We start from the raw sequence: 60,948 nt of genomic DNA on the forward strand, positions 1-60,948 counted from the left end.
CTCTTCAAATAAATTATCTGAAGGAAGTAATCATGGGTGTGTCCAAGGTTGCCTACAATAGTAAAAACTTGGAAAACACCCTAATTGTCCAACAATAGAAATGTTATGATATTTTTGTAAAACGTTAAAAATAAATAAACAAATAAATAAGCACATGCATAGTTATAACAGAGTTCCCTAGCAAATCTGGGCCTGGGCCTAGAGCTTGCCTTATTTATGGGACTGGCAGCCTGGTGACTCCTCTGGAAATTCAGTTTCCTGAGCTGATAGGTAGAGGCAGGAGGATGGAAGAGTTTGGGGCGTGCAGGCTTGGGAGCTAGGAAAGGCAGAAAATGGGACTGATGAATGTCAGTGGAGGGAGAGGTTTGAGACAGAAGCAGAAAAAGCTGTTTTCATGAGACTTTAAGGCTGGGGCCTGGGATTAACAAAAAAGATATAAGTGTGGTGATCAAAAGTGTCCTGGCAAAAAATAAAGCAGATAAAAAGATATTGGAAGTGTGGGAGATGGGAATCTTTGTAGGTTTATTTAGGGTGGTCAGAGAAGATCCCTCTGATGGGTTGACATCTGTCAGAGACCTAAAGGGAAGGTGAAAACCACCAAAGGAATTTAGGCAGAGAGAACAGCAAGTACAAAGGCCCTGAGGCAGCAACATTCTTGTATTTGAAAAACAGCAAACAGGCAGTGCGGCTGGAGTACAGACAGCAAAGGGGGTAGTCTGAGAAGACAAAGCCAGTGAAGTAGCCATGTCAGGTCATGTAGGACATTGTAGCTGTTCTAAGAATTTGCCTTTTACTCTGAGTGGGATGCGGAGCCATAGGGGAGTTTTGAACAGAGAAGGGACCTGACTTATGCTTTTCAAGGATCACTCTGGAAAATGCATTATAGAGAACAGACTTGGGGGACAGGTGGGAGCTGAAGATAGAAACTGGAAACTAGTCAGGAGGCTATATCAATAATCCAGGCAGAAGGCAGTGGCTTGGATGACAGCACAGGAGATGGTGAGAAGTGTTCAGATCCTGGATATATTCTGAAGATAGACTGGCAAGGTTTGCTCCTGGATGGGGTGGACATGTGGGTTTATGTGTGTGTTTGTGTGTCTGTGAGTGTGGACATTGGGACCCCACCTCATCCCAAATGAATCAGACTCTCTACAGATAGTTCACGGTATTTCTTAAAAGCTCCCCAGGAGATTCTAATGTGCAACCAGGGTTGGGAATCACTGCTCTAGGTTGGTAATGTTATAGGAGACTTTTATTCTTTTTTGTATAATTATTTTCCACATTTTCTACAATAAAAGTTGCAATTAGGGGAGGGGGGAAGGATACTTTAAACAAAACACCTCCCTCCCCCCACCATGAGTATAAAATGTGGGTAAGATAATAAGCATACAGCTTTGCTTTAATGGTCATCTCTCCACTTGCCTAATTCCTACCACCCTTCCATGGCCAACATAAATGCCACCTTCTCTCTGGAGTCCATTGAGCTTCCCCAACCACCGGTGATGGCTCATTTTTGCCTACTCCTGTAGCCCAGGGCCCCTCTTTTTGGAGCTTAGTTCTCCAGTGTTTGTACTTGCAATCTGCTTTTTGGCCGGAGGGGGCCTTTCCTGTAAACCCTCTCTGGACACTGTCAAAGCAGGCCCTGAGAAGTTCTATTTGTCCATTGATAGGGGTTATATTTCTCCCAGTACAGCTAGGAGAAATAGTGCAGAGAGGGCTCTGGTATGTCAGGCCAGAGGGACACAGAGGCAGGCCAAAGGCTATCCCTGATCTGGGACAGGGTGTGGCCTCCCCTGAGGCACTAGGCTCCAGGTTCATCTGTTCTGAACCCTTTACTCCTGGGAGGCAAGGAATGAGCTATCTGTGGAGGAATCAGGCTCTGGAATGTATTCCAGGTTCTCTGGCACTGGGTGCGTTATCTGGAGGCCTAATAAGAACCTATGAAAGTGGTGGGAGAAGCCTCTTCCCCTCTTACACCTTCTTTCCACATACTCGATCCAGTATGCCTTTTAAACTTTTATGTTATGTTTCCCATGACATTAAATATTCTTCAAAAAAATACAATTTTAATGACCACATATTATTCCCATCAACCATAATCTAACTTTTAGATTATTTCTAACTTTTACTTTAGATTATTTCTAACTTTTATATTTAATGCCACCTGGTAATTAATCTAAAAGGGATAACTAGAATGCAGTCCCCACATTTTGAGACTAGACCCTAGAGAAAAAACTCATTTTCCACAGTTTTCCCCGCCTTCTTTTTAAATTCTGCGTCGGAAAGGCAATCACTCTTACCAGCATCAGAGTAATGTCTATCTATACTATTATTACCTACATCTGTAGATAGCTTTAAAGTTCACAAAGCACTTTGTCATATATGATCTTACCTAATCAACACAACAGCACCATGAAATAGGTTATTATTCTTATTTTACACTTGGGGAAATTGAGGCTCAAACAGGCTATATGACATGTTCAAGGTGACACAACTATTTAATGTCAGAGCTGGGAATGGGGGTCCAGGTCTTGGGACTCCCCAAAGCCTCATCCTCTACCAGGTACTATAGAAAGTACTATGCTAGAGAAGATGGAGGAGAGGTGGACAGTGGAAGGACAGGTATGGAACAACTCTACAAGGCAGAGTGGTCAGTGCCGTAAGTACGATGGAGATAAAGTGCTACGGAGTATGCCTTGCAAGGACAAAGCAGTTCCTCTCATTTGGGGAGACCACAGAAGACTTTTTGAGGAAAACCACAACTAAAAGTCAGGTCTTCAAGAACGAGTAGGATCGGACCTCCTCAGAGGCACAGTGAGAGGGAAATGGAAAGTATGGCTGACTGAGGAAAGGGCCGGCACGGGGAGTGGGGTTGGGGGAGCAATGAAACTGTGATTGTAGCCTCACAGAGGCTAGAGCCAGAAGGCCGGGGAAATCATCTGGTGAGGACACCAGAGATGTGGAACCATGTGAGGAAGGCGGGACCAGGCAAGGAGAGGGCAGGTCTGGATTCTACCCTGGCCTCGGCCACCAAGGCCAGTGCTCCTTCCATGCAATAATCTATCAATTCCTAAAAGTTAGGGACCATTTCCTTGGGAGAGTATTTGCTGTGGGGTACTGGATCAATAACCAGGGGCAAACTGAGGCCTCAACACCAGATCTTGTGAGGGGACAGCCAGGAGGCTCCTGCAGTGGCTTGGCAAGGTGACAAATGAGGCCCAAAGAAGGTGGAGTGAGGAACAAAGAGGACGAATTGGAGAAATAAATATTGCAAAAGAGGCACTGTCAGCACTTGATCAGATATGGGAGACAGCCTCAAGGAAGGGAGCCGATCTGAGAGAAAGCAGCTTCAGTGTGTGAGGCAGAGCAGACAAACTTCCAAGAAGTAATGCAGCATTACAGAGCTATGTGCACCTTCTGCTACTGTTTGTGACTCAGATATACATTGCTATAATTCTTCTGGAAAAATACAAGGAAAGTGGTATCAGTCTTGGCCTTGTGGGAGGGGAATGGGTGATTAGCAGACAAAGTCCTGCTATCGCTCCCTTTTATGTTTTACCTTTGGATTATGAGCCATGGGCATATCATCTAACAGCAAAATAATTCGAAGATGATTTTCAAGTTGTGTAGTAAATGGAAGGAAAGCAATAGGACCAAGAAAGAAGGGAGTAGCAGATTCCTTTTTCCTTAGGATGGGGAGATTTGAGCACCTTGAGAAGATGAAATTGAAAATGTGAGGGGGAGCGGTTAGGTGAAAGAGGGTGGGGGTGAAGTAGGGGGTGGGTGGGAGGAGAGAGCTCTGAGGCCCCAGGAACTTAGCCTTGCCAGGGAGAAGAAGCTGGTGTTCTGTAGTAGCGGGGTGGAAACGGTGAGGAGGAAGCCAGGAGGGAGACAGCAGCGCCGGTGGGTTCCATCTGGGTGGAAAGCAGGCGCCGATCCCTCGATATTTACACCCGTCGGACCCGCAAAAGGCTCGTGGGCCTGAGGAGAACGAGTTCTCAGACCTTCCTGGTGAAAACAGGAATGGCTCCGGGTTTGGGGGCTGTATATTCCTGGCAGCACCGTTAATGGCGGCAAAACACAGGAAACAAAGGGAAAGGCGCAATCGACAGAACTCTTCAATGAGCTGAGATGTCTTCAGGCCGTGGATTAATAGTCAGCCCTCAATAGAGTGGATCCCAACTGGGACTTGGCGTTTCCACGATGTATTAGAAAAGCAAGATGCAGGGTGGCATGTGTTATATGATGCCATTTGGGAAAACAAATGGAAACACTGCGCGCGCGAGTGTGTGTGTGTGTGTGTGTGTGTGTGTGTGTGTGTGTGTGTGTGTAATATTGCGTGGGCACGGGGAAAATTGGGATAGTGGAAGATAAAGAAGAGAAAAAGGGAGAAAAATCTTTAATACTTACAGAGTAAAAGGACCAAGTGCAAAACAAAACCCCAAAACACCCAGGACCCCAGACTCGGCGATCAAGACCCTGAGACAAGAAGGACCCGGGGACTGGCCGGTGGGGCCGCCCGGCAGCCACGCCGCTGCGGGTTATTTCCAATCCGTGGGCGCCCGCGCAGGCGTGTGCAGCGAGCGCGCCGGGTAGGGCTGCTCCGAGCTCTTTGTTAGAGGAGGACGGCGCGATGGGGGAGGGCGCGATGCGCCGCCCGCGCCTCTAAGGGCAGGCGCCGGGCGCGCCGAGCTGAGGGACAGGCCAGAGCGAGCAGGCGGAGGGACTTGGCCCGGATCCTGGGCCCCGCCACCATCCCCGACCCAGTTGTTGCGCGTCGCATTCCGCCCAGACAAAGCCCCTACGCTTGGGCGGAGAGCGCGGGGGCCGAGCACGCACCTCCAGGAGACCGACTGCCATTATCTGTCCCTGGTGCTAAAGGGCCCACTCCTCAGGTCTCTAATCCAAGCAGCCATTGCTCTCTGCCCTTCCCCCTTTTCTTTATTACCCATCCCCTCAGCCCTGGTGACCTGCGATCTACTTCCTGTCTACGAATTTACACATTCTCGTTATCTCCTGTGAGGGGGAATCATATAATATTCGTCCTTTGGTGTCAGGCTTATTTTGCTTGGCATAATGTCTTCAAGGTTCACCTATGTTGCAATATGTCTTATAACTTCACTCCTTTTTTACAAAATTGTTAAACGTACATAAAATGTATCATTTAAACAGTTTTAAGTGTACAGTTAAGTGGCATAAGTACATTCAACCATGGCCACTATCCAGCTCCAGAACTTTTCCATCATTCCAAACTGAAACTTTGTACCCATTAAATAATAGCTCCGCCTCGACCCCTGGTAACCATCATTCTACCCTCTGGCTCAATAAATTTGGGGGCACCACTTTTCTGTGTTATTTGCAATGGCTGTGTTCCCACATTGAGGGATTGAGGGGGACAAGCCATACACTGGAGAATATCCAGATGAGGTTAATGACAAGGTGACAAAACCTGGTCATATATGAGAAAGAGTGGAGGGGACTGAGAATATTCAAGAAAGTGAGGTCCTGAGTGTAAGAGGCCATGAATTCCGTTTGGAGATATCTTTGAGCTCGCTTAGGTCATGAGCAAAGTTCACTCTCCCAAGTTAAAAAAATGTATGGACAAGAAGTTATCGTTGAAATTAAATGGTGGCAGACATGTCCAAGGAATACTGTGGGGATTTGGGAGTTAGCAATTGGTGGGCAACAGAATATTGGAATCTATAATAAAAGTGTAATATACAAATTGACTGAACAGCCGAACAGCGAACGACCGTCCCGATGACCTTCCGGACAAAGCCAGAGCTGTGAGGGCCAACCCAGGCAGCTGGGGCTGAGAAGGCCTACTCTTGCACGAATTTCGTGCATCGGGCCTCTAGTGGTGGTAATAGGAGGAAATGGTATCATCATGTTAGAGGCCTTGGAATGAGTATAAAGAATGGCTGTAGTCACCAGAGAAATCAACTGCTTCCACATGTCCCCTCTCCACGGCACCTGTTTTACTACAATATAAAAATAGAGTCCTGTCCATTTTCACATTGAACTTTTGTTAAATAAACTTTTGTATTGGTCAAAAAAAAAAAAGTGAGGTCCTGGGATGATTTTAATTCACCTAAAAAGTAAAAAATTAAAAAACGTGGGAGGTTTTAGTTTCATAACAAATTTAGAAGCCAACAGTGTGATGTAACTGGAAAAGACTCAAGGGACCATGAAGACTGTCTTCGCCTAAGTGAAGGATGGTAGTGTAGGAAAGTGGTTAGAACTGTTCTATCAATAGAAATATAATTTATTATTTTTTTAATCCTCACCTGAGGATATTTTTCCATTGATTTTTAGAGATAGTGGAAGAGAGAGGCAAAGACAGAGAGAAATATCAATGTAAGAGAAAAACATCGATTGGTTGCCTCCTGCACGTGCCTGGACCAAGGCCTGGGTCAGAGCCTGCAACCAAGGTACATGCCCTTGATCAGAATCAAACCCAGGACCCTTCAGTCTGCAGGCTGACGCTCTAACCACTGAGCCAAACCAGCTAGGGCTTGATTACTATTTTAAATTTTCTAGTAGCCACATTAAAAAATAAAAAGAAACAGTAAAATATCTTACTTAGGTCAATGTATTCAAAATATTTTAAGTAATTAATTTAAAAATTAATAATGAGATATCTCACATTCTTTTTCATATTTACTGTAGTCTTCCAAATTAAGCTGGCAACACATTTCAAGTGTTTAATGGTCACCTTTCCACTGTATTGGACAGCACAGAGTTGGAACCTGGGGCTTGAGTGTCAGACAGATCTGGGATTAAGACCCATATTGCATCCCTTACTAGGTTGAGTGACTAGGCAAATTACCCTTTTATCTGCTTCATCTATAAAACAGAACAACAGTACTCAATCTATAGGGTAATTGTGAGGATTAATGGCACACGAAGCACTTAGAACATGTTCAGTAAATGTTGATTATTAGTGGTAAATTGTGATTACTAAATGAATTACCATCAGATGATGTGGCTTGGAGACATTCCAGAGGGACAGAGTGAAAAGACAATGGACAAACTGAAAAAACCTGTTTGGAACACATATGACAAACAAAATGTTATTTTCAATGTGTAGGAAGTGCTTGCAAATAAGAAAATGAGAAATATGAATGGGAAATTCACAGGAGACATATCGGAAGTGATTTTTTAAAAACTTAAATGCTTTGAGAGAGGGATAGGAAGGGGGAGGTAGGGAAGGAGGGAAAGAGACGGGGGGAGGGGCGGGAGGGAGAGAAACATCAATTTTTATTGTTCCACTTGAGCATTCGTTGGTTGATTCTTTTTTTTTTAATATATATATTTTTGATTGATTTCAGAGGAAGGTAGATGGAGAGAGAGAGAAACATCCATGGTGAGAGATTGATTGGCTGCCTCCAGCATGCACCCCACTGGGGATGGAGCTCACAACCCAGGCATGTGCCCTGACCGGGAATTGAACCGTGACCTCCTGGCTCATAGGTTGATACTCAACCACTGAACCATGCCCGCAGGCAGTGGTTGATTCTTGTATGTGTCCTGACCTGGCATCGAACTGCAACCTTATTGTATCAGGAATGCTCTCACAACTGAAGAACTACTCAGTCAGGGCAGAAATGATTTAAAAAAAAAAAAAAAGTAAGTCCCTTTGAAATGAGTTCCACTCTCCTGGGAACTAATATATATGTACCATTGTTGAGTAACAAATTGGCAACAACCAGAATTTGGTGGCACCTAATATTGAAGGTGTGAGATCAATTCTCCTTTCAAATCAAATTTTTCTGATTTGATAGTTAGATCTGATCCCAGATTATTAGGATAAACAAGTGTACTTGCTTCAAGGAGAAACTAGTCAGCCTTTTCTTTCTTTTTTAAATTATCAGACTTCTTTAAATATATATATATATATTGATCTCACCCCTAATTGGGGATCAAGCCCGAAACCCAGGAATTGAACCGTGACCTTCTGGTTCACAGGTCGCTGCTCAACCACTGAGCCATGCCAGGTGGGCTAGTCAGCCTTTTCTATCCACCTTTTTCCTTCTCCAAATGAAGGTGAACAGCCAACAAACACCTTCTAACAAGTTTGATTCTTTTCCCTTGTCACATGTGTGGTCATTTCACATTTGCTTTGCTAATAGTTCTTTCCCACTAGGGTTGACATTTCACATGGCTTGAAATAGCCCAAAATTGTTCCAAATTTAGGAAGGGCTAACTTACATTCTCATGTAAGCCACCCCCAAAGGCTCTTTTTTAAATCCTCACCCGAGGATATTTTCCATTGATTTTTAGAGAGTGGAAGGGAGGGGGGAGAGACAGAGAAACATTGATTTGAGAGACACCTCGATGGTTGACTCTCAAATGTGGGGGATTAAGCCTGCAACCAAGGTACCTGCCATTGACCTGAATCGAACCCAGACCCTTCAGCCCATGAGCCAAGCCAACGCTCGATCCACTGAGCCAAACTGGCTAGGGCACGCGTAGAATATTAAGACTTCTGGCTAGCTCCTTCTGGAATGTTCTATCTGCCAGTAGGGTCAGCTACATAATTCGTGTGGCCCAGTGTGAAATGAAAATTTAGGGGTCCTTTTTCATAGAAGAAGGAAAAAAGTTTGTTCTTTTCTGAAGTTGCTCTCTCAACCTGTTGTGGTTGTTTTTATTTGCTATTTGTTTTTGTGCTCTCAGGCATGGCAATACTCATTGGGTAAGTGCAAACCCTCACAAGTGCCCAGGATTATGCCCTGAGACAGCATGCATTTCCTAGTCTGGGAAAATGTGATCTAATGGTGGAGAACAGACTAAATCACATTCAACTAACTCAGTTCTTAGTCTTCTGTTGGCTGCATTCTGCTCTAAAGCAGTGCCTTGAGGCAAAAAATGCCTCAAGGTGCAGCCACCTCTAGGGGAGGGAGGGTTACAGGGTAACAGGAAACTGAGAAGAAAAAAAACATTGGTTAGGAGATCAAAATATTATCCCTGTATGCACATCAGTGTCTGAGAGCTATATTAATGATTGAGCCCCCAGAGAGTTGATCTACTCTTTGTGTGTTAATAAATCAGGTCTTGAGGAAAGGCTAAGTGCCAGTCAGACTAAGCTCTGAGGTGAGTTGATACCATGGGGATTTCTATGGGTAGCTAGTTTGTCTTGCTATGGTGACTCCATTCTGTCTTCCTGCATACAGTTCTAGAAAGTCATGTACCCCTAAACTATTCAAGGGCTCAAGTGGGAGTGATGGTGTGGTTAGCTAGGGAGGAGAGGAGAGGTTGGGTCTCATCCTTTCCCCTCCCTTCCTTCACACCGTTTTATTTCATCACAAAATGCCTTTCATCAGGGTCAATTCCAGGCCCCTGCCTTAGGAGGGAAAACCCCCAGCCTTTTATATATTCAGAAAGGATATTTACCATATTGAAGCCAGCCCTGAGGATGCCTTCATTTAAAGTTCAGGGATCAACCTGCCCCACTCCATATAAGGCCAGATTTTACAAGAGGGTGTTTCCTGCTTCCCCAACTCACTGGCAGTCCAGCACTAAAAGAAACCAAAACAGGTCCCTCACTTTAGTCAGACGAAGAATTAGAAATGATTCTTTCCTGACTCAGAGGGAGGGGCCCCGGACCCACACACTGGCAACTACATAACACAAAAGAGGAGGGTTGGAGTGGGCCCAGAAAGCACCAGGCCTCGTTTGGTGTCCTCGCCAACAGCAGCTGCCCAATGTCTTTAGAGCCCACCTCTTCCCTGGGAGAGTTCCCTCCTGCTTGATAGTTGCAGTCACCCTCTGCCTGACCTGGACCATGTTCCTGTGACCTCTTAAGCTTTGTGAAAAAGAAGAGTGAGAAAGCTAAGGGCCCCTTATTTATCAACATTGCCCTTTTCTTGTCAGCAGCATTTATGTTATTAACCACCTTCCTCTGAAAATCATCTTTTCCTTTTTGGATATATTTTCTCTCTTCTGATTCATTCGTTTGTTCACTCAATCAGCAAACATTCATTGAGCGCCTATAGTACAACAGGCACAGTACTGGATGCAGGGAACATGCGGGTAAGACACCTGGTCTCTGCCTTCAGGTTTGTCACTCACAAAGGATCTCCCCTTTACCTGGCTACTCCACTTCCACTTCTTTCTCTCAGTTCCCAAAGGTGACATCTCCCTTCATGTCCTTCATGTCTTCACTCCCATAATACCAGTATCACCAGTTACAAAAGTCCCTTAAATCCTACCCCCAATCTAAAACTCTCTCCTGACCTTCAGAACTGATTTTCCAACTGACCAGTTATTTCTACCTAGATGTTCCACTAATAACTCAATTCATAAGGTCCAAAAAAGAAATTTTCCAACTTTCCATCACCCCCACCCCAACCTGCCTCACTACTCCTAATCACCTTATCCTTCTGACTTCAATGCTTATGCCCATGAAACACTCCTTTCCCAAGTATCCAGGGTAAGATTTGGGGTTTTTTGAACTCCTTACTCATGCCTCTGTCCTTCCACAGCCTATCGATGGTCAATTTCAATCAATTCTACAGCCATGCTGTGTCCCACAGAAGTGTCATTTCCAGCCCACCACCACCCTGGCTGAGTATCTCCTGAACTGCTAACTAGTTCCTTGTCCGGTTTCCATGATTCTGACTTCCCCTCTTTTTAATCCAAAGCTCCCTGCATGTCTTTTTCTTGGCTGAAAAGTCTTCAGGGGTTCACCATTTTCACCAGAATAAAATGCAGAATCCAAAACCTGACATCCAAGACCTCATTAAAACAGCCCTGCCTTTCTCACATTTTCTAGTTTTCCTAACAGAGGCCCTGAGCTTCAAATTGAACCACTAGTTTCTCCTTTTTTGCTCAGAGTCTCTAACTCCCATTTTCCCTGATCCAAATCAAAACCCAACCCAAACCTTTCCTACTCCATGAAGCCTTCTCTTCTCCCCAATAATTGGAATTTTTTTTTTCTTCTCTAAAGAACCAGCGCCCTCAACATATACCTCTCTGAGACCCACATATCCTGGTTTGTCTTACCTCTCCTAGTGAATTGTAAACTTGAGGACAAGAGGAGCCGATTTCCAACTGCATCTTCCAGACTCTAGCAGAGAATCTTATGTAGAGTAGCAACAAATGGAGTAGAAAGAACAAGCTCGTAGAATGAGAGGCCCTGGTTACTGGAACCTGAAGAAAGTTTGTCATAAGAATAGATGTTATGCCCTAGCTGGTTTGGTTCAGTGGATAGAGTGTCGGCCTGAGGACTGAAAGGTACCAGGTTCAATTCCAGTCAAGGGCACATGCCGGGGTTGCGGGCTTGATTCCCAGTAGGGGGCATGGAGGTAGCCGATCGATGATTCTCATCGTTGATGTTCCTATCTCTCCCTCTCCCTTCCTCTCTGAAATCAATAAAAATGCATTTAAAAAAAAATAGATGTTATGAGTGGGACTGGGTGGGCATTGAATACCAGGTCCTAAATGACAAAGATTTCCATGAGGTGTTTTTTTTTTATTCCTTTTTTTTTTAGATGAAGGCTACTTTTATTAAATGACTGAACCATGTAATTGCCAAGGCCACTATGTACAGGTAAGAGAGGTGAAGCTTTATTTCTTGGTCTCTTCCTCCTTGGACAGTCTTGATGATCTCCTCCTTCTTGGCCTGGAGCCGCTCTTCACAGCGCTTGCGGGTTTCCTTGGTCTTAGACCTGCGGGCCTCGGCCTGGTCAGCCAGAAGCTTCTTGCGAACCTTGTCTGCCTTCAGCTTGTGGATGTGTTCCTTGAGAATCCGCTTGTTTTTTAACACGTTACCCTGCACTTTCAGGTACAGGCTGTGGTATCTTCTGATTTTTTTTTAAATTGATTTTTAGAGAGGAAGAGTGAAAGAGAGAGAAACATCAATGTGTGAGTGCAACATCAATCAGCCACCTCCTGCATGCCCCTACCAGGCATTGAATCCACAACCCGGGCATATGCCCTGACCAGGAATTGAACCAGCAAAATTTTGATGCCCAACCAACTGAGTCACACCAGCCAGGGCTTCATGAGTTCTTTAAATAATTTATTATCTTATGTGTTTGTGATATGTGGGGTCCTCTAAAGTATAGCTTCCAGAGTAGGTGATCCTCTTGCTTGGGTCTAAGTATTAGAAGTAACAAGCTAGTAGGCAAAGCAAAACAAAGCAGGAAAAAGATATTTCACTACTTTTCCTTTTTTGTAGCACTGGACTAATTTCAAATCTAGAAGCAAAGGCAATTGACAGAAAACTTTTTTATGATTAGAAAAATCATAAAATCTTGTTAGAAAAGTTTGCAAACCAGCCCAGCCAGTTTTGCTAAATGGTTGAGCATCAACCCATGAGCCAGGAGGTCATGGTTTGATTCCAGGTCAGGGCACATGCCTGGGTTGCAGGCTTGATCCCCAGTAAGGGAATGTACAGGAGGTAGCCAATTGATAATTCTCTCTCATCATGGATGTTTCTCTCTCTCCCTCTCCCTTCCTCTCTCTGAAACCAACAAAAACATTTTTTTTAAAATTGCAAACCAGTGGGGGGAGGGTGTTAAGGAGTTGGAGGGATTGAGCAAAAAAGAAAAATAAAGAGAAAGAACTCATGGACATGAACAACAGCGTGGTGATTGGTGGGGTGGGGGGCATGGAAGAGGGCATAGAGGGAATAAACAGTGATGGGGAAAAAGAAGAAAAAAGTTTGCAAACCAATAACCTGATTATACTTAATGGAGTAATTCTAGAGTTATTCCTTTAAAGTCAAGTCTAGAGCAAGGAATGAATGGGCACTATTTTTAAACATGTTCCAGAAATCCTAGCCACTAAAGTAAGACAAGAAATAGAAATAAGAGCTCTAGATATTTGAAAGACAAAAGTATCATTATTTGTAGATGATATGCTACTTCACCTAAAAACACAAGAAAATTTTCTGAAAACCACTAGTATAGGCAAATTCATAATTATGCATATCACAATTATAAAATAGTCCTATATAATAAAAGGCTAATATGCAAATAGACCAAACAACCGGTCACTATGACGTGTGCTGAGCACCAGGGGGCGCGTGTGGAACATGGTGGGCGTCGGCAGCAGGCGACAGAGTGCAGGACATGGCGGGCATCGGCTGCTGCAGGATGGTGGAGCAGGTGAGTGGGGGCTCCAGACCAAGGTGGGGCGCCGGTCGCTGTCATCACAGCGAGCCTCTGGTGGTTACTGAAAATTCTTTGCTTCCACATGCCGCAGTCCGGCCTAGCACTTGCACCTACTGCCGGCGCCAGTCCCACTCACACCCGCTGCTGGCGCCAGAGCTGCTGCTCACACCCACTGCCAGAGTCCAGCGCTGGCCCTGATCGCTCGGCACCGTCAGTGGGTGCAAGCGGCGGCTGCTGCCCCGATTGCCCTTGAGGGCTTCTCCACATCTTCCTGCTCCTGAGGGGCGATCGGGGCCGGCAGCCACTGCTTGCACCCACTGCTGGCGCCCAGCGCTAGTCCCAATTGCTCTGCGCCGTCAGCGGGTGTGAACGGCGGCTGCCGCCCCGATCACCCCTCAGGCTGATGTCGCGGAGCGATTGGGGCTGGCGCCAGCAGTGGGTCCCAGCGGAGCCAGCACCGTCAGCATGGGAGGGGCAGTGGCAGCAGACAGGGGACCAGGAGCCACGGTGGGAGGGGCCGGGTAGGGGCGCGGAGGATGGGCTGAGACCCGCCCCTGTGCCCACCTCAGCATCTCGTCTCACAGTTCCTTTCAAGGTGCATGAATTCATGCATTGGGCCCATAGTTAGAAAATAAAAAGATAGATTTTCTGTATGTCAATAATATACAGCTAAAAAATATAATGGTAGTTGTGGTGGGTGTGGCTCAGTTGGTTGGACTATTGTCACTACACCAAAAGGTGATGGGTTCAATTCCTGATCAGGGCACATACCCCCAGGTGGGTTTGATCCCTGGTCAGGCCGTGTGCAGAAGGCAACAGATGAATATTTCTTGCATCAATGTTTCTCTCTCTTTCTAAAATCAATAAAGTAAGCCCTGGCCGGTTGCTCAGTGGTTAGAGTGTCAGCCAGAAGACTGAATGGTTACGGGTTCGATTTCCGCTCAAAGGTACATACCTTGGATACAGGCTCTATCCCTGGCCCTGGTCAGGGCAGGACATATGCAGGAGGCAACCAATCAATATGTCTCTCTCACATCAATGTTTCTCTCTCTCTCCCACTCACTCTGTCTAAAAAAATCAATGGAAAGTATATATTCAGGTGAGGATTAAAAATAAAAATAAAATAAAATCAATAAAGTAAAATTTATTTAAAAAAATATATATATATATGTAAAACAAATTTTAAAACTCTTATATGAGAAACATGCAGAGCCTTTGTGAAGAAAACTACCAAACTTTACCTAAAAACCTAAGAGAATAACTAGAAAAACATTCTGATTTGCCTGGAAAAACTAAATATTATTTCAATGTGTGTGTGTGCGCGCGCGCGCGCGCGTCTTTTCAACACCACTGAGCAATTCTCTAATTTTCAGTAGACATTGACTGGGTGTCCTACAATTTAACTTAATTCTAACACTATCTACCCTGAAGATCGATGTTTCTCTTATATCGATGTCTCTTTCTCTCCCTAAAAAAACATATCCTCAGATGAGGATAAAAAACTAAATTGTAATCACTGTATAAAAATAGAGAAGCCAGGCTCTAGCTGGTGTTTCTAAGTGGTTAGAGTATCAGTCCATGCACTGACGGTCTTGGGTTCGATTCCCAGTCAAGGGTATATTTCTGGGTTACAGATCAATCACTGGCCCCAGTTGGCATGTGTGCAGGAGGCAACCAACTGATGTGTCTCACAATGATTTCTCTCTCTCCTCTGTCTCTCTCTCTCTCCTCCCCCTTTCTTTTCACTCTCTCTAAAAATCAATGGAAAAAATATCCTCAGGTGAGAATTAACAACAAAAAGAATAAAGGAGCCAGTCCACAGAATAAAATTTTAAAATCAAATCTATTTATCCTATATAATAAAGATGTAATATACAAATGGTTGTTACGCTGTGAAGTGTAACGACCGACCGCATAATGACCAGATCACGAATCAGCTATGAGGGTGGGGCAGGGAGCTACAAGCGGGCAGAGGAGAGCTACAGGAAGGGGAAGGGCAGCAAGCTATGAGGGGGAGGGCGGGAGGGGAGTGGGGAGCTACAGGAGGGCGGCAGCGAGCTACTGGTGCATGGATTCGTGCGCAGGGCTACTAGTACATATATAAGGGTTTAGAATATGGTTAATATAAAATTTCTAATTGGTGGGATAAGGACAGTTTATTCAATAATGGATGCTGGACTATTAACCACTTGTAACAAGATTTAGGTTATTTACTTACCACATACCATGTATCAAAATTAATTCCAGAGAGATTAAAAGTTATGTATAAAAATGTCTACCCAGAGAGAACTGTTGATAAATTATTTTATATCTGTAAGATGAAATACTATGAAGTCATTTAAAACAACGAGAAAAATATTTTATGACATGAAGAGATGACCTCAATACACTGTTGGCTGAAGAAAGCAAGTTACAAAATACCATGTATAGTACCATTTTACTCAGAATTTTATGTTAAATGCACATTTGTTTAGAGTAATAACTAGAAAAAGACAGATCAAAAGTTAGCAGTAGCTTTGGGGTTTTTTGGTTTTTTTTTAGTTCTCTCTTTTTTGCTCAATCCCTCTACCCCCAGCAGTAATTTTTTTGAGTGGTAAAAACTATAGGCAATCTATACTTTTTTGCTAATCTAAATTTTTAAAAATATTAAACATGTATTTCTTCTTAAAAATTAAAATGTATTTGCCCGGCCTGCATGGCTCATCGACCTAAGAACTAGGAGGTCACAGTTCAATTCCAGGTCAGGGCACATGCCCAGGTTACGGACTCGATCCCCAGGAGGGGCATGCAGGAAGCAGTCAATCAATGATTCTCTCTCATCATTAATGTTTCTATCTCTCTCTCCCTCTCTGAAATCAATAAAAAAAAGTTTTTTTAATTAACCAATGAATGCATAAATAAGTGGAACAACAAATCAATATTTTTCTCTCCCTTCCTCTATCCCTCTAAAATCAATACATAAAATTTTTTTAAAAGATAAATTCTACTATGCCCAGTTGCAAGGTATATTGTTTTCACTGAGACCTTCTATCTCTTAAGTATTTTACATATTACATTATTATAATGTTAACGTAAAAACATTCAAACCTTTAAAGAATTTTTGTGAGTTTATTTGAGCCTAACTGATGACAATTGCTGGGCAGCAGTATCTCAATGGATTGGGATAATGCTCCAGAGCAGTGGTCGGCAAACTCATTAGTCAACAGAGCCAAATATCAACAGTACAATGATTGAAATTTCTTTTGAGAGCCAAATTTTTTAAACTTAAACTTCTTCTAATGCCACTTCTTCAAAATAGACTTGCCCAGGCCGTGGTATTTTGTGGAAGAGCCACACTCAAGGGGCCAAAGAGCCGCATGTGGCTCGCGAGCTGCAGTTTGCCGACCACGGCTCCAGGGAATGGTGGGTTTTTTATCTATTTTTATACATTGCAATCAAAGGAGGGGACTTAGGTGGGTTACATGAAATCCATTGGTGATAGATTAGAGAGGTGGGAGAAAGCAAAGCGGGAAAACCTCTGGGATTGGATAAAAAGTAAAATGAGAGACACATACATAGGTGGGGGATAGTTAACAGTCAACAATTAACATGTTAACAATAACAATGAAGGAATTTGTGGTATTTATCCTGGTGCTTAGGCACATTAGATTGTGCCCCAAGGGGTCTGGAAAAAGGGAAGTTACAAGTTACCCTGACATTTCTTTTTTTTCTTTTTTTTTTTAATATATTTTTATTGATTTCAGAAAGCAAGGAAGAGGGAGAGAGAGATAGTAGATCAGCTGCCTCCTGCAAGTCCCCCACTGGGGATCGAGCCCACAACCCGGGCATGTGTCCTTGACCGGAATCAAACCTGGGACCTTCCAGTTAGCAGGCCAATGCTCTATCCACTGAGCCAAACCAGCTAGGGCTACCCTGACATTTCAAGGATATGTTATCATAGATGCAAAAAGACAGATAGGCTCAGTTAAGGTAAAGGTTGACCTTGTCGGTGAAGATACTGGCTTAGGACGTAACTACCCACCATAACTGCTTTTAGTTAAAGTGTAATTTCAGACCATCCTTTGTGGTTACTTTAGGTCTCTGAGTTTGCAAGACCGCCATGCAGGTCTTCCCTGAGCTTGCCTGGTTAGCACGTGGCCCCTTTCGTCCACATAATCTTTCATAGAAATGTTATGGAACAGGTAATAAAAACATAAAACAATCCCTGTTTTTCTAATGAGGCAAGAAGACCCAAAGTCAATCATCTAATAAGCATCAGGACTAGGTTTTGAAGACACATCTTTTTTTTTTTTTTTAATATATTTTTATTGATTTCAGAGAGGAAGGGAGAGTGGGAGAGACAGAAACATCAACGATGAGAGAGAATCATCCATCAGCTGCCTCCTGCACCCCTCCCCCCGATTAGGGACCAAGCCTGCAACCCAGGCATGTGCCCCCGACTGGAATCGAACCTGGGACCTTTCAATCTGCAAGCCGACGCTCTATCCACTGAGCCAAACCAGCTAGGGCGGCACATCTGTCTTTAAAGTCCATGCCCTTATTTGTAACTAGAGGTCCGGTGCATGAAAATTCATGCACTGGAGGGGGCTCCCTCAGGTCAGCCTGCCCCCTCTCACAGTCCAGGAGCCCTCAGGGGCGGGAGGCAACACGGCAATCAGGGGAAGGCGACGCTCCATCACACCTCTGCTGCTGCCACTGTCAGCAGCGCAAGCCTCGACCAGGCCTGGTTACCTGAGCCTCGGGCTGCCCTGGGGGGCTGGGCAGCTACCATCCGAGGCTTGCCTGCACCTCGGGCCGGCCCTGGGCAGCTGGGGGCCTGAAGGGACTGGGGGACTCTGGAGGCAGGCGCCCCGGCAGGGCTGAGAGGACTGGGTGCCGCCATCTTGTGGCTGTGGGCGCCGCCATCTCTGAGGGCGTGACAGTGGACATCACCATCTTTGAGGGCAGGGAGTCAATTAGCATATTTCCTCCTTATTGGCTGTGGGTGCTGCCACTTTGCGACGGCATGGCAGGGCAGTCAATTAGCATATTCCCTCTTTATTAGATAGGATACTAAAGACCGGAAATAACCTAAATGTCCCTCAGTGGTAACCAGTTCAATTACAGTACATACGTAAAACTCTGCACCTTAAAAATAAAAATGAGAATGCTTTCTGTTTTGTTTCCAAGAAAAAGTGTTAAGTGGAAAAAACCCCAACAAGGTTCAGAAGTTATGTAGAGCATCACACTACTTATGTTAAAATGGAGTAAGGAAGAGTATATATTTGTTTTAGCTTGCATATGCATAAAAACAATATTAGAAGGATAAACCAAAACCTATTAACAGGGTTATCTATTTGGGGTAGAGGAAATAGGCAGATGAGGCACAGGAAAAGCAGAAAGACTTTTCCCTATATATCTTTTAATATATTTTTTAGTTTTGAGCCATGCAAATGAATTACCTATTCAAATACACATAAACATTTAAAAAGTAAAATAAAACAAAACTCATGATCTTTCCACTCTTCCAAGACATTTCTGGAGGGTTGTTTGTGTCCCCATTTCAACGAGTCACACAGGGTAGCAGGCCTCTGGACTCCTTAGGCGGTTCTAACTAAGGCAGCACGCAGACCAGGAAGTCTGCTCTGCCAGGGAGCAGCACCAGGCCAAGCACACCCTCTTCCCTTATCCTTGACTTATAAAAACAAAGGCAATAGGCAAATCCACTCGTCAGCGTTTCTGAAGCCAGCTGTTAACCTATTCTCTTCCTGCCCCTCTTTCTTTTCTTCCTTTTTCCAGAAAAACCTGGAAAGCTCTGCAAAACTTTGCAAAATGCCTTACTAGCTCTGGCTGCCTTCTATTTATTTATTTTTCTCTTTTGGCCTGTGTCATCCTCTCAGGCAAGGACCGCAGTCTGACTTCCTGCCAGCTCGCCTGCTGGGTTCATTAGTGTCTTTAAAAAAAAATCTGTATTTTCTTAAGTCTACAAACCTCAAGTTAGAGGTAATTTTTTTTTTCAACTTCCTACCCAAAGTAGGACATCCCAGTTGTAAAATTTAGCAGAGTATTTGGTTTTAAAACACAATCCCTTGGTTTCACTTTGTCCATCCAATCAACTTGGGACTGACAGCTCTCATAAAATATCTGCTCTGGCTAAGAATTTCACAAAGCAGGTCTATTTGTGTGTGAAGTCTAGCAGCACAGAGAGCCCCAGTAAATTTCCATTTAGTAATTCAGTGACTGTTAATAGACACCTATTATGTATCATGGCCATCTGAGGCCCTGTGCTGGGTACTGAAACAAACATGAGACCCAGATCCTGCTCCCAACCCCTAACAACCCTATTAGGATACCTTCAGCTCATAAATCTCTCTGGATTCATTTTGTTCTTTAAATCCATTTGCAAGGTATCAACTACATCACTCACTAAATTATGGACATTTTCATGATTAGCTGTGTCAGAAATATGATTTATAGGAATGGCTTTCTCCCTTTTTTAAGGTTTTGGGAATAATTTTTATATTGCAAACATCATAGCCATGGTTCAAACTCTAGATAATGTAATCCACATAAGATTCACTAACCTTTTAGGGTGTTAATAACAGTGTCATAGTTTTCAGCTCTCATTAATTAGAACTCCTTGGCTAATGTGCAGGAAATTTAAGATGTATGCCAGGTATGTTCAATGAATGTTTTTGTGCAAATCATATGTGAGTCTAAAAGCAAGTCTCTCTCAGCAGTGATGAGCTTGGCAGGGATTCAGGAGTCTAACACCATACCATATACCTCCCCCGAGAATGCTGGGCTAGAACACAGCCATCAGGTGTTGTTAAATTTGCTGGGAACACAGAGCAGAAGGCTGCATAGAGACTGCATGTCCATTCTCTATTACATGTGTACAATGTCACCAGGAATACTACTACAGGATTCATTCTGTACTGGCTTATTCTCAGAGGAAAACCCCAACCAGGTTGAGGATAATGAACATCACAGACTGCAAGAAGCAGCAAGAAGCTATTGCACCACTGTGGCATCCACATATCCACACAAAACACATCAGCAGGAAGAAGGTGTTATGTTACTTAGGTTTCCTCTCAGGACATCCTGGCTTGAAACACAGTTGTCACTGATTAATATAAATGACAGATGGGAAACTGCCAGAGCATGTCCTTGAAAATCTCAGGAATCCATCAGCTTGCAAAGGAGAGCTTAAAAGATGGCATAAGAATTACCCATTCCCATTAATGACAGGTCATTTTTTTTCCTAGGTGAAGAGAAACATTGGAACCTGTGGATCTGGTGAAGGCTCCATGCACAGATTCTGAGCACACAGGGCCTTGTCTTAAACAGCCTTGGTCCAAATTTGTCATAAGGATGTGACAAACTCAGGGCACAAGCATTACTGCATAAAGTGGCAAGGCCCATTTTGCTTGTGACTCTGAAGACTGCCTGTGAGTTTCCCAATGCCCATGGGCTTCGCCAAATACTGTTGTACAGCATAGACAGTTCAGTTCAGTAAAACTGTATGAGACTATACATTGAACAGTATAAGCTGTCTCCCTGGGGGAACCACAGGATGAAAAAGGATCCATTAAAACAAGGGTGTAGGCCAGGGCCCTGTTCTCCAGGCTTATCATGTCAAGCTCAGGAACAGAGCACTCACCCATTCATTAATTTATTCATTTACTCATTCAACAAATAGTTATAGAACACCCCTGAGGTTTCAAGCACTATGCTAGGTGTGGGAATGCAAAAATGTCCTGTCTTTGAGAAGTTCACAGCCTAATGGTGCAGAGCCAAGAAAATCAACAGCTACAGTAAGGCACTTTGATGAGTGTTTGCACATAGTGGAACTGCTCTTACTGTTGTATGTCCTACTTTGTTTCAAGCATGGTGGCACACAGAAAGTTTGGGAAGAATAACCAGACACTGTGCTGCCTGGGTTGAATACCTGAAGAGTAAGAAGGAATTAGCAAGGGGAAGTGTGAAAGGAAAGAATGTTCAGGCAGTGCGATCAACATGTGTGAAGGTGCAGAGAAGAGAGAGAAAACATGGCTCAGGCAGAGCTTCACTTGGCTCAGTGAGGATGGAGAATAAAGGGTGAAAGAGGATGGGGTGGAAATTAGAACCAGGTGATTAGGGCTCTTATTGTCATGCTAAGGTAAGGGCAGGGCCCTATGTCTGTTTTGTCTTTCATGGGACTTAGTGATGGATACATATTAGTTGAAGACAATGAGGAGCCACTGAAGGGTTTTAAGCAGGGGAGTAAGGTAACCAGGTTTGCAAAGGAGACAGGCATATTGGGGTAAGACTTGAAGAGGGTAAAAAATGGAGGCAGGAAAACCAGGTAGGCACCTGTAATGATCTAGGTGAGAGATGAAGATGGGCTGAACTAAGGTAATACCAGTGTAGGTGAAGAGAAGTGGGTGAATATAGGATCAGCACATTGTATAAGAGAGAGGGGGTGCCATTTTTAGATCAAAGTGTATGGTTACTTTTCTGATTTTTCATGTGCACTGCTGACTACATATAGAAAGTATTGGTTGTCCTGGCCAGGTAGCTCGGTTAGTTAGCGCATTATCCTAATACACCAAGGTTGCGGGTTCGATCCCTGGTAAGGGCACATACAAGAATCAACCATAAATAAGTGGAACAACAAATTGATGATTTTTTTTCTCTCCCTCTCCCTTCCTCTATCTCTCTAAAATCAATCAATTAAAAAGATGTTTTAAAGCACTGGTTAACCTGCAGATTCTTCTAAGTCATAGACTCAGACTATAAAGCTGGGCGAGATGCCACTTCTCAGGTCCCCATAGAACTTTTCTTGTGCTTATTCCCACTGCCTCTTCTGTGCAGAGGAAGCAAAAATTAAAACACAATTCAAAAAAGGATGACACCAAACTACTGCAGGTGACCAACTTCCTTCCACATAAACAGGTTGGGTTGGTAAAGGAGCCCCCATCTTTCTTTCTTTGCAGAATGTCTGAGGGACCAACAGAGGTTAATTCAAGTCCTTCTTGTGCAGAAGAAAAAGCCAGAACTCCAAGAGGTACAGAGACTTGCCCAAGGACAGAGCTATAGAGCATCAGAAATAGCCAAGAACACAGGTCCCCTTTTCCCCTTCTATTAGGAATTCCCCAATCTTATTAACAGAGGAGCAGGAAGGTGGCAGGTAAAGCCAGGAATTGTAACTCACTGAGCCAATTTCAGCTACAAGCCCCATTCCCATTTCCCCAGCTTCAAAGAGAATATGTGATCATGGACTCCACCTTGCAGGTCAGTGCAGACTTCTGCAGATGTTGTATATTTCTCGGCCTTGTTCCAATGGGTATTATCTTTTAACACTAGTATTAATACTGTCCCACATTTGATCTTTCTCTCCTCAACCTCAAACTTCTACTTCCTTATACCATTCTGTCCTATTATACCTATAAGCCATCAAAATGTGTTCAGACTGTAAATATTTTTGTGTCCCAATTTCATCTCTGGCACCAAGAAGGAGTATGATAAACATAGTTCTGAGACTCTTGGTTCAGAAAATAATGCTGTGGAGGATAAGGTGGGCAAGTTGAAATCCCTCCCTCAACTTCACTATCTCCAGTCTCATGTATCTATAAACAGGGAACCTCCTGAGGAAAACATGTGGTCTCCTCGATTCTATAGGCAGCCCCACTCCTGTCTCAAGGCCTGCCTTCCTACACCCTGGTCAGGAAAAGGAGCTGGAAGGTTCTACTTTTTTAAAAAATAATAATATATTTTTATTGATTTCAGAGAGGGAGAGGGAGAGATAGAAACATCAATGATGAGAGAGAATCATTGATCAGCTGCCTCCTACATGCCTACTACTGGGGATCGATCTGCAACTTGGGCATGCACCCGTGACCGGAACCAAACCCAGGACCCTTCAGTCCACAGGACTATGCTCTATCCACTCAGTCAAACTGGCTAGGGCAGGTTCTACTTTTGCTCTTTCCTCTTTTTTGCTTAGCTCTATCACATCTCACGAGATCAACACTTATTGTCTTAGAACCATAGTGTTTATATTTAGGAGCCTAGGATACAATTCCTTTTTCCTCTATCATCACACCTGGCTTTTCTGGCTTTCAGAAGAAAATGCTCCATTCAGAGATTTTGGCTTATTTTCCCCCAGGCAGTGAGTCATATTCACAGAAAAACTTTTTATCTCCTGGGTCACAACCTGGTCAGCGCTCCAACTCACAGAAAATGATCAAAGACTGTGTATAATTTTACCTTTATATTAACTTGCACATGATTCATTTAAAAATGGGAGAAAAAACACCTCAGCTATCCTCCCACCCCTCATTTTACTTTATCTCCAGAGCATATCTGACATACTACCTATATAGTTTTTCCTCCCTCCCTCCTTCCTTTCATAGTCTTTCTCTCTCTCCTCACTAAAATGTAAACTTTTGAAGATAGGACTTCTGTTTTGTTCATTACTGTATCCTCAGGACCCAGCTCAGTGCCTGGCATATAGTATATACTCAATATATGTTGAATAAAAACATCGTTGACTGAACAGTTGATTTTTCCTTCCTTTTCTCTGGGGCCTACCACTTCTCTCTTGCTACGTTTTTCCTTTGGCTTAACAGCTAAGAGATCAGATGACCATATATTTTACATCATCTCTAGAGGGGAACTTCACTGTAGTGGCAGGGGGTATTTTTTCTCCACACTGACATCTCTACCTACTAAAATTGTATCTATTTGGCAAATCCTACCCTTCTTCTCTGTGGCACCATCCTTTAGTTTTCCATGGTAATCTCACAGGAAGGTTAACATTAAAACAAGGGTAGTATTTCCTTGGCAAAACTGGCTTCCTGCCTCTGCTCCCCCTCCTTCTACCCTTGTGGATGAAAAACGGATGCTGTAATAAGCCATGAATTCCTAACTGGGCAGGTCATGGTGGGTAGTTATGCCCCAGCCTATAACTTCTTTAGTGAAAACTTTTTAAGCAAGCCTTGCCCAATGTTCTTATACATCTAGGTTAACACACCTTTGAGATGCCGTAAGTAATACTCAAGACATAACCACCCTTAAGAAAGCACGTAATGTCCTAATGCAATGCGTTTTGCTTTCTCCCATGCTCATCTAGTTTTCCTTGCATTCCCTCTTTAATTTTAAATGCATAAAAGAAGTGCAAAACTATTATTCTTTGGAGCATTTGAGATCTTGCTCCCCAGCATATGTCATCAATTTGACTCAAACAAACTCATAAAAACTCTCTGCCGCTTTGGATGTTTCTTATGGCGATAGCTTTCTTACAGGCAGTGCTTCTTGAGCTTCCAATGCTGCCCTTGATGTGTCACTTAACCTGGCTTTGCCTTGATAACAATGTCAGGAGTGGCCAAAAGCATGGGAACATGAGGGAAGCCTTCACTTATACCCTCTGGGATGGTCTTCAGCATCTAATACTCTTGGGAAGGGCTGACTAGGTACTAACTCGAACTTTACCATGGCCTCCAAGAGCACTACCATATCCTTGCTGCGAGGCCTTTATTTTACCCGCTGAACCACCATTTCCTCCTCTATACAGAGATAATTCCACCTATCTCACAGGACTAGATGTGGGAATCAAACGAGATAATAACTTGAGTGAAATACCTAATACTGTTCTTGACACATCTAAATAAGCACTTTGGCATACATACATTAACTTTTTTCATACCAGGAGATAGTCTTTTATTGTTTACTCTGTTAGACCAACGTCATGTAGCAGCTGGCGGCTAGCTTCTCCCCAGGAAATCTGACTTGGCCATAGCAATGTAACATGAGGTGCAAGATTCTGGGAAAGGGCAGCAAGAGGAGAGAGACAATTGAAGGGTGCCCCAAGGCAGAGTGTACCCTAGACTGGGCTCCCAGCCAGAAATTTACCGTTAGTTTCCCAGGTGCTAGGGCCCAGAGAAAATTTCAGGAATAACCCCTCCCTAAATTCTGAGCAGGCCCAGGTTCCACTCATCAGGTCATGGACGAGCCATGTGCCACTTTTTCTTCCAAAGCCACTGAGCTGGTTGTGGAAACTTCGGCTAAAAACCACTACCTGGAACCACACAGTCTTTTGTTTTAAGGATTACTCGGGGAATTCATGCTACCGCACACCGGCTTTAAAGACCTAGTAGGAAAAAGTGGGGAAGTAATTTTTATGTTTTTTCAGACCGCCTACCGTGTGCTAAGCCCAGACTAATCAATCCGTGAAGTGACTGCTACTACTTCTGTTTTAAAGGAGAAACCCGGAGCTCAGACATATTGGCTGACTCACTCAAGGAAAACAGAAAAGTTGTGGGCCCAGAGGTCAAACCCCGGTTTCCTCCCAGCGCCCACGTGCTTTCCTTTTCCCCACCGGGCAGGGACCGGCCGGGCGCGGGCCGGCCAACACCGGGGCGGCGGGGGATGACGTCACCGCGGAGGGCGGGGCCTGGGCCCGGAGCGCGGCGACGCCGCCCGCAGAGCCGCGCGGTCAGGAAAATGGGGTAGGGTGCGGCCCGGCCCGGCCTCACGTGCTCCGAGTCCACCCCGCGGTCCCGGCGGGCCTGTGAGTTAGGTTCCAGGACTGGTCCCACCCGCATGAGGGCGCGGTCGCCGAGGGCGCCAGAAGTCGGCGCCCGGCCTAAAAGCGAATCTAAAGGCCAGCCTGGGGGCGGGCCGGCCGGCAAACGACCTCGGGAGAGCCTGGCGCCTCGCCGCCGGCGCCTCTCCCCGCCGAGACCCGCCTCGTCAGCACCTTTCCCGCAGCTGGGCCCGGGCTCGGCCCCACAGTGGGTCACGAGGCGGGCCGTGGAGCGGGCGCAGCCTGGCCAGGCCCCGCGGGGTCCTGCGCTCCACACTCCCCTTCCTTTCTCCTCCCCGCGCGCGCCACGTACGCGGCCCCGCCCCGCCAGCCGTGCGGGGAACCCCAGTGTCGTCACCACTCTAGCACTCGCCTTCCCGCGCTCTCCAGAAAAGACGCGAAGGTGGGTACGTGTCGGGGCGGGGGAGCCAGTGCGGCTGCGCCGAAGCCTCTTCCGCAGAACGTCCAGCGGCGCCGCCTGGTGGAGGAAGAGCGGTCACGCCGGCCGGGAGCGGCGGCGCAGGCGTGAGGACGTGACTGACGTCATCTCGCGGAGGCGAGGGGCCCTAGCCGCGTGACCACCTCCCAGCCGCGCGGTCCCCGTCTTGTTTTCCGCCTTTCAGGAGCGTATGGAAGCTTGATGTGTATGCCCCTTCTTTTGTGGTTGTAACTTTGCCATTTTTCGAACTGACCAAAATAAGTGTTCATTATAGGAAATTTGGGGAGATGAAGAAAATGAATACCAGCACCCCTCCATATATATATATATATATATATTTTTTTTTTTCGACCTTGCTGTATAACAGTGTTATTAGGTACAAAAATTCTCAAGGATTGCCCTACCTGGTTTGGCTCAATGGATAGAGCGTTGGCTTGCAGACTGAAGGGTACAATTAAGGGTTGAGACAGCCAATCAATGATTCTCATCATTGATGTTCCCATCTCCCTCTCCCTTCCTCTCTGAAATCAATAAAAATATATTTTTAAAAAGAATTCTCAAGGATGGACAAATGACAGCCTCACAGCTAAGTTAGAAAAACACAAAAGAGAGGAAGAAGTGCAAATAATAGGCGAAAGTGTAATGGTTACTTATTTAATGAGCATTTTTCAATCCGTGTCCTATTTACTATGCACATGATCCAGGTGAGAAAACGGGCTCAGATGGTTAATCAGGTGGCAGAGTGGGGGTTTGAACTCAGGGCTTCAAATCTGAAACTTTAGGATGGTGGGTTCCTGGGGAGGGCAATGGAAAATGTGGTGCTGGGGAGAAGGCAGAAAAACCGCAGGGAAGTTCTATGGTTATATGCCCACTGTCTGCTTCTGGGGCTGTGGAGTTAGAACTAGATTGGAGGAGCAAGACCAGTGCCTCCATCAGTAGGAGCAACTTTGTGGGAGCATGCCATAAAGCAGCTCACACTAATACACTGCCTTGAAACATCTAGCTGTGTGCTAGCTAGTACCTTAGCCACATGCAAGAGCAACTATTTGCTGCCATTGACCTCCAGCCCTGCCCCCATTAGTGGCATGAAAGGTGGTCAGGCATTAAGTCTTCCTACTCAAAAGTGCAGTCTGTAGTCTAGCAGCATCTCTACAGTTCAGTACTTTCTGCATCCAGCTTGATGATACAAATAGAGAATCTTGGACCCCACTCTAGAACGTCTGAATCAGAGTCTGTATTCTCCCTAAATTCCTGGGTGATTCCTATGCACATTAAAGCACTGTTGTAAAAACAAGTCATTCTATTCCCTTGATGAGGCAGGTGGGATGGTAGTAAGGTCTGGAGGATGGGAAGGCAGGCAGACAGGGAACAAAGTCTGGAAGGAGATTTAACAAGAATATCAAATTAGGAATATCAGAAAATACCACAAGATGCAAAGGGGGGAAAACTAGGAACTCAGAATCTGGGGGAGAAAAAGAAAAGAAAAATAGGTTGGAGTAGGCAGGTCCATCTTGGGGAAATTCACCAAACACAAGAGCTGTTCTCTGTGGGTTTTTTTTTTTTTGTGTGTGTGTTGTCTGTGTCTTATGATTGAGAGGGTCCAGTTCACTCAAAGGACTAGAGGAAGGCAGCCCCTGCGTTTCCTCACTTTTAGCAGGTAGAGTGGTCTTTCCCTGGGTTCTAGTGTAGGAAAGTTCTGGGCTCTTTCTGACACAGAACCTGGCACTGACAGAACAGTGCCAGGTTCTATCATATACACAGTTTGCAATCTGTTAAGTAGCTAGGGCTGGTGTGTGTGATGTGTGTGCATGTATATGTATGCACATGTAGGCTAGAGGAATGGGCAGATTATTGGCAGACAGACACAGGAATCAGTGAAAGATGGGGTGGATTTATGTGACTGGGAATTGCTGGGCCCAGAAGGCTACAGGGCTAATGACATCTGATACCTTGAGAGAGCCAGGTGGCAGGCCTGGAGTTCTTAGAGTCAGATTTTCTGGAGGTCTCCTGCCTATCACTCCTCTAAATACTAGCAAGCTGTTGAAATGACAGCAGTTCTGATAAGACACAGGGACATGACAGGTTAGAACCAAAATGTTCTGGGTGGAGTAGCAAGTTGTTCTCATAATGCCCACAATGTTAGGGGCCCAGTGTTGCCTGGAGGAGCAGTTAAGGCAGCATCTCTCACAGACCCATTAATACACTCAGTCTGAGTATGATCAGTCTGTGCAATAGACAGGCGGCTATGCAGACATGGAAGATTTTGAGCTATTCACTCCAGAATATAAATGGTGGCTGCAGTGTTGAAAGGCAGCAGATGGGAGCCTGTAGAGACAGCAGATTCCAATGACTATGAAAGAGGTGTGCAAATGGGTAGTATAGATGGGAGTGTGGATGGATGGGAAAGCAGTTGGCTGCAAGGTTTGAAGAGCACTGTTCTGATAGAGTATGGGGCGAGTCTGAAATAAGGTCAATGCTGATAGTGTCCCAGAGGTATCTGGACACAGAGTGGGTACAGAGGTCCTACTGGTACTCCTGATAGAAAGGGTCTCAAGTTAGAAAAAGGGGTCAATGTAACTGAACCCTATTCCAGATATTGATGGGCTGAGGTGATCTTGGGTGAAGACCTTAGCACTTGAATGGGGCCTCTTTGGGTGGATAATTTGCCTCAGCCATGTATTTTATGGCTCCTGTGGTTCTCCTGAGTCAGACAAGTATTGCTAGACCCAGGCATTTGCCTTTCATTCAAGTCTATCGTGTACACAGTTTGCAATCTTGGGTCAAAAGGCTGTGATCAATGTCCTCAAAGTTCTCATGTTGAAAGAGTTCTCAGAATGGGCCAACCACCATATTTCTTTGAGTGTTCTTGCTTTTCAGGCATCCTCTCTGCCTAACCTAGTTTTAATTTCTCCTCTTCCCTATATACCTATCCACCTTTCCTCTCCTTAAAGCCCAGTGCAAGTTCTAAGTTCTCTGGATTTCCCTGGATTCTCAAGGATTTACCCCATTGTTTGAAACACTTGGGAGCTCTCCACATGAGCCTGGTCCTCAATCATACAAGCTGGACAACAGTTAATTTGCCTACCTATCCCCATCTTTTAGGGGCACAGCTACCCCCTTTACCAAAAATTCTCACTTCCCACCCTGGCCAGTGTGGGTCAGTGGTTAGAGTGTTGGCCTGTGCACCAAAGGGTCATGGGTTCAATTCCTGGTCAAGGGCACGTACCTGGGTTACAGGTTTGATCCTGTGTTCCAGAGGCAACCAATTGATGTGCCTCCCTCACATTGATGCTTCTCTCTCTCTTTATCTCTCTGTCCCCCTCCCACCATCCCTTCCACTCTCTCTAAAAATCAATAGAAAAAAAATCAATCCTAGGGTGAGGATTACGAAGAAAAAAAAAAAAGCTACCTCCCACCCCCACCTCAAAATCAGGCCAACTCCGTTTCTTGGGAGGTTTTGTTTGCCCTTTGGATCAGGGAGAGTAGAGCAGTCGGTCCTGCTCTAACATTAAAACCATACTTTCAGGCATGTCAGGAGCCAGAATCCTACCAGAAACTCCAGTAAGGACAAAGATGGGTCAGATGGAGCCTGGCTCAGAGGCCTACCTATACCCCAGGTCTACCCCAGTTGGTTGTTCAGCCCTATTTTAGTATCCATGAACTAGTCAGTCATTCCTCTTTTTGCCTAAACTGCTGAGAGTTGGGTTTTTGTTATTTGAAATAAAAAGAAAACCAAGAGACTACTTCATATGAATTTTTCTTGTCTTCCCAAGGTAAATGAATTATAAGGAATATATACAAAGGAATGTGATAAATTGTGGAAATAATATGTACTTTGGAGTAAAATGAAACATTTTTAATGCCGTTTCAAGCAAGATACTTAACCTCAGAGAGGTTGTTTCCTTTAATTTTATAAAAGAAGGGGTAAATACCTAAAATTCAAAGAATAATGAAAACTAAATGAGAAAAGTAATTAGGCAAGAATGCAAATAAAAGTATCTGGCACATAGTAGTTATATAGGAAATGTTCATTCCCTTTTCTCCTTGAAAACAGGCTTCCACTTCTGTGTCTTTCATATCTCCATTCTGTGGTCAATGAACTCAGAAGTAGGAAATGAATTTTACCAGATGTTATACTTTTTCAAGAAGAAAGAAGGAAATAAATACAAGCATTAGTTTGACTTGTCAATATTCCCTTAATACCTGGACATCTTTTTCCTATTACACTGTAACCTAAATTCATCCCAAAGGTGCATAATTTTAAAATCAGGCCAACATGAGGTATAATTTAGAAAAACTAAGACACTGTGCTTTATTTGATAACAGAATAAAAGGGCATGACTGGAGCTCTGCCAGAATGGTCCTTAACATTCTTCCTAACCAGGATGTTATTAACGTTTCAACATTGTTAGTGTAAGGTGGAGTGTTGCTAACTACTTCAAAGGTTGAGACAAACTATAAAGGTGAATCCTTTAAGAAAGAAAATGAGCTAGTTTTCTTTTTGTTCCTTTAAACACTCCAGCCAAAAATACCACCCCATCTATAATGAGGACTATACACAGCAGCACCAAAAAGGCCATTTACAGAGTTTTTCTTCAACAGAATCCAGTTGGATGTGTTAAGAAATTGCATCTTAGCTAAAAGCAGTTCACGAAGGACCTAACTGGTATTTAAACTTGTCAAGGGATAGGGATGTGCAAATTTAGCAGCAAAAGACTCCATGTTTTGCCTCAAGGGAAAGTGATGGTGGTCAGAGGGGCCAGTTCCAAGGGCTGGTCCAGAGGGGGGCGCTGGTCTTGGTACTCGGCCACATGCCCATTCCGGTGGTGACCATACTCAAACTTGATCCGCAGCTCGCCAATCTTGGACTGGGGAAGGATATCTGGGATCCACTCAATGATGAAAGGGGTTGGCTCCTTTTGATCTGGGGAAGTGTTGCCTAAAGACAAAAAAAAGAACAAGAAAGGAACTAATTAGTACAACTCCAAATTTTGAGTCTGGACAGATCTCACACTCTGTTCAGGAATAAAAAAGGAAAAGAAAAGTTAGTTTTTAAAAAGCTATATGAGAAAAAAATAACAAGGAAAAACAACAAGAATCAAGGGAAAGTAAGAGGAATTACTGTATCTATGCAAAAGAAAATTTCAGGGAACTGTGTGGCATCCTTGAATAAAATAAGACCGAGACATAAGAAAAAGGGCCAAAAGAATCATAAGGCGAGCCCAGACTGAGAGGAAAGGACAGCTGGATGAGATTAAAAGGGAGACTAGTAAAAAAGAAGTCCTGACAGGGTGGTTTAGTTGGATGGAGCATTGTCCCATACACCAAAAGGTGGTGAGTTCAATTCCTGGTCGGGGGGGCATACAAAAGGCAACTCTCTCCCTTACTCTCTCTAAAATCAAATTTTTAAAAATCCCAACCGGCATAGCTCAGTGACTGAGAGTCAACCTATGAACCAGGAGGTCACGGTTTGATTCCTGGTCAAGGCTCATGCTCAGGTTGTGGGCTCAATCCCCAGTGTGGGGCCTGCAGGAAGCAGCCAATCAATAATTCTCTCTCATTGATGTTTCTATCTCTCCCTCTCCCTTCCTCTCTGAAATCAATATATATATAAAGCCATTACACTCTGAACTCCCCATTTTCTCCAATGAACTCATTGTTTCTAACATCTCCTTTAAACAGCCCCCTTTCCTCTATAAAAGAAGAGTTCCTCCCTTTTGTTCTCTGGACTTGCACATGGTTTGCAGGCCCTGAACTGCAATACTTTGCTGTTTCCAAATAAACCCATTTTGCTGGAGAAATATCTGACTTTGTTTAAGGTTGATACCTTGAAATAAAATAACATATTTAAAATACTTAATTACATGATTCATTTTAAAGCTATGTAAGACTTTATATTAAATCAGTAACATCTCTGCTAGCTCAAATTCATATAATCGATTAGTGATAATTATGGGTTCTTTGTCTATTTTTAAAAATATATTTTTTTATTGATTCAGGGGGGGGGGCAAGAGAGAGAGAGAGAGAGAGAGAGAGAGAAACATCAATGATGAGAGAGAATCATTGATTAGCTGCCTCCTGCATGACCCACACCAGGGATCAAGCCCACAACCTGGGCATGTGCCATGACCAGGAATTGAACTGTGATCTCCTGGTTCATAGGTTGATGCTCAACCACTGAGCCACACTAGCCAAGCTCTTTGTCTATTTTTAATAAAATAATTTATTTTTATATTATATTAAATAAAAACGTTTTTAAAGCCCTAACCGGTTTGGCTCAGTGGATAGAGCGTCAGCCTGTGGACTGAAGGGTCCCGGGTTCGATTCCAGACAAGGGCACATGCCTGGGTTGCGGGCTCAATGTCCACAGCTGATCAATGAGTCTCTCTCACCACTGATGCTTCTATCTCTCTCTCTCTCCCTCTTCCTCTCTCTCTGAAATCAATAAAAATATTTTTAAAAAAATATTTTTATAGTACTATATAAATACTAACATATTTGTATAATCTATAATAATAAAAGCGCAATATGCTAATTAGACCAGACATCCTTCTGGACAAAGCCGGGGCTGTGAGGGAAGCCCAGGTCCTGGATGCCAGAGGGAAGCCAGTGCCAGGAGCCGGGGGAGGAAGGCCTACTCTTGCACGAATTTCGTGCATCAGGCCTCTAGTAATTTAATAATAATGACAACTGTAACAAGTAGCACTTAATGAGCACCTACTGTGCCAGGTATTATCTTAAGTGATTTACAATGCATTAATTTAATGCTCAGCAACTCACTAAGAGACAGATTCTGTGATCCCTATTTACAGATGAATAAACTGAGGTGAGGATAGATGAAGTCTTCCTGCTTAGTTACACACCTAGTAGGTGGACCTGACTTTAACTTCAGGCAGTTTTGGACTCCAGAGCCTACACTTCTAGCCATCTAATACCTCTCTTTCTAATGATTAGACTATCATCTTTTCCAGGACAGTAAACTATATCACTTTTGTTCATCACTGTACCCCAGGATTGCATAGTGCCTGGTTCATAATAGGCACTCAATAAAGACTTGTTGAAGGAAGAATGAATGAATGAATGCCAGCCATAATTTAAATTACCTTAGTATTACCATCTATCAAGCAGGCCTCATTCACTTACCTAATTGTGTACTTATTCTTTTAGGAGAAATTTAGACATTATAATTATTTTGTCAAATTCTTGTGACTATATTCCTACACATATACAGGGTGTCCAAAAAATGTATACACACTTTAACAGCTGATAGCTCTATGTTTCTTTCTTTTCAGATTTAGCTGATTGGAATTAGTAATTATTCCAAGTGTGTATACATTTTTTGGGGGGACACTGTATTTTTAAGGGAAAAGAGGTATGATCCCATGTTTTAGAAACTCTTCATGTACAGAAAAGAGTCTGGAAAGGTTTTACCAAAATCTTAATGGTGATGTTGTTTTTGGTGGGTGAGATTACACGTGGTTATTTTTCTTCTTTATAAAATCTATGATTTCTCTATATTGAATACTTATTACTTCTATAATTTTATTTTTAAAGCCCTGGCTCAAATAAAACAAAATACCCTATCTCATGATTACCTTTACAAGATGAGTTAATGTGCCTTCTTTGTTTAAGGTCAAGATCCAAAGTCTAGGACAATGTATTGCACATAGTTGACCTTCACAGGAAGATGCAATGTTGAAACCACCAATCACTTACCAACTTTGAGAAAAGTTTTTAGTTCCAAGGGTCGCAGCACTGGTTGTTTTTCTATACGACCGTAGGTTTCTGCTATGCTCTCTACTTCCACTTTAGGGCATTTAAACAGCTCATATGTCCCATCCCGGTTCTGGATAAAACTTCGGGTAATTTCCAAGGGCATCTGGACATGGAGACAATACCAAGAAAGGTGAGAAAGAAAAACTTTCAAAATAGACAAACACTTGGATGAGAATAGATTGTTTATGTATTCACGGTTCCTCATTAAGCACAACCAAATTAATTAAAACTTCCCCTTGTATTTTCAACTAAATCCTGTCAACAAATCTGCCTTGTTTTCCTTATACCATTCATATCTTGGCTTTCCTTTTTTCTCTATAACTTTAATTTGAACCCCAACATCTTCATGTCTACAGGACCACTACTGGCATAGACCTGCTCTAAATTTGTTTTTTTCCCTTCCCCTATTTATCTGCTAGAACATTCTCCTAAAAACTCTATTGATAGCACCTACAGCTGACCTCACCATCCTGTGTGCTTCACACCATCCTTGGGACTGAGCCAGACAGAACTTGAACTGAATTTTGTCTTTGCCACTAAACAGCAGGGTGAGCATCTCATAGCCTGTTTCTCATCTGCAAAATACATGAATGAGGTGATACAGGTAAATAACGCCCAACAGATAGAAGCTCAATGATCATTAGCTCTTTTCCCTCACTTGACTTTGCTTTGGGTTGCACATTGCCTCCCTAAACACCACTTATTCCAGGATAGAAGCTGCCTCTGTGATATCTTGCATTTAAAAAGTTCCTCAAATGTCTTTAGTGCTAACATAGGCCTTTTATTCTTCTGAACATAACGGCTACCAAGAAATTTATTCTTCTTCTGAACATAACAATGTCTTGAAAATAAACTTCTCTTAACACATCAAATCACATTATACTGAATTTTCTACAATATTCCATTATTGTAAGAAGGGAAAACCCTTACATTTTCAGGATCTGCTGGACAGAAATGTTTTAAAATATCTTTCCCTTGTGAAAAAGAACACAAACTGAGGGTCATTTCTCTAATGAGTTTGGGGAGGAGCAATTAATTGTGCTAGGCCCATTAATTTCACAAATGGTGTATCATCTCAAAATATTTACATATTTTTTTAGTTAATTTAGGGTTCACCATAGATAGATCATTATTTAATATATAGGAAAAATCATTCTTGCTTTCTGATCCCAAAGGCAAAGAAAAAGAATACTCCAATTTAAGATACCTTTTCAAGCTCTAGGAAATACCCATTAAAATTAGAGTCAGCACTATAAAGCCATGAATATTTCTGAATAATCTCTTTTTTTAATCTTTTATTTATTAAATTTATTGGAGTGACATTGGTCAACATGAACAGGTTTCAGTTGTGGGTGTCTATGTTACATTGAATAATCTCTTAATATGAAAAACAGAATTATCTTTGGTGTCTGTAACTCAAGGAATTGGTACAAACATACTTCCCAAACTTGCTTCCCTCTCTTCTCCTCTCTGCCCTCCCACTACTGTAGAAATAAACTCTTACCTCAGGGGTATCTAAGATTTGTTTAACTTGCAGGATATTAGTGATATGCCAGGTATACTTGGAAAAGGTTCCCAATGGCAGGGCATCTTTTCGAACAAAAGCTTCAATGTAAAAAGGGAACAAAATTAGCCTACCAAAACATAACATTCTCTTTCCCTATTTGTTACCCAGTTTCTAGAGATTTCAGTGCAGTATTATTCTTTCCTTATAGAATCTCAGCAAATTCCAAAAAGAAATTCTAGAGGCAAATAAATAATAGGGTTTGACATAAATGTGACATCCAGTGATAAAAATTTCTACTATATGAAGTCTCTGATGCTTCGAGATGCTACTTATTTCTGTTACCTTAGAAACTTGTTTTTTTGTTTCGTAAAGCTACATGCACAGACTCCATTATAAAACAACTTCTTACACCTCTTACAAATTTAGATATATCATCAGAGGTCAAATTATAGTCCTTAAAAATTTAATTACACGGCCGAAGCCGGTTTGGTCCAGTGGATGGAGCGTCGGTCTGCAGACTGTAAGGTCCCAGGTTCGATTCCGGTCAAGGGCATGTACGTTGGTTGCGGGCACTTCCCCCAGTGGGGGGTGTGCAGGAGGCAGCTGGTCGATGTCTCTCTCTCATCGATGTTTCTAGCTCTCTATCCCTCTTCCTTCCTCTCTGTGAAAAATCAATAAAATATATTTTTTAAAAAATTTAATTACATGGAGTTTAAGCCTGCTCACATGATTGCCAATCCACTGCCCTACCTGCAGGATTATAAAGGGGTTCCACCGAAAGTCTGCAAAACTAGCTAAGGGGTGAGTTAAAATTAATGTATTAGCCTAAAATTTAAAATGGAAGAAAGAATCAACCTTGCTTGAAAAGTCAGAAAGACAAGCTGTGAAGACAAAGATTTTCATGGCTCTAAACATAGTGATTCACAGCTTGCATTATTCAAATACAGAATTAAACTTCAAACCATCCCTATTATATCATCAAATAACAATTTTTTAAAAAAATATATTTTATTGATTTTTTACAGAGAGGAAGAGAGAGGGATAGAGAGTTAGAAACATCGATGAGAGAGAAACATCGATCAGCTGCCTCTTGCACACCCCCTACTGGGGATGTGCCCGCAACCAAGGTACATGCCCTTGACCGGAATCGAACCTGGGACCCTTGAGTCCGCAGGTCGACGCTCTATCCACTGAGCCAAACCGGTTTCGGCAAATAACAATTTTTTAAAAAAATTATTTTTTACTGATTTCAGAGAGGAAAGGAGAGGGAGAGAGAGATAGAAACATCAATGATGAGAGAAAATAATTGATTAGCTGCTTCCTGCACAACCCCTACTAGGGATCAAGCCTACAACCCAGGCATGTGCCCTGACCAGGGAATTGAACCATGACCTCTGGTTCATAGGTCGACACTAAACCACTGAGCAACATTGGCCGGGTTCATCAAATAAATTTGTTGAAGAAATAGCATTGATTGCTAGCTGTCATTACTGAGTAATTCTTTCTTCCTCCTTTTCTCTCCCTTAATTCCTTTTGCTACCCAATAAGTATGTTGAGATGTCTAGTAGAAAGACGTTATGTAAAAGCAAGAAATAAGTACCAGAATAACATAATGATAAAGTGTTCCAAGCCTAAGAATAACTCTAAAATCTTCATAAAAAATTAGGAATCACAAAAAAATAAGTTTTAGGTGTTTGTATGTGTGTATGTGTGTGTGTGTGGGTGTGAGTGTGTTTAAATATATTTTTTATTTCAGAGAACGGAAAGGGAGAGAGAGAGAGAGAAATATCAATGATGAGAGAATCATTGATCAGCTGCCTCCTGCACACCCCCTACTGGGGATTGAGCCTGCAACCTAAGGATGTGCCCATGACCTAGGTCATAGGTCAACGTTCAACCATAGAGCCACACCAGCTGGGCAAGTTTTAGTTTTTGACACATACTATAATATGCCTCCAAAAAGCCAGCCCAATAATGATTGGAGCCTGCAATGCTTTTGTTGAAATTGATTCATATCTAGAAAATATCAGACTTCTTGGTGGGCACATTTATTGCACTTCATTGTTCTTTTACTAAGTCTGTGCTTTCTGAATTGTTCCATTAACTTGCACTGGAGTAAATATGGGGTTGCACTGAAGAATGTGATCATTATTCCAAGAGCTGACTGGCTAAGGCTTCATGCTCTCAGCATTCAGCTAGAAGTCCTAATCCTGAAAATTCCACACGATATTTCCAAACATAATTCCCTAAGGATAAGACATGTGTGGCTATTGCTGAAGAAAAAATCCCATACCTGTAGTGGAGTTGGGAAGCCGTTTTTTTGTACTTCCAATAGATATTCTCTGTTGTAGGGCATCAAAAAAAGACTGAGGAATGTGGAACACCAGTGGCTCTGGTTTGCCTTTAGGAAATAAGAAGAAACTCATTCAGTTAAAACAGACCAAATTTTTATGCCAGAAATTTGAGAGCTCCTAGCTGGAGGCACAGTTACTTCAACTAAAAGTGTAATGTTGAAACTGTGTTCATTTGCACTCTGCAATGGCTACGCTTATGAAAGTATCTGGCAGCTTTGTTCAATGAATTAATGTTATAAGGAATTATCTATGTTGTCATAGTATTAAATCATAATGTCACTTCAAAATTCAGTTCTGTAGGATTTTTTTATAACTATGTTTTTATTGATTTTAGAAAGGAAGGGAGGAGGATAGAGATAGAACCATCGATAAGAGACATCAATTGGCTGCCTCATGCACACCCCTTACTGGGGATTGAGCCTGCAACCGGGCATGTGCCCTGACCAGGAATCGAACAGGGGACCTTTTGGTTCCTGGGTTGACACTCAATCACTGAGTCACACTGGCCAGGCAGTTCTGTAGGATTTTGTTTTTTTTTAATGTATATTCTGGGTAGCTTTAATTGGTAAAAAATGAAATTGTGATTTAAATACTATATAGTGTTGTGATTTTTTTTATATGCACAGGCTTTATGAGCCAATAAAACTATTTCAAAGTTTAAAAAAAAGAAGACCACAAAATTAGGAGACTATCCAATAAACACCAGTCTTTCGCTCTGAATATGATCTCAAGGCAGGCAAAATGTTTGAAAATACTACTTAACCTTTAAAGAAGCTCACAAGACACTAGGTCAACAAAAGTCAACAGAATATTCTGTTCAAGGGAGGCGTTGAAAGAGTTCTGAGTTTTTCTTAAAAAACTGTGTCCAAGGGGCTACCTAGCCCCAGCGGAGAGAAAACATCCAGAATTATGTGGATAAACAATTTAAAGAATATCTCTTACAGAATGACTCTTTTCATTAATTTATTTTTTTATATTTTTATTGATTTTTTACAGAGAGGAAGAGAGAGGGATAGAGAGTTAGAAACATCGATGAGAGAGAGAAACATCGATCAGCTGCCTCTTGCACACCCCCCACTGGGGATGTGCCCGCAACCAAGGTACATGCCCTTGACCAGAATCGAACCTGGGACCTTTCAGTCCGCAGGCCGACGCTCTATCCACTGAGCCAAACCGGTTTCGGCTTACAGAAAGACTCTTAAGGACAGTTCAGATGCCTTTTTGGAACAAAGGTCAAGCTAACACCACCAAAGATCATACCCTCAAGATCAAAGCTATCTACCGTTACTTATTATTTGCTCTGTTTTTCCTCTTCCATTTCTAAATTCATTTTGCTGATACTGCATTTAAATTATGTGAGTATTTCCTTCTTTCACTTAGATTTCTGCTTTTTGTGGCCCAATGTATTTGGGAGTCAAGCCCAGTTATTTTTTCTATCAAAACAGAGAACTCACCCTAGCCAGTTTGGCTCAGTGGATAGAGCATCGGCCTGCAGACTGAAGGGTCCCAGGTTCAATTCCAGTCAAGGGCACATGCCCAACAAAAACAACAACAAAAGACAACAACACAGAGAACTCTAGTCCAGCCAGTGTGGCTCAGTGGTTGAGTGATGGCCCTTGAACCATGAGGTCATTAGGGCATGTGTCCCGGTTGCAGCCTTGATCCCCAGTAGGGAGCGTGCAAGAGGCACCTGATCAATGATTCTCTCTCATCATTGATGTTTCCCTCTCTCCCTCTCCATTCCTCTCTGAAATCAATAAAAATATATTTTAAAAACAAAACAGCCCTAGCTGGTTTGGCTTAATGGATAGAGTGTTGGCCTGTGGACTGAAGGCTCCCAGGTTCGATTCCAGTCAAGGGCACATGTCCATGTTGCAGGCTTGATCCCCAGTAGGGGGCATGCAGAGGGCAGCCGATCAATGATTCTCTCTCATCATTGATGTTTCCATCTATATCTTCTCCCTTCCTCTCTCTAAAATCAATAAAAATATTTAAAAAACAAAACAAACAAACAAAAAAATAACAGAGAACTCTAGCACAATTACTTTAATTTATCCTACTTTCAGCAACAGCCCAGTTGGGTGACCAGTACTTACCATCAAATTGATAGTGCATGGTTTGATGGATGCGTTCTGTGACACTGGCCAGCCAGTCTTGGAAGGATAAGGTCACTTGTGCCTCATCTAACAGCTGACTGCAGGCTAGTAAAAACAAAAAAACAACGTTTAGTAACTGTTATTTTTTCTTACAAAAGAAACAGTTAATTGAAGTTTGAAAAAGTTAAGGCGTTTGCACAGATAAAAAAAAAGAACAAGAAGCTGAAATTCAAAGAAATTAAGTAAAATAGAAGATTCTAGAATTTTTTTTCAAAGAATCCATTTAGGAAAAAAGAAATGAAAAGCTCTGAGATACTAATAGGTCCAAGATTAGTAACCACAGAAAGTTTGCAGCCTTTCAACACTAAACTGCAAAGTGAAGAATGGCCTTGTATAATGGCTTTTAGAGACCTATAAATTAGTCCTATTTCTGGTTAACATGTCCATATGCACAGAAATATTCTATCCTATTCTATTCTATTCCTTCTCCTGAAATGTTTTCACATTTCTAATGCCATAACTACTATCCATTTGAAATTAAACTTCTCATTGGTAAATGCATATAGTGATAATTTAGATTAAAAGCTATTTTATTTCTTCTTTGTGCCAAAGAAAGTGATGAGAATTTGTAGAAAACCTTCTACCTGATACAGTTGATCTGTTTATTTACTGACCTTCCAAAGACATTTATTCCTGGGATGTGTAAGTTCTTAATTAGATTTGGTCTTGTATTATATTTATGTATTCATCTTCAAAATCAGAGTATGAGGGCAGAGATGATATCTAGTTTTTAATCACCCAGTCATATTACTTGGCCAATAATATCTTAGCAAGTATTCAATCAATACTACCAAAATTGAACTAAACTATTTTTTAAAAAATATATTTTATTGATTTTTTACAGAGAGGAAGGGAGAGGGAGAGAGAGTTAGAAACATCAATGAGAGAGAAACATCAATCAGCTGCCTCCTGCACACTCCCTACTGGTGATGTGCCCGCAACCAAGGTACATGCCCCTGACCAAAATCGAACCTGGGACCCTTGAGTCCGAAGGCCGACACTCTATCCACTGAGCCAAACCAGTCAGGGCTGAACTAAACTATTTTTACAGAATGTATAAGTAGAGATTTATAAAAGGTTGATTCCCCAAATAGCTAAGCTTAATTATTCTCAGTAGAAAAGATATATATATGTATATGTAAATATATGTTATTTTCAAATTTAGTTATTCTGTCTTCATAAATTCAGAACAATAGCCATGCTATTGTTTTTAGGTATGTTTTCAAACTTCACTAACTGTGGAAAACCGATTATATTATTGGTCTTTCTCAACAAATATTTATCACTGAATAATTATAAATATGTTTCTTCTTCAACTTTGGCTGCCCTAGCTGGTTTGGCTCAGTGGATAGAGCGTCAGCCTGCTGACTGAAGGGCCCCAGGTTCAATTCCGGTCAGGGGCAAATGCCCAGGTTGAGGGCTCAGTCCCCAGTGGGGGGCGTACAGGAGGCAGCCGATCAATGATTCTCTCTTATCATTGATGTTTCTATCTCTCTCTCCCTCTCCCTTCCTCTCTGAAATCAATAAAAACATATTTTAAAAAACAACAACTTTAAGTCTCCATACTAAGTGCATGTGACTAATAAACAAGAGGGAAAAATCTTACAAAATATCTCTTCCAAAACATGTCATTAATTTTTGTTGGATTTGTTACTTAAACAATACAATTTGTTGTTGTTTTTAATTTATTTTTATTGATTTCAGAGAGGGAGAGAGAGACAGAAACATCAATGATGAGAATCATTGATTGGCTGCCTCCTGCATGCCCCCTATTGGGAATCAAGCCCCCAACCAGGGCATGTGCCCTGACCAACAATCAATTTGTGTCCTAGGTCAATGCTTAACCACTGAGCAGCACTGGCTGGGTTACAATTTGGTTTTGAGCATGATTTGAGACCCGTGGGACAGGACAGACTTCAGCCTCAGTGCCTACTCGTGTTTATCTTAACATTCCTTTGAGGACACCATGCAATGTTTCTTTGGATTTATTGTTTTTACCTTCTTTCAGATGATTTCCCACCTTTTTAGCTTATTCTGGGGCAGGGAAACTTACCCTGCCTTTTTAATGAAGAAGCAACCACAGGCTTTTTCAGGCCACTTTTCCTTAGATTACTGCTCAGTGCATCCTGAGGCAACAGTGAACTGTTCGTCTGTGCACCTAAACCATAAATCATTACAGTGTTTAATAACATGCCTGTAGAATATAAATAGATTCTATATTCATTTCTAAAGAGTCTAAAACATAAAAAGTCTTTGATAATTTCTAAGTTAGCTTTGATAATTTCTAACTTAGGATTAGCCTTTATATATCACATTTTAAGTTTCTGAAAATCTAGGAAAGTGGGGAAAACCAGAAGTGAAAGAGGGAAAAAAAATGTCACCCATTGTTTCCACCTCTCAGACAATCACTATTAATTTTCTGGTGAACTATCTTCCTTTTTTTCCCTATGAATAGATTATTTTGCTGGTTTTTGTGATTTTTAAGTAACTGTGATTTTACCAGGACTGCTAGATTTAGCCAAAAAGTAAATAAATAAAATTTCAAATAAATGAATTTTTAACATAAGTATGTTTCAAATATAGCATGGGAAATAATTATATTAAAAATTATTCATTGTTTATCACAAAGTCAAGTTTGAGCATTCTGTACTTTGTCTGGCTACCTGAGTGACCTAAAAATTTCTCCAAATTCTATGTAATCATTTTTAGTGGTTGCCTGATATTCTAGCAAGTGGTTTTATCATGGTTTGTTTAACTATCCACAGTGGTTGGGCTTAATTGTTTCTAATTTTTTAATATTATAAACTAGAGGCTTGCATTGGTGGAGTCCCTTGGCCTGGCAAGCAATCGGGCCAATCGGGGCCGTCTCACCCACTCTGGCCCAGGCCGGCCAGGGGGAGGGACCGCAGGAGTTTGGCCAGCAGTGGGAGGTTGGCTGTGGGAGCGCACTGACCACCAGGGGGCAGCTCCTGCATTGAGCATCTGCCCCCTGGTGGTCAGTGTGCATCATAGCAGCCGGCCAGTCATCAAGTCTTAACAATCGCTTAGGCTTTTATATAGACTAGAGGCCCGGTGCACGAAATTCGTGCACAGGGGGTGGGGGAGGGTATCCCTCAGCCCAGCCTGCACCCTCTCCAATCTGAGATCCCTCTCACAATCCAGGACTGCTGGCTCCCAACTGCTCACCTGCCTGCCTGCCTGATTGCCCCGAACTGCTTCTGCCTGCCAGCCTGATCACCCCCTAACCACTCCCCTGCCAGCCTGATCGACACCTAACTGCTCCCCTGCAGGCCCGATTGCCCCTAACTATCCTCCCCTGCAGGCCTGGTTGCCCCCAAATGCCTTCCCCTGCTGGCCCGGTCACCACTAACTGCCCTCCCTTGCCAGCCTGGTCGCCCCTAACTGCCCTCCCCTGCCAGCCTGGTCACCCCTAACTGCCCTCCCCTGCGGGCCTGGTCGCCCCCCACTGCCCTCCTCTGCTGGCCCGGTCACCCCTAACTGCCCTCCCCTGCAGGCCTGGTCCCTCCCAACTGCCCTCCCTTGCTGGCCTGATCGCCCACAACTGCCCTCCCCTGCCGGTCATCTTGTGGCGGCCATCTTGTGTCCACATGGGGGCAGCCATCTTGTGTGTTGGAGTGATGGTCAATTTGCATATTACCTCTTTATTATATAGGATAATGATAAAATGAGCATTTCTGGATAAAATGCTTTTCCTGTACCGAGCATTATTTCCTTAAAAATGATTATTTAGAAGTGGACTACTGCATCAAAGGGAAAGAACTTTACTATTTGAATTTCAAGATTTCCTGGGAAAGACCAATAAATAAACATTTAACAACAATCTCTGCTACACACTGCTGCTAGAATTACCTCTTACAACATGAAAGTGATCGTGTCACTTTGTTTCTCTACCTTTCTCCAACTTCCCAGCACTAAAACTCCTGTGCATAATCACCTGATCCACCTTTAGCAATTATCCCTATGAATAGTAGTATTTTTCAGGTTCTTAACAGATAATCATGGCAATTTACACTGCACTAGCCATGCCAGAGAGCCTGAACTTCACCTCCTTTACCTGTGGTCTCATAATTTTAAAAATATTTGCTAATTTGGTAGCAAAAAGTATCTTATTTTAATTTTTGTATTTCTAAAATTTTTGCATTTCACCAGTAGTATATGAGGGTTCCTTTTTGGGGGCGACCAGGCCTGCAGAGGAGAACTCTGTTCACTATTGAGTTTGGAGTTGTGTCCACATTTGTGGACCAGGTAAAATTTTCTCTTTATTTAAAGTCTATGTCTTTTGACACTTATCTACTAGGGTACTTCAGCAATTTCATATTGATTTGTAAGGGTCCTTAACTGACAGTGGTATTATTACTTGTTATTTTCAAGTAACAAACTATATTCCTATATTAATGTAGAAAAGATAATGAATTATTGTCACAAGTTTTAAAAACATTCTATGGATGAAAACCTTGTAACACTGTCCGAAGGCTGGTTAAGGTTTAAGACTAGTCTGAATGTTTAAGGGATGAACAAACATATTCAATAATAAGAGCTGAATTTGGTTTGATCTTATATTTAATCAGTAAAACCAATTCTTAGCTTGACTGGAGAAAGAATTATCACTGGAGGATATAATTTTTTTCAGAAAAAGAAACACATAAAAACTGATTCTTATCATTGCTAAAATCCAGTGAAACACATAAAACAGTCTCTAAAGATAAAACCATAAAAAAGAAAACAACCATCATATAAACAAACCAAATAGCTTCTTACCAGATACTTCATCCTTTTTCCTCTTCTTCACCTTAGATGGAGTAGACTCACAAGCTGATACTGTTGATTCTGAATGGCAATCCAACTGGGGCACAATAATCTCTTTAAGACCTAAAATATAACATATTTCTGAATTATTAATACTACCCAGGAGGAAGTATGGGTCTCTACTTAGAGAAAAATTAACTTATAAAAATCCAAATCCCCAAACAATGGAGTGATTGCCTACATTAAAAAAGTTCCTTTGAAGTGCAAATCAAAATGACAATGACATGTCACCTCATACCTGTTGGAATGGCTATTATCAATAAAATAAGAAATAACAAGTATTGGAGAGCATGTGGAGAAAAAGGAACCCTCATACACTACTGGTGAGAATGAAAACTGACAAAGCCACAATGGAAAACAGTATATAGGTTCCTCAATAAATTAATAGAGCTACCATCTGTCCCAGCAATCCTTCTTCTGGGTACCTACCCAAATAATTTGAAAAGTTATTCATAAAGATATATGTACCCCTATGTTCATGGCAACATTATTCATGGTAGCCAAGACATGGAAACAACATAAGTATCCTTCAATGGATGACTGGATAAAGATGATATGGTATATATGTACAATGGAATAATACTCAGCCATAAGAAAGATTAAAATACTGACATTTGCAACAACATGGATGGATCTTGAGAATATCATGCTAACAAAATAAGTAAGATGGAAAAGGACAAAAAGCATATGATTTCACTCATATGTGGAATATAAAACTAAAAGCAACAAACAAACAAAACAAATTCATAGACACAGAAACAGTTTGAAGGTTAACAGAGGGTAAAGGGGTAGGAGGAGGAAGAGGGTAAAGGGGGTCAAATACAGGGTGTCCAAAAAAATGTATATACACTTTGAATAATTATTAATTCCAGTAGGTTGAGCTAACAGCCATTAAAGGTGTATACATTTTGGGGGAACACCCTATATTTGGGAGACTACTCTAAGGGTGGTGAGCACACAATGCAAAATACAAATGATGTATTATAAAACTGTATATTTGAAACTTATACAATGTTATTAACCAATGTCACCCCCAATATATTTTAAAAATAGATTGTGGACCTGCAATAAAAAACAAGTTCTTTTAAAGGGCAGCCCAAAACATGATTTTGTTCATAGAACATTAACTTGATAGGAGGCTTTACAGAGAAATATAAAACTAAAAAGTTAGAAGCTGCTACCAACTAAAGATTATTAAAAAATGAAAAGAGCCCTAATTGGTTTGGCTCAGTGGATAGAGTGTCTGCCTGCGGACTAAAGGGTCCCAAGTTCAATTCCGGTCAAGGGCATGTACCTTTGGTTGCGGGCACATCCCCAGTTGGGGTGTGCAGGAGGCAGCTGATCAATGTTTCTCTCTCATCGATGTTTCTAACTCTATCCCTCTCCCTTCCTCTCTGTAAAAAAAAAAAAAAAAAAGAAAAGAAATGAAAAGAGCCCTGGCCGGGGTGGTTCAGTTGGTTGGAGCGTCCTCCCATGCACAGGAAGGTAGTTGGTTCGATCCCTGGTCAGGGAGCATACAGGAGGCAACCAATAGATGTATCTCTCTCACATTAATGTTTCTCTCTCTCACTTCCTCTCTCTCTTAATAATCAATAAAAATATGTTAACAACAAAAAAAGACTTGATTTAGAAACTTTAAAGGTTTTCTTTTAATCCGGGTACTTGTTTTCTCCATCTTCAAAGACAATAAAAAAGTAAACAAGCCAAAATAAAAGGGAATATTTTTGTTCTATGTTTTTATTAAATAAGGTATCTGTGGAAGAGTAAAAAAATGAAAGCAGAGCTAACTTTACTAGATTCATTGTCTCAATGAAAATGTTCAAGTCTCTTGGTCATTAATTTCAACCAAACAAACAACCTTTATGCAAGTGATGACTGGGATTAAAAGGAGGAATGCTTTTCACTTGAATTATCTAGCAACTGCTTCTGAAGGTCGCTAGGACAATCTCCAAATGCCATTAGTGGAACACTTTCATTGTCATTTTAGTAAAACAGAGTGTGTCACCATACCACCTACCGCTGGAATCAAAATTTAGGAAGTCTGAGAATTCCTGAGCCAATGTCTCATCACTGGCAAAGGCACAGATGCAAGCAAAGAAATGAATGCATCTCTGTGCTGCCTCATCCTTAGAGGCATTCGACTTGTGCGACTTCAGAGTCTGGCAGGAACAGAAGAAACGGCGTTCAGGCAAGCTTTTGGCATTGATTTTCTGCACAAAGGACGTATGCAAGTACCCCAAACTATGCTTCTGGCTCGCCTTGCATTTCACCACCAAAATGTTTTTAGTAATTCTCTGTACGAGCGGACCCGTGGGTTCTGTGGCCAACTGCCAGATGGTTTGCTTGGTTTCCGAGGAGGCCTGCATTGCATTCAGGACGGAGCTCTTTAGAGTCAGAGGGGTGGCCTCTGCCTGACAGTTTATTGCCAACTTGATGTGCTGGCACTGGTTTTCCACAACACCCTGGGTGGCAGCTTTCAGGCAGGAGGGGACATAACACCGTCCAGAGCTCAGCTGAGTGATGATCGTCCCATCTACCGTTTGGATTGTCGTCTCTGAAACACCTAGCTCTACAAAGCATCTGTAGTCGGGGCCCCGGTCTCTTTGCCGCACTGAGTAGACCTGCAGATCAGAGCCTGTTATGATTTTGACAGCTTCAACACTAGGCTGCTTCCGTGCACCATAGCGGAATATAGTTCCACATGTCTTGTTTTTACAGCTCAGTCCCCGGGTTCCATTGTATGTGCCGCATCGGGGACACTTTCTTATTCCCCTCAATGTGGCCTTCCCCAAATCAGATAAGAAAGCTGGGACTTTAGTCCTCAGAGAGTTTGGTTCCATTTTTCATAGGCCCCTAGAAAAAGCAATAAGCCCATCAGCATACATACACACATACAGAGTTAAAATCACTTACGATATTTAACAGAGAAAGTGAAACATAAAGAAGCTATCCAGGTGCTCTCCTTACCTGGAATACACCAGTGCTTTTTTCTTTGTCTTTCCCTCTCCCTTTACCCCACTTCCTCCCTGCCCCGGACAGGTTACCATTAGCTTCCTCACTCCCAAGCTCCAAGGGCCCATCCTTTACCTCTATAACTTGTTTCCTAAGCTCATTTCTTCTAGGAATTACTTCTACTCTGTGATTTACCAAGTAAATGTTCTCTTACAAAAAAAAGCAACTATCCACTATCTTCAAATTGTACCCTCAAACACAACATCAATTTAAACCCTCAAATAGCCCTAGCCGGTTTGGCTCAGTGGATAGCGCGTCGGCCTGCGGACTGAAAGTTCCTGGGTTCAATTCCAGTCAAGGGCACATGTCTGGGTTGCAGGTTCGATCCCCAGTAGGGGGCGTGCAGGAGGCAGCTGATCAATGATCCTCTCTCATCACTGATGTTTCTATCTCTCTCTCCACTCCTCTCTGAAATAAAAATATATTTAAAATAAATAAATAAACCCTCAAACAAAATAAAAGTGAAGATCTCTATAGTTTTAAAAACCAAATGTAACAATTAAAGCATTTCTTTAGGTTCAATCCTGTTTCATAAAACAACCTAGATTAGTTAACCTAATCTTTACATGCACAGATATTTAACTTAAGCAAGGACTGGAGAATGGAAAAGGTTAGCTCTTTCCCTTCCACCCTTCCACACAACACCCAGCCCAATCTTACCTGTTTCAGTTGCCAGAGCATCCGGAAAATGGTGTGACCTAAATTCATAAGACCTAAAAAGGTGTTTCATTAGTTTGTGATAGTCATAGAGGACAAGCGAAGACATAATCATTTACAGAGTAAATGTTACTGCTTAACCCAGACTTCTGAAGTTTGAACTCCATAGTATAACAATGCAGACATTCGGCATCCTCCTGCCCAGTGTTTCACAAAGAAGATTCCCTCTGCCTTATGTGGAGACCTTGGCAGTCTATAAATAAAACAAGAAAAAATACTAAAGTTTGCAAAGACAGAATGATTCTTTCCTTCAGAATAGGAATCTAAGTCTTTCACAAATATTTGAGAAATATTTGACAGAAATTGTTATGGAAATGATTGTTTTGTACTTCCAATTGCAAGAAAATAGTGTGAATGGCACTACACAGGGAGTTGTCAAGAACACCTAGAACCATGGTGTATAATTGGTCATACACTCATCCTTCCCAATAGTAATGCCTTACATTTTTATTTTAGAGCACTTTATGCTTTTCCAAGTGCTGTTACATTCATGATTTCATTTGAACACCACAATATTAGTATCTTATTTAAGCCAAACATCAACCATTCTTCAGATGAACTTTTAAAATTTAAATAACTTGTTGCCCAGCTAGTGTGGCTCAGTGGTTGAGTCACCCCATAAACCAAGGGGTCTCCAGTTTGATTCCCAGTCAGGGCTCAATCCCCAGTAGGGGGTGTGCAGGAGGCAGCTGATCTATGATTCTCTTTTCTTGATGTTTCTGTATCTCTCCTCCTCTCCTTTCCTTTCTCTGAAAAAAAAAAAATTTTTTTTAATAAAAAAAATAAAAGTTAAGTAACTTGTCTGAGGTCCCCCAGCAAAATTAACTATGTGGTTTACAATAATCCTATGTCTGTTAAGAAGAGTATGTTTTTTATTTTCCCCCATTATGAAAATTTTCAAACATATAAAAAAATAGAATTATACAGTGAACCTCCATATACTTACCCACTAGATTATACAATGAACATTTTACTGTATTTGCCTTATTACATATCTATTTATCCATCCCCTTCATCATCCATCAATTCCTTTTTTACTTTGACTCATTTCAAAGTAAGTTTCAGCCATCAGTTTAGTATGCATATTATTAAGTAAAGTTCAATATTTTAAATGCTTTTTTAAAAAGGTAATTTGCACCCTAGCTGGTTTGGCTCAGTGGATAGAGTGTCGGCCTGCAGACCAAAGAGTTCCGGGTTTGAGTCAGGTCAAGGGCACGTACCTTCGTTATAGGCTCCTCCTGGCCCGGGCCCTTATCAGGACGCAATCAATCGATGTGTCTCTCTCACATCGATATTTCTGTCTCTCCCTCTCTTCCACTCTCTCTAAAAATCAATGAAAAAATATCCTCGGGTGGAGGATTAAAAAAAAAACACATAGGTAATTGGCTTGTGATTTTGAAATAGACTGTTAGCATTGCTTTCCCCCCATCTTTTTCTACATCTTCTTAGTCCACTGATTAACAAATTGAAAGGTACAAATAAGAAAAGTCTAAGATGCCGAAACCGGTTTGGCTCAGTGGATAGAGCGTCGGCCTGCGGACTCAAGGGTCCCAGGTTCGATTCCGGTCAAGGGCATGTACCTTGGTTGCGGGCACATCCCTAGTGGGGGGTGTGCAGGAGGCAGCTGATCGATGATTCTCTCTCATCGATGTTTCTAACTCTCTATCCCTCTCTCTTCCTCTCTGTAAAAAAATCAATAAAATATATTTAAAAAAAAAAAAGAAAGAAAAGAAAAGTCTAAAAGTCTAAGAATGACCATCTTTTCACTGGTGCTATAAATTAATCCCCCAACTGTAATATTTGCTTACTGAGTATCGACTGAGTGAATAAAACTTTCTGAAATATGGTCTATAGCAGGATTTCTCCAACTTGGCACTACTGACATTTAAGTCTGGGTAATTCTTAATTGTTAGAGGAGTATCCCATGCACTGCAGGATGTTTAGTAGTACCCACTAGATGCTAATAGCAATCAACACCCCCTCCCCAAGTTGTAAAAAAACAAGAATGTCTCCAGATATTGCTAAATGGTCTCTGCTGAGCTAAAATCACTCATAAAAAACTACTGATCTAGAGACATTAGCATGTTTACACAGAACTGCCTTCCCAGGTCAATAAATTTCTTCAGTAGGTATTCTCATTCAGCCAGACATGGGTTCAAAAGTCAAAAGATGGAGGATTTAGTTGGCTCTTTACCACCAATTCTCTCTGTGACTAAGACTTTTAACTTTTGAGCTACAGGGTGTTTTTCATTCGCAAAACAGAAAAAGAGTTAATATCTATGAAAGAGCTTAGCTGAAAACTACACTGATATGATTTAAGTGGAAAAACACACAACTTTGCTCATTAAGGCAGAAACTGGTTTGCCATACATGTGAAGCCTTAAGATGCTATGGTTTTTTAGCATCATCATGGGAATTCCATTCTTTTATTTTTCTTTTTTACTTTTTTTATTATGCTCTGTAGAGGGCAATTTGTTAGTATCTTTCAAAATTGCAAATGCACATTTCTTTTTGAAAACCTTTTAATTTTGAAATAAGTTTAGGTTTATAGAAAAATTATAAAGATAATACAGAGGGTTCCTGTATACTCTTTATCCCACTTTCCCAAATGTTAACATCCTAATTACCATGGGACATTTGTCAAAACTGAAGTTTTAACATTGGTACAATACTATTAATTCTATCTACTACAGACTTTATATGGATTTCAGCAGTTTTTCCACTAATGCCCTTTTTTATTTTTTTAAATATATTTTTATTGATTTCAAAGAGGAAGGGAGAGGGAGAAACATCACTGATGAGAATCATTGATCGGCTGCCTCCTGCACGCCCCCTACTGGAGATCGAGCCAACAACCCTGGCATGTGCCCTTGACCGGAAGCGAACCTGGGTCCCTTCAGTCTGCAGGCCAACACTCTATCCACTGAGCTAAACCAGCTGGGCACTAAAGCCCCTTTTAAAGAATAAACTTATATAGAATAATTTTACATTTTCCGAAAAGTTGCAAAGATAGAGACATTTGTCAAAACTAAGAGGTCAACATTGGTACTTTAAAATTAATTAAACTCTAGACTTTGTCCTTTTTTCTGTTCCAGGAAGATCCAATTAAAGACACCACATTGCATTTAGCCATCATGTCTCCTTAGTCTTCTCAGATCTGTGAGTTTATCTTTTCTTATTTTCCACTAGAGGCTTGGTGCATGAAATTCGTGCACGGATAGGGTCCCTAGGCCTGGCCAGCGATCAGGGCTGATCTATGGGGCGACCAACGGGGTGACAGGAGGGCCCCCACTGGCACCCACTTTGGCTGGCCTGGGGCCTGTGGGCTGGGGGCAGCTCCTGTGTTGACCATCTGCCCCCTGGTGGTCAGTGTGCATCATACCGACTGGCTGTTCCTCCGGTTGTTCTGCTGTTCAGTCGATTTGCATATTAGGCTTTTATTACATAGGACTAGAGGCCCGGTGCATGAAAATTCGTGCACTCGGGGGGTTCCTCAGCCCAGCCTGCACCCTCTTGCAGTCTGGGAGCCCTCAGGGGATGTCCGACTGATGGCTTAGGCCCGCTAAGCCACAGTCTGGCCTCCCTCTGCGGGAGGCGAGTGGGTGGGCCGATCAGGGGATGGCACTAGCCAGCAAGTGGCCGGCCCTGCCCCCCCCCCCCCCATTGCCTTTCCCTCCCTCTGCCCGCTGGCACGCGCCTTGGCTGGCCTGGAGCCGCCTGCTCACCGGCCCTGCCCCTTGCCGACTGATTGTTCTGCTGCTCGGTCAATTTGCATATTACTCTTTTATTAGGTAGGATAATCTTGACAATTTTGAAGAGCCAGGTGTTTTACAGAGTATGTCCTTCAATTTTAGTTCATGTTTCCCCTGCATATTCCTTTTGACCCAGTAAGTCCACTAATAAAAATTTATCTTACAGCCCTGCCTGGTGTGTCTAAGTGGTTAGAGCATTGGCCCTCGCACCGAAGGATCATGGGTTCAATTCCTGGTCAAGGGTGCATACCAGGGTACATACAATAATCAACCAATGAACCCTAGCCAATTTGGCTCAGTGGATAGAGCATTGGCCTGCAAACTGAAGGGTCCTGAGTTTGATTCTGATCAAGGGCACATACCTTATACTGATGTTTCTCTATCTCTCCCCCTCCCTTCCACTCTCTCTAAAAAATCAATGGAAAAATATCTTCGGGTGAGGATTAACAGAAAAAAAGTTTCTGCCCTGGCCTGTGTGGTTCCTGTGTGGTTCAGTTGGTTGGAGCCTTGTCCCATGCACCAAAAGGTAGTGGGTTTGATCCCCAGTTGGGGAGTGAGTGATAGGCAATTGATTGATGTTTCTCTCACAGCAATGTCTCTCTATCTCTTCCCCCATTTCTCTAAAAGGAAAATCAATTAAAAAAAATTTTTAAAGGTTAACAGAGGTTTGTGTTTATTAGTTTTCACATTTTGAACCATGTAAATCTATGATCTTTTTAAAAATGTAAATTTTTAAATATTTAGAGATAAAGTCATGTTATAAAATGATAATGTAAAAGCAGACTCCAGCCCTAGCTGGTTTGGCTCAATGGATAGAGCGTAAGCCTGTGGACTAAAGGGTCCTAGGTTTGATTCCAGTCAATGGCACATGCCAGGGTTGTGGGCTTGATCTCCAGTAGGGGGCCTGCAGGAGGCAGCCAATCAATAATTCTCTCTCATTATTATTATTATTATTTTTAAATGTATTTTATTGATATTTTACAGAGAGGAAGGGAGAGGGATAGAAAGTTAGAAATATCGATGAGAGAGAAACATCGATCAGCCACCTCTTGCACACTCCCCACTGGGCACGTGCCCGCAACCAAGGTACATGCCCTTGACCGGAATCGAACCTGGGACCCTTCAGTCCGCAGGCCGACGCTCTATCCACTGAGCCAAACCGGTTAGGGCCTCTCTCATTATTGATGTTTCTCTCTCTCTTCTTCTCCCTTCCTTTCTGAAATCAATACATTGTTTTTTTAAAAAAAGGAAAAGTTATGAATAAAAATTATCATTAAAAATATCATACTCATTCTGTCTCACTTTCTATACTTAAATAAATTCCAGGAAGATAAGTACAAAAGGTAGAACTGTTAAGATAGAATTTAAAAAGGGTGAGATTTTAAAAAATATTTTTTAAGGATATCAGAATGAGGATGGCCTAAATGACACAAATCCCTTTCTGTGTCCACAAAATACTGATTAAATTTTTTCCTACTGTATTAGTGTTTTTTAAAAAAACCTCTTTATTTTTTTAAATATATTTTTATTGATTTCAAAGAGGAAGGGAGAGGGAGAGATAGAAACATCAATGATGAAGCCCTAACCGGTTTGGCTCAGTGGATAGAGCATCGGCCTGTGGACTCAAGGGTCCCAGGTTTGATTCCGGTCAAGGGCATGTACCTTGGTTGTGGGCACATCGCCAGTAGGGGGTGTGCAGAAGGCAGCTGATTGGTGTTTCTCTCTCATCGATGTTTCTAACTCTCTCTCCCTCTCTCTTCCTCTCTGTAAAAAATCAATAAAATATATATTTTTTTAAAAAAAGAAAGAAACATCAATGATGAGAGAGAATCATTGATTGGCTGCCTCCTGCACGCCCCACACTGGGGATCGAGCCCGCAACCTGGGCATGTGCCCTTGACTGGAATCGAACCTGGAACCCTTCAGTCCGAAGGCCGACGCTCTATCCACTGAGCCAAACCAGCTAGGGCAAAAACACCTCTTTATTGAGGTATATTTTATATACCATAAAATTCACCCATTTAAGTGTAGAATTCAATGGTATTTATTAAATTTATAGATTGGACACCCTTCACTACAATCCAGTCTTAGAACACTCCTCGAAAAGATCCCTCTTGCTGTTTGCAGTAATGATTCCCACCCCCAGAAAATCACTAATCTGCTTTCTGTCTCTATAGATTTACCTTTTCTGAACATTTCATTTAGATGGAATCATATAATATGTGGCTTTTAAAAGTCTGGCTTCTTTCACTCAATATAATGTTTTCAAGATTCCACCACATTGTAGCATGTATCCATACTTCATTCCTTTTATTGCTGAATAGTAGTCCATGGTATAGATATCATTTTGTTTATCTACTCACCAGCTGACAGATATTTGGATTGTTTCCAGTTTTTTACTCTTATGAACACTGCTGCTGAGAAAATAAACATGCAAGTCTTTGTGAAGACAAATGGCTTCATTTCTCTTGGGTAGATACCTAGAAGTGGAATTGCTGGATCAGATAAGTTTCTGTTTAACTTTTTTAAGAAACTGCCAAACTGGCTGTATCATTTTACATTCACATAGGCAACATATGAGAGTTCCTGTTTCTCTACTTCCTGTTTCTCCAATCAATACATGTTACTGTCTTCTCATAGCCATTTGATTATAGTGTGTTGAAGTGGCATCTCACTAATGTTTCACATGCTCATTTAACCATATGTCTATCTCATTGGGGGGAAATCTATTAAAATATTTTATCTAAGCCCTAGCTGGTTTGGCTCAGTGGATAGAGCATCAGCCTGTGGACTGAAGAATTCCAGGTTCGATTCCAGTCAAGGGCACATGCCTGGGTTGCGGGCTCGGTCCCCAGTGGGAGGCGTGCAGGAGGCAGCTGATCAATGATTCTCTCTCATCATTGACGTTTCTATCTCTCCCTCTCCCTCCCTGTCTGAAATCAATAAAAACATACTAAAAATATTTTATCTAAGAAAGCCCCAAATATTTTATCCATTTTAAAACTAAAACTGATATTTGATTACATAAAAATGAAAATTTTCTGCATGTCAAAAATCACTATAAGCAAAGTGCAAAGATGAAAACAAACTGAGCAACAAAAGCAGACTTGTACACTAAAAACTACAAAACATCGTTGAAGGAAATTAAAGACCTAAAAAAAATGGAAAGACATCCCATGTTCATGGACCAGAAGACTTAATATTGTTAAGATGACACTACTCCCCGAATTGATCTACAGATACCATGAAATCCCTGTCAAAATCACAGATACTAACTCCCTCCTCCCCCAGAAATTAACAAGATGATCCTAAAATTCATATAAAAATACAAGGGATCTGGAAGAGCCAGAATAATCTTAAGAAGAATAAAGTAGAAGGACTCACACTTCCTGATTTTAAAACTTACTACAAAGCAAATTAAGACAATGTGGACAGAGAAGGAAAAATACTGTATGATATATCACTTCTATATAAAACCTAAAAAAGCCAAACTCATAGAAAGATAATGGAATGGTGGTTTCCAGGGGCTGGGGAGTGGGAAAAATTGGGAAATATCAAAGGGTAAAAATTTCCAGTTATGATTAAGTTCTGGGGATCTACTATACAGCATGGTGATTACAGTTAATAAGACTGTATTGTATACTTGAAAGTTGCCAAGATCTTAAGTGTCCGCACCACAAAAAAGAAATGGCAATTATGTGATGTGATGGAGGTGTTAGCTAAGGCTATGATGGCAATCAGATTGCCTGTGCTATTCCCTTTCCCCTCCTCTTCCCCCACAGGTGTGCATCTCTTAAACTCTAAGGGACCCCACAAGATTTGCAACCAAGGGAGCAATGGGCAGCAGCAGCTCAGCTTGCCCGGGCTAACCCCCGGAACCTGTCTCCAAGACCCCTCTTCTCTGACTTCCCAGTGAGCTAAGGCAGCCCAAGCTAGGCTCTCCTGTTACTTCTTTTATGCTAAGCCCTTCCTTGTTTCACTGTCCCCAGGACTCGGATTGTGAAATCTTTCCTACGCAAAGTCAAGAATACACACTACTGGCTGGCCTTGGCAGACACGCTCAGGGCCAGGCCCGCTATCTGGTAACAGAAGGGAGAGTTACATTTCACTGTTTTCTAATATTTGAATTTTAAACATGTACTGGTATCACTTATTAGATTCTATATTGAAAGCATATTCAAACAAGTTAACACAACTTGTAAAGAACCTGTATTTGAATCCTGCCTATAAAAGGGTGTCTCAGCAAGATGGTGTAAAGGGAGTAGTGCTGGAAGAGCGAACCCATAAATGCTCCCTAGAAGGAGGGTTGCCATTCAATTACTATTTGGCTGTAGAGCTATACATCTTGGTGGATGCTATTTAATGTTTGTGAAGCACACTAAGTGAAGAGAACAAATGATCACCATGAATAAAACATAAAACTTACTAATGTTTACTAAGTACAAGTTAGCCCTTCCCATGCATTTTCCTCATGTATTTCTCACCATTGTGGATGAAAAAGGAGCCACACACTAAAGCAGACAAGCTCAGAGGAGGCCGAAGGCCTTACAAACTCAGACACCTAAAGAAACCACATAGGCCGAAACCGGTTTGGCTCAGTGGGTAGAGCATCGGTCTGCGGACTGGAAGGTCCCGGGTTCGATTCCGGTCAAGGGCATGTACATTGGTTGCAGGCACATCCCCCGGTGGGGGGTGTGCAGGAGGCAGCTGGTCGATGTCTCTCTCTCATCGATGTTTCTAGCTCTCTATCCCTCTCCCTTCCTCTCTGTGAAAAATCAATAAAATAAAAATAAAGCCACATAGGATGGTCTGAAATTTAAAATTCCTAACTAAAAGTGAGTCATGGAGCCCTAACCGGTTTGGCTTAGTGGATAGAGCATCGGCCTGTGGACTGAAAGGTCCCAGGTTCGATTCTGGTCAAGGGCATGTACCTTGGTTGTGGGCACATCCCCAGTAGGAGGTGTGCAGGAGGCAGCTGATTGATGTTTCTCTCTCATCGATGTTTCTAACTCTCTATCCCTCTCCCTTCCTCTCTGTAAAAAATCAATAAAATATATTAAAAAAAAATAAAAAAATAAAAGTGAGTCATGGCTATAATCATGTCCTAGGCCAGTATCTTCCTTTTTTAAAAAAAAAAAAAAGTATTTTTTATTGATTTCAGAGAGGAAGGGAGGAACATCAATGATGAGAATCACTGATTGGCTGACTCCTGCATGCCCCCTACTGGGGATCGAACCCACAACCCAGGCATGCACCCTTGACCGGGATCAAACCTGGGATCAGTCTGCAGGCCAATGCTCTATCCATTGAACCAAACCAGCTAGGGCCAATATCTTCCTTGACAAAAGGTCTTTACCTTAACGGAGCCTATTGTGAGTTTTTTTTTTTTTGGGGGGGGGAGGGGGAGGGTTTGTTTTTTGCATCTACCAATAACATACTTTTGAAATGTCAGGTTAATTTCCTTTTTACAAACCCCTCAGGGCATAATTCTCCCACCAGAGCAGGAGACCACAGAACCTCTCATTGTTACCATTATCATGTTAACTGTTAACTATCCTGTACAAACCTGTGCAAAAGAAGTAGGTTGTCTATTTATTTATCAAATCCCAGAGATTTCCCAGCTTTGCTTTCTACCACCTCCCTAATCTATCAACAATGAATTTCATGGATCCCCCTTACATCTTCCCCTTTGATGCTAATGTATAAAGTGCAAAACTGCCCTTCTCTGGAGCATTTCCTCAACCCGTTGAGATTTTTGCTTTCTGGAAATGGTTTGGCTCAAATAAAGTCATACAAATTCTCCCAGATGTGGATGTTTCTTTCATGAACACCATCATCCTGCGACGTCGGTACTACTGCACTCATCTTTAGAGAGGAAGAAACTGACTCAGAGAAAGTAACGCTGTGATGAATGTCTCACAGTCAGCCACCAGATAGCCTAGTGTGATTTCGGAATCTGATGGATTCCTTGACAAAACACAAATGAGAGGAAGGGGCAGGCCTAGAAGCCACAACTCCCGACTCATGGTCCAAGGTGCTCCCATTAGCCCTGCGCAGCGTCGCATACCGCAGAAAGGCCAATGGAAGAAATGCAGACTCGTGTCTGGGAAAGGGGCGTCCTAGCCTGTACCTCCCTCCTGGATTCCGGGACCCAGCCCGCCCCCCCACTGCACCACCCAGGGCCAGTTTCCCGGCATCCTCCCCGCCGCGAGGGCTCACTTCCGGTTCTAAGGAGGCCCAAGCAGAAGCAACACCTGGCTCGCACCCTGCTCCTTGGACACGCTCTCTGTTGGGATTCTAGGCTCTACACCCGTTCCACCGCCGCCCCCGCCTTCTGTCCCCACGGCCCCCTTTACCTGCCCTGTGCCCACACCCCCCCACCTCGCGGCCCAAGGCCCCAAGCTGACGACCGCCCTCACCTCCTCTCTCTTCGCCTGCCGCGGTCTTTTACAAACGCGGCCAAGCTGTTCGCTGTAACGACAGTCGTTATTGGTCAGAGCCGCCCATGCGCGGTGAGTGCCCGCCCACCTCAGTTCGCATTGTCTGATGGGAGTTGAAGTTTCCTCCTCCTGCAGGCGGCTGGGCATTGCTGCAGAACACGCCGTAGAATCTGCGCTTACCTGGGGAGTTTCACTCAGGTTCTTCACTGCAGGGGCTGCCGTGTTTCTGGCCTATGCTCCTAGATCGGAAGGCACTGACAGTTCTAGGGCTGGTCTGGACTATTTCAGGCCTGTGAGAGTCCTGTTTCTGAGTTCCATTGGTAATGATGGGGAAAAAAATCGTCTTAGATTTTTCTACGTTATTAGCAGATATCGGTTGCGTCTTACCGTTTTATCAAAGGAGGTCTTGTTCAACAAATTATGCGCTCTATCACTTCTATGTTTATATTAAGCTATCTTTTTCTCCCTTAACTATAGTCTGACATATTATTTTAACGTTTTCCCTTATAATGAGTTTGAAACCGGCGTCCTACGTCCTAGTTCTGGTCCTTGGGATCACAAAGAATGAATATAAATGCTTTTTTGTTCGTGAGTGAAGATCGCTCCTGAGTGCAGTGTGTTAAGGGTGAGGGCTGTGTGTGTTGATTTCCTGAAACTATGGCCCTGGTCTTGCTACTTGCTAGTGCTGGCTCTGTGGGCAGGTTGCCTGGGAAAATGGTCCTTTCCAGGAGGTAATAGGGAGAAAGGCACACTTTCGTCTTGAGATCATATTTTTTAATTATTCTCCCCCGCTAAGATATAATTTATTTTGTTTACATTTTCAAGTATAAGCATATTGTTATTGGTATTCTTAACATTTTTTCTTCTTCGTTTAAATTAATAAACTTTTTTAGAGCAGTTGTAGGTTCACATAAAAATTGAGCAGGGTGGGAGGGAGGGAGGTGGAAGAGAGTATGGGGGGAATAAATGGTGATGAAAAAAATAATAAAATAAAATTGAACAGAAAGTACAGACAGTGCCCATCTATTCACTCCTTGTCCCTACACACTATTGACATCCTGCACCGCAGTGGTAAATTTGTTACAATCAATGAACTTCATTGAAACATCATTATCACCTAAAATCCTTAATTTACACTAGGGTTCACTCTTGGTGGTGTATAGTCCATAGGTTTTGACAAATGTAAATAACAGGTATTGACCATTGTAGTATACAGAATAGTTTCACTGCCTTAAAAGTCCTCTGTGCTCTGCCTATTCATCCCTCACTTCCTCCTAACCCCCTGAAACCACTGATACTTTTACTGTGTCCATAGTTTTACCATTTCCAGAAGGTTATATTATTGATATTACAAAGTATGTAGTCTTTCAGATTGGCTTCTTTCATTTAGTAATATGCATTTAAGTTTCCAACTTCTTTTTAAATCTTGGCTGTATCTATAGTGAAAACCCTCTTTTTGTTCCTAATTTTACTTGTGCTTTCTTTTTCCTGATCAGTTTCACCACATGATGTTATATATTTTATTAATCTTTTCAAAAGAACAAATTTTTTGGCTTATTTGAGCTAGTTTATTATATATTTGTTTTCAATTACATTAATATTTGCTCCCATTTCATTATTTCTTTCCTTATTATTCCTTTTCTGACTTCCTAAGCAGGAAACATAGCTCATTAATTTTATCCCTTCTTTTCTATTAGCATTAAGGTTATACATTATTTTCAAAGTGCCATTTTACCACAAATTTTGATATGTATTATTTTCTTTTTAAAAAAAATACATTTTTATTGATTTTTTACAGAGAGGAAGGGAGAGGGATAGAGAGTTAGAAACACCGATGAGAGAGAAACATCGATCAGCCACCTCTTGCACACTCCCCACTGGGCACATGCCCGCAACCAAGGTACGTGCCCTTGACCGGAATCGAACCTGGGACCCTTCAGTCTGCAGGCCAACGCTCTATCCACTGAGCCAAACCGGCCAGGGCTGATATGTATTATTTTCATTCATTAACAATTTTATATTTAAACATTTTTACTGTGGTATCGTCTTTGGCTCATTAGTTTATACATGCGTTTTGGAATTTCTACAAATTTTTGTTACTGATTTTTAAAATTGATTTTAGAAATAGAGAAACATCGATTTGTTGTTCCATTCACTAGTACTCATGCATTCATTGGTTGATTTTTTTTTTTTTTTTTAGGAAGAAAAGAAGGGAGGGAGGGAGAGAATGAGAAACATTGATGTGAGAGAGAACCATCAATCAGTTGCCTCCTATATGCACCCTGACCGGGGATCTAACCCAC

The 60,948-nt window shown here is 42.2% G+C and overlaps 1 protein-coding gene across 6 annotated transcripts; it reads right to left on the reverse strand.

Moving 5' to 3' along the window:
- Nucleotides 1-29,900: 29,900 nt before the first annotated feature.
- On the reverse strand, nucleotides 29,901-58,656 carry LOC307112284 (uncharacterized protein C2orf42). 6 transcript variants are annotated; one of them, XM_079792814.1, is made up of 12 exons: nucleotides 58,625-58,654; nucleotides 54,569-54,685; nucleotides 49,674-49,776; nucleotides 48,397-48,646; nucleotides 46,742-47,577; nucleotides 44,677-44,787; nucleotides 41,951-42,055; nucleotides 39,838-39,942; nucleotides 37,681-37,788; nucleotides 35,385-35,485; nucleotides 33,821-33,983; nucleotides 29,903-31,043 (listed from the first exon to the last, which is right to left on the reverse strand). In XM_079792814.1, exons 5-12 carry the CDS (start codon nucleotides 47,562-47,564, stop codon nucleotides 30,835-30,837), a joined length of 1,725 nt encoding a protein of 574 aa, XP_079648940.1. In that variant the 5' UTR covers nucleotides 47,565-47,577; nucleotides 48,397-48,646; nucleotides 49,674-49,776; nucleotides 54,569-54,685; nucleotides 58,625-58,654; the 3' UTR covers nucleotides 29,903-30,834. The 6 variants fall into 6 exon arrangements, with proteins under 6 accessions (XP_079648943.1, XP_079648940.1, XP_079648942.1 ...); XM_079792816.1 differs by lacking the exon at nucleotides 49,674-49,776; XM_079792815.1 differs by lacking the exons at nucleotides 49,674-49,776; nucleotides 54,569-54,685 and having other exon boundaries at nucleotides 58,625-58,656.
- Between the last annotated feature and the right edge of the window lie 2,292 nt (nucleotides 58,657-60,948).

The sequence above is a fragment of the Cnephaeus nilssonii genome (assembly GCF_951640355.1).
Source record: "Cnephaeus nilssonii genome assembly, chromosome: 15".
NCBI lineage: Eukaryota > Metazoa > Chordata > Mammalia > Chiroptera > Vespertilionidae > Cnephaeus > Cnephaeus nilssonii.

Excerpts from the sequence above, each read along its gene's own strand:
- LOC307112284 (XM_079792815.1), bottom strand. The coding sequence starts at position 47,564 with ATGGAACCAAACTCTCTGAGGACTAAAGTCCCAGCTTTCTTATCTGAT. Across the intron at positions 42,056-44,676 it reads GAAAAAGGATGAAGTATCTG|GTGCACAGACGAACAGTTCA; the intron begins GTAAGAAGCTAT and ends TTTATGGTTTAG. Across the intron at positions 37,789-39,837 it reads CATGCACTATCAATTTGATG|GCAAACCAGAGCCACTGGTG; the intron begins GTAAGTACTGGT and ends TATTTCCTAAAG.